Source organism: Dermacentor andersoni, chromosome 5, assembly GCF_023375885.2.
Source record: "Dermacentor andersoni chromosome 5, qqDerAnde1_hic_scaffold, whole genome shotgun sequence".
NCBI lineage: Eukaryota > Metazoa > Arthropoda > Arachnida > Ixodida > Ixodidae > Dermacentor > Dermacentor andersoni.
Window position 1 is genome coordinate 14531461 of NC_092818.1, and position 72089 is coordinate 14603549.

Below are 72089 nucleotides of genomic sequence, written 5' to 3' on the forward strand. Positions count from 1 at the left end.
ATCAGAAACCAAGGACCTCGACATCAGGGGCACCCGGAACTTGATAATCGCTTCCACGAAGCGAGAATAAACGCTGCAGAAAATTCCCGCTTTCTGCACAGTAGACATGCACTGCAGCCAGGTGAGGGGACAGTGGACAATCTCTATGGTGAACCTTGAACCAGTGATATAGCAAGCTAGCTTCTGTACCGCCCATACTACGCAGGCGCATTCCTTTTCTGATGCATTGTATGCTTCCGCCCGAACTGAAAGCTTTCTACTGGCATACAGTACAGGGTGTTCTTTCTCGTCATCTCTCTTTTGACAGAGCACCACCCCCATACCCCTGTGGCTGGCATCACACTGAAGAATGAATGGCTTAGAGAAGTCGGACGAGTTCAAAACTGGCTGACTCGTTAGTGCTTTCTTCAGCATACTAAAATCATTTTCTTTTGCGTCATCCCACTTTACCGTTTGTGGTTCTGTTTTTATGATTGCATTCGTTAAAGAACTCGCAATCTCGGAATACTGCGGGATATATCTTTGGTAATAGCCCGCCAAGCCAAGGACTGACCTGATGTCCCACTTCGTGCGTGGTTGCGGGAAGTTTCTATTGCGGTCAGTTTAACCTCGGAAGGCCGCCGATGGCCTTGCCCTATTACATGATTTAGATAAGCTACCTCCGCGCGCCCTAATTGGCATTTGGGAGCCTTAACTGTTAAGTTGGCCTCTCGTAGACGACACAGCACGGTTCGTAAGTGTTGGATATGGTCCTCCATTCCTGGTAGCACCTGGTCCATAAGGCTAGATAAGCAATATGGTGCATTATTCAATCCAAAGCTCAGGACTTTCGGCCGAAATGTTCCCATCGGGGAAATAAACGCCGCAAGCCTACTTGCCCTCTCGGTCAACGGTACCTGCCAGTACCCTCTGACTAAATCGAGCGTAGAGATGAAATTAGCACTGCTCACTATCTCAAGCCTTTCCTCGATATGCTATTTTGGATGAGTCTGCTCCTTCGTGATTAAATTGAGCCTGCGGTGTTCGATACATGGTCGCGGCTCCTTTCCTGTGACTTCAACGAAGACAAGAGGCGATAAGAGGCGAGATACTAGCTCGTTTACACCTAGCTCTAACATTTTTATTTCAGGGGCCATGACTTCACGTTGAGGAGGTGAAACAAGATAAGCTTTCGAACGAGCTTGGTCCGACGAGGTTAACTCGATATCGTCAACGATCGCAGTGGTCTTGCCAGGTGTGTCTGAAAATACGTCTTTAAATTCAAGCACTAAGTCCCTCAGTTAAGCCCTTTGATTAGGATTCAAATCCACCTGTTCTACTAGCTTGTCAATGGTCTCGTGAATTTCTTTTGCCTCCGTCACTGCTGTTAACTCCGGGAAGTAGACAGGTATCTGCTCAGGTTGGTTGAGGGACATGTTCACAATGGCTTCCCTCTGCCGGTAGGATTTAAGCAGATTACTATGGTACACTTGTGGTGTCCTTCGTTTTCCCGGTACCGTGATTACGTAGTTTGTTTCAGATATTTTCTGAGTTATGTCAACCGGTCTTTCCCATTAAACCTGTACTTTGTTTTTCAACGAGGGTTTCAGGATCATCACCTTTTCCCCAATTTCAAAGCGAGCCGTCCTGCCATAGCAATGCTCAGCATTGCTTTGTGCCTTACGCATTTCCTGCTCAGCAATCATTGTGGCAAGGCTTATGTTCTATAACTTTTGTCTGCATTCTGCCTCGCGAGAGTTTCAGGCTCCGCTGCTTTCCTGACCTCTTCATTAGCTGGTGTACTTTCCGCATTATCCCCTATAGGGCTGTTCTGTTTGGCACTGGGTGACGAATCCTCCATCAAACCTGTTTCCTTCACCACTGGACATTCGTACACTGTCTTGGCCACGAGCTCCCTTGCCTTGGAACGAGTTAAGGCTTGCAATGTCCCTTTACTAAACCCGATTCCCCTGCGTCGCAGCAAATCCTCAGATTTGTTAGAAAACAAATATGGATACTGAGGCGGGATATGTGCCGAGACGGCAGCTTCATTGTCCAGTACTCCAAAACGGCCTTCGATACGAATCTTGGCCACAGGGAGACAAGCACTGGAGTTTTCACGGCTTGCCTTATGCAAGCACATTCTCCCGTGAACTGGCCTTCCTCTACGTACGAGGGATGCACCACGTCCATTGTGGCTGCCGAGTCGCGAAGCACTCTACACGGTTTGCCGCTTACCACGAGGTCTCTAACGTATTGTTCTAGCAAGTTAAGATTTTCTACGTTACTACTTAGTGACATCAATACTAGTTTGGGATTTCTGCACCCGACGGAGATGTGCCCCGTTTGCTAGCAGTTGTAGAAAACTACTGGTTTTTTCGCTCGAAAATTTTTTTCTTCTGCCTTTCTGCGCTTCGTTCGGGTGATTCCTACTCTCCCGTGATGTCTTCGTCACTGTTTTTCATCGAATCAGACATTTCCATTGTTTTATGCCGACTCGACTTTGACCATCGCTTTGACTTGTCGGGCCTGTATTTATTGATCTCCTTTTTAGGAACTTCGTTGCCTTTGTGCTCACGGCGAGTTACGTACTCCTCAGCAAGATCTGCCAGTGTCGTGATAGTGTTTACGCCTAGTTTATCCTGAACCCAATATTTGATGTTTACTTGCAGCCGGCGGTGGAACTGTTCTAAAGCAACGCACTAGATTGTCCTTTCGGCGTCGCCGAGTGCACCCCCTTCTCTGAACCATTCCTTCAAGTTTACTTCCAAGATGTATGCAAAATCTGAGTATCACTCACTTTTGGTCTTCTTGACTTTCCTGAATTTTTGCCTGAATTATTCTGCTGATAATCTATACTTTTTAAGCAGATTCGCTTTGACTTCATCCAAGTCCTCTGCTGTAATGGACTCCCCTCCGTCGCGTCAGAAGCAGCACAATCCTTACGCACTTCACAACCACATAATTATATAACATCAGCTTCTCTCCAACCTCCCCTCCCGTCTCCCTCCCATGGTTGCACCCGAAATGAGGCGCGCTAAAAAGGGGTTCAGGATATGGCAGTGTAATTGTAGAAGTTACGAAAACAAAAAGTCAGTTTTGAAGCAGTATTTAAAAGACAAGGATACACCGGACGTCAAAATTCTACAGGAAACACACGGGATTGCAAAGCTAGCAGGATACAGATCTTTTGGCTATGCCGAAGGGGACATCAGGGCATTAACCACGCTGGTAAAAAGAAACATAACTTGCGTGCAGCACAACACAGGCATAATGCACATTGACAATATTCTATTGGAAGACATCTCACAAAAAAAGACAGGGCGTAGCTTATTTATTCTCAGCATCTATAGCAACCCCATGCTACATAAGCACAAACTCAGGAACCTATTCCAGAAAACACTCAGACTTGCTGGAGAAAATCAGGTAGTTATAGGAGGAGACTTTAATGTCCCACAGACCACGTGGGGATACTTATATACCAGAGCAAAAGGAAGGGACTCATGGAACAACTCGCAAGAATTAGGCCTCACGCTCGTCACAGACCCCGCCACTCCAACCAGTGTAGGCACGGCGCTAAACAGGGACACAACCCCAGACCTAACCTTTACCAAGAATATTGAAAAGGCCACGTGGCACAACACACTGGAAGATTTGGGTAGAGACCACCGCATATTGCAGTTAAACGTCAGAGAAGGGCCGAATAGACCCAAGGAACGACAGATCAAATTAGTAGACTGGGAACTATTTCGTAGAACGCGAGAGACGACACAGCAATGATCAATCGCAGACATAGAACAATGGACTAAGGAGCTCAGTGATTGCCACAAAAATAGCACCACCTGAATCTAACTTGGATAAATGCGACAGCAGACTTCTCCACATGTAAGAAGCTAAGCAGTCGCTTCAGAATAGACTTAGCGGTCAGAAGCATAACAGAAAGTTAAGAAAGCGCATAGCGCTCTTCAACAAAAAAATAGAAGAACATGCTAAGCAATTGACCAAACAACAATGGCACGAGATATGTAATTCCATGTACGGACAATTAAGCACCGGCAAAACATGGCACATGCTCAGGTTCCTGCTTGACCATAACAATAACAAGAAAAATCACATACAAGCCATTAATAAGTTAATACACGCATATGAGGGCACAGAAGAGGAATTTCTCAATGAATTACGGCAGAAATACTTAACACAGGCACCCTCTTGCAATTATCCTAGCTACAGCGGGAATACAAACGCAAAATTAGACGAAGAACTCACGGAGGCAGAAATCCGCGCGGCCCTACAAAAGTTAAACCCCGAATCCGCCCCAGGCCCGGACGGTATAACCAACAAGACCCTCAGAAATCTTGATGATGAATCGATAGCCAAACTAACAGACTACATAAGCGAGTGTTGGGTAAAGGGAGAAGTGCCAGCTCAATGGAAGAAAGCGACGATAACGCTAATTCCAAAACGTGGTAAGAAGCTTGAGATCGACAACCTCAGACCAATCTCCCTAACATCCTTCGTCGGAAAATTAATGGAACATGTAATTTGAACAGAGTACATAACTTCTTAGAGGATAATAACATATGCCCAGATACAATGATAGGGTTTCGCAAAAATCTTTCGACACAAGATGCGATGCTCCACCTTAAGCATCAGATAATCAATTATAAAACGTGCTCTACAAGGGCCATCTTGGCCCTTGATCTTAAAAAAGCTTTCGATAATGCCAACCACGCAACCATATTGGAAAATATCGGACGAGTAGGACTAGGGCAACGGACGTATAACTGCATCAAGAGCTTCCTATCCGATAGGAAAGCAGTCATCTCCGTCGGAGGGCTCAAGTCGCCCGAGATCGACATAGGGGGGGCCGTCACGCCGCAAGGCGCTGTCATCTCATGTCATCTGCATGTGCTACCTAATTTCTGCATAAGCAGAAATTTGCGCTGAACTCACGGGCATAAAGCAGTCGATCGATTTCATGAATGAAGGGTTCGAGTGTTTCAAGGGTGATTTTGAAACCTTTCGTCGTGAGCTTGCTGAGGTGAAAGCGCAATATGTTCTGTGTCAAAACACAAATGAACTGCTCCGCACAGAATTGCAGGAAGCTAAGAAAGAAATCCTTGAATTAAAACAGTTGAGTCGAAACTCAAACCTCGAGGTCAAGGGGCTCCCAGTTGTTCAGGGTGAAAACCTTTTAAATGCTGTACAGAAAGTGGCTACGTCCCTGGTCGTTGAGATTGCCGAATCCGATATTGACATTGTGCATAGAGTTCGCTCTAAAGATAAAGACAAGCCGAATGTTGTGGTCAAGTTTACAACCAGGTCAGCCCGGGACCGGGTGCTCAATGCCGCTAAAAAGGCTCAACTCAACGGGGGCCTCCTTGGTTTCGACGAGGAGCCGCCACTGTATGTCAACGAGCATCTTTCCGTTGCAACTAAGATACTCCTCACTAAAGCGAAGCAAGAAAAGCGGGAAAAAGGATGGAAATTTGTTTGGGTGACGCAGGGGAAGGTTTTGATGCGCAGAACAGAAAATTCCACTATATTACACGACACATGTGAGGATGATCTGGTGAATGTTGTGGGAGTCTGCTTTTTCCATTTTTTTTTTTTTGGGGAGGGGGGGGGGTAATGTGGAATTTGCTTGTCCTTCACTATGGCTTTTTCATTTTCTGAAGTTCGAGAATTGATTTGCGATAAACAGTTATTTTCAGCTTTTCATTGCAACGTACGAAGTGTTAGAAAAACCTAAATGATTTGGTTGCGCATTTGTCAAGGTACAAATCCTCTTTTGATGTCATTGCATTGAGTGAAACGTGGCTCAAGGATGATGAATCAGTCTGTCTTCCGGGTTATAAATTCTTGGCTCGACCTCGTGAATCACATACGAGAGGAGGCGGGGTTGCACTCCTTGTGAAAGATAACCTCGTCGAGCAAGTGTTGACCGTGGCACCTCTTTGTGATAACTGTATTGAAACACTTTTTATAAAGCTTTCTAGTGGACTTATAGTTGGGGTATTATGCCGGCAGCTTAACTCATCGATAACGGTCTTTTTTGAAAAATTTGAAACTATCCTATATTTGGTGGGAAATACAATGTAATCATTGTGGGAGATGTTAATATTGATCTGTCATCTGGCACACAGAATAACTATACCGTTCTCCTCGAATCATTCGCATTGCGTAATCTCATCTCAGAACCAACCCATATAACGAGTACCTCATGCACTTTAATAGATCATGCCCTATGCAATATTGACACAGGTGTGAAAGCTGGTGCTTGTGCTGATATAATTGCTGACCACTGCCGATTTTTGTCTTATGCGAAACAGAGCTACGTAAGCAAAAACAGACATTGCTCAGCAAAATGCGTACTAAAATTAATTACGTTTTGCTACGTAAAATGCTTAAACAAACCACTTTTAGTTCTGCCTATGACAATGATGTTAATGTTGAGTACGCACAATTCCTAGCTCTTCCGAAAGCCGCTATTATCTGGAGCTCTACAGTGGCCACTAAAAAATACAGCCAGCCAACATGTCCCTGAATGACAACTGAGATCTTGAACATACTGAAGGAAAAGGACAAATGGTACCATAAATGGAAACAACTAAGAACGATCGACTATTATCTAAGCCAGCTTAAACGCTACTGCAATCTAACTGTGTCTCTCATGAGGAAGTGGATGTTTTGCGTGAATCAGCTAACGAAGACACGGCTGAATTCTTTAATGCCCATTTTGCCTCCATAGGACCTTCGCTGGCTTCACGGATTGATATTGATGTAGCCTAGTTAAGAATACCTGAGCGCGTTGACAATACTTTCGCATTGCCTGACTTAGCAATAGAGGAAGTGACAGCGGCCGTCAGCAGTCTGTCGATAGGCAAAGCAGTAGGCCTAGACGCAATGCCTGTGAGACTTATAAAAAAACAATATTGATATTCTAGGTACCCATTTGTGCCATCTTTTTAACAATTCCCTGGGAAGTGGAGTGTATCCTCATGAGCTCAAAGCCGCAAGGTCCCGCGTGTCTTTAAATGTGGTGAGCGGTCCATTCTATCAAACTATAGGCCCATTTCGGTATTAAGTGTAATTAATACTGTATTCGAAAAGGTGCTCTGCAAGCGAATACATCATCATCATCATCAGCCTGGTTACGCCCACTGCAGGGCAAAGGCCTCTCCCATACTTCTCCAACAACCCCGATCAAGCGAATACAGAGCTTTTTAACTAAGTACAATGTCCTCTGTTCCAATCAGCATGGTTTCTGACCACAAAGATCCACTTCCTGGGCAGTTCTGGTCCTTACACAGCTGATAAATACCGCATTATATAGCAACAAACTGGTCGTAGTTGTTTACTCAGACATATCAAAAGCCTTTGATACGGTTGATCATTTGATATTACTACAGATAATATAGACTTATAATTTAAGGCGAAAATTTATGATTTAATTAAGAGTTACTTTTCTGGTTGAGAGCAATGCATTTTTACCAGATACTATACCTCCGCTCCTCAATAAATCACACTTGGCGTGCCACAGAGCTCTGTACTCGGGCACCTCCTTTTTTTCTACGTACATCAATTACTTTCCATTGTTTCTGACCTATTCTGAAGCTGTTATATACGCTGATGACAATGCGCTATTTTTTACAGGAGATACATTACAGGATTTGGAGGGTAAAATTACCGAGGAACTTAGTAAACTTTCCCAGTGGTTCGTAAACAATCGGCTCAGAGTTAACACCGAGAAAACAAAGTATACTTTATTTCACTCAAGAAGAAAAAATATTAGCTGGTAATTTATTTTTAACCTTAAACGGTACGTATTTGCCTAATGTCGCTCACACCAAGTACTTGGGTGTAGTCTTTTAATCGGACATGCATTGGAAGCAACAAATTAAAAATACTTGCTCTAAATTAGCTTATGGCTGTCACATTTTATTAAGGGCGAGTGAATGTTTTTGTACGCCAATTTTACGCTTATTGTACTTCGCGTTTGTATATAGTCATTCATATTACTGCCTAGAGACATGGGGCGGTACTTATAAAACGTATTTAGAATCAATTTTACGCTTGCAGAAACGTGCTGCTCGTACCATAACCTTCGCAAAGACAACCGACCCTAGTCGACCACTCTTTCAAGAACTGCGAATATTACCATGATAAGTTGCATCTAAATTAAAGACAGCTCAAATAATAAACACAGTAATAATAACTAATGATCCATTTCCCCTTACAATGTTTAGATCGCCGCTGAGACAAACAAGAGCCGCCGCTAATAATAGATTTAACCTACCGCCTTGTAATAGCACTTACGGGCAAAGGCTATTAGAGTACAATGGCGCTCAGATATGGAATGAGATTCCCGATGACATCAAACTCAAACATAATTTTTCCGCCTTATTGAAAAACACTTTTCTTGTCTGTTCAGAACTGTGGGATAAATGCCTTTGTGTTTGGTTTTGTATATTTATAAACCTATTTTTCTTGTTTTTCAGAATATGTATGCGCTTTACATACTTGCAATGCCGCTATTGTAGTATCTCACGTCTTTTTGTACATGTAGTTTGAATGTCTGCCATTTCTTTAGTGAATATCTTGTATTTGGACCTTTCACTAGCCGAGCTGGCTATGGGTCCAATCATGTTTTGTTGTATTGCTTTCATAAAATAAAATGATTTTGATGATGAACCCAGTCAAATCGGCTTTGTAGAGAATAAAGTAATTTTGTGAACACAATATGAAGACTGTGATTGACCATTGTCTTGTGAAGCACAATTACAATGTGAAGACTGCCAATATAAACGCAACACTGGCTTCATCGTGATCCTGGAGCCTATGCATCATACCGGGATTTTCGGCCGCCCACGTGTAGCTTTTTAATATTGAGCTGCGTTCTAGAAGGCCATTTTTGAAGCAACATTCCTAGCTTCGAAGTCGCTAAAATTTCTCCAGTTTATTCAAGCCGCCAAAAAAGCCACCGGTCGGTAAATAGAAAATCTGGCCGCTAGACCGGCAAGAAAACCGCAAAATCTAGCGACAACATAGCTTAAATGGCAACACTGATTACAGACCATTCAATTATAAAAAAACAAAGCGCATTTTGTGTTTTCATAGATGGTTGGGTTAGATGACCCCAAGAAACATGAGATGATGGAAGCAGTGGAAGATGAAACTTGCTTTCAACCCGCCTACGTGAGGCTTCCTGAGCAATGCAGGAGTGCGAGGCGCATCGCGCAGAGGGCTGGCACCGCGAAGAACCATACTCTGCTTAGTTCGGTTGGCCAAGCGCCGTGTGCATGGTCCGAAGAGAAACCTCGCTGACAGAGATGGCAATACGTTTTAAATAAAACACATGCTTTCGGGGCTGCTATTCTAAAAAACAACTTCGTCTCTGTGGTTGTTTTGTTGGATTTTTCCATGTACAGCTGGCAATCACCGCTTTATATAGTGCGGTCATGGGGAATGGCAAACTTTGCCCCTCCACTTCTGGCGGTAGTGGGGCAGCCCACCCCCTCCTGCCTCCCGCTAGGTACGTCCATGCATTCAATGTTGGATAGGACGATATTCCTTTTAAGGCTTTTCCTGCTGGTGATCGGAAGATTATTCGTTTTACTGTGTTCTGCTCTTGTGTATTCGATGTGTCCATAAAAAGGACATTGCACGCAACTTCAGTGGGGCCGCTTCCATAGAGGGGCAGGGACGCGACACAATGGGTGCCTAAACGCCTCTGAATTGCACACAACAGCATGCCCACGAAAAAGTGGAACGCAGCGATGCCACACAAAACACCGCAATGACGTCTGGATGAGGAGACCTGGGGGATCACGGGTGGTTCTTTAGAAACGCCACATCTTGGCGACAGGCGGTATTTACTACACCGGCCTAAAGATCGTTCTGCAGCGGCCCAGCATGCGGAGGCACGCAATCAAGTGTGCTTCACGGCGGTGCATCGACCGTATCCTTATACAACCCTGTAATCACTCTTCATCCAAAAGGAGCTGCTGCCGAAATACTCGCGCGCTGAAGCCGGGGAGCTATGAGGCGGTGTTCACCGGGGACGAGAGACGGATCTGCGAGGCGGTTGCACGAAAGCGGATTCCTTAAGCGCAGAGCAACGTCAGAAGCACCCCTCACTGTTCGGTATTGAGTTCTGCTGTTGCAATTTTATAGCGATGGCACGCGGGCCCTTATCCTGTTGACATCAGATGGTAAGGAGTTTCTCCGACGATGAAAAGCGTACTGCGGGAAGTTTTCAGCACTTTCATTTTCCTGATAGGCCAAATGAAACTGCTCGCGTTGCCTTAAAGAGCCACCTAGAACGCATTTAGGCGGAAGTGGCAACAATGACGTGTATGTTATTGGTCACTAGTAGAGAACGTGCTTCAGTTAGCTGGAACTTACACCGAGATGAAAAAGAAACCTAGCCCACAACAGATTTGTGTGACCATGGTATTTTACTTGCCGTTTTCCTAGACTGCTGAAAATATTTTCTTATGTGCGCACTTTGGAAGCTGATATGACTTATGATTAATAATACCTTGTTCTGGTAGTGAAAAAACAGTGTGCGCGCCTGTAAATTATAACATCGTGGAACACGGAATAAACTAGGCGTCATACTCTTGCCGAATCCCAGCATTTCTCAGCATGTAGAAGCTTCTGGTAGAGCAGAACGCAGTCATCACACATTAGTTAAGTCCAAGATTGCTCTGATTTGGAAGATAGAAAGAAAAATCTGTCAAGAGGAAACAGGTAAACGTGATACGTAAGCAGGTAAACGCTGTGAACGAAAAAGCGGTTCAATTCGGCCTGCCTATTGCGAAGAAATATGTGCCTTTGCCCCAAGCAGTGAAGATAGCTTAGAAACCAGGAAAGCAACGTTAACTGAAATAATCTAAGTGGTCGCAATAGAAGTGGGCGGTTAGGTACCAAGACTCCAAACAGGCAAGCTTTCTCAAGTAACAAAGTGCCTCATAAATATAAGGTGAAGATGAAACTTTCTAACCGCCGAAATCGCACCAAACTCGGTGAATTGTCAAAATTCCTGTACAAGAAGCAAATAAGTCAAGTCAAGTCAATTTATTTCAGCATTTCTTTTGTACAAACAGAAGAATGCTAGGACAAGCACAAAAAGCTGCTAAGCTGCAGCTTGACTGGGTGCTTGCCCCATCACTAGGCAGAAACAAGAGACAGAAAATACATTTAAGTGAAAAAAAGAAATATTTACAGATTTCAAATGGTCATGAAAAAGCATGGAAAAAAAACACAAAGTACATCATACAGAATACTCAAAAATCTGTAGCGACTGCTCTGTTATAGTATGTCACTGAAAAATATATAAGGAACAGTAGCGCACAGAACAGCAGTCTACAGAAAACGCTAAACACATGACGTAAAATAATTAGAAACCTCTCTACAAGAAAATTGAACAGAAGTACAACATAAATATTTCAATTCGATGTAGTATTGTAATCATACAGTCAACGAACGGTCTATATCTTTTAAGAGCACCAGCGATTTAGTAGAAAAGTTTTCCATTTTTTGGGGGTTAAGTTATCTATGTCGATATTGTCTTTTTCCAGGTCACCTAAAAGGGTAGCTATGCGCGATTTTAACCTGTTTCTTCCATGATATGTTCTTGAAAAGGGAGTCAGCCAAGTGCTTCTATTTCTGAGCGTATAGGGTTGTCGGATGGTTTTGTTAAGGTGCATAAAGTAAGAAAGGTGGTTTCGTTTTGCTTAAGACTGTTTTTTGTATTTTAATAGTAGAGTAAAGTCATACAATAGCTGAAATGGAAGTATGCCATATTTTAGAAACAGATCCTTTGTATGCGCATCGTGTACTACATTCGCTATATGACGCAGTGCCCTTTTCTGTAGAGTACACATTTTCTGAATGTTCCTCCATGAAGTAGTTCCCCATATAAGAGTACAGTAGTTAATGTGAGGTGCAAAGAGAGCGTTATAAAGCAATAATTTAATCTTGTCCATTAGTACATGACGAAGCCTAGAAAGCACACCGCACGTTCGTGACAGACTTGCACATACACGATGTACATGAGCATCCCAGCTTAAGTGTTCGGTGAAGATAACTCCTAGTGTTTTAACCTCACTCACAACAGCTATTTTTTCACTCCCTAGCTACAGATCAAGTGAATGGTTAACTAGTTTTTGAGAAGGTGTGAATAAAACTGATTTTGTTTTTTTGGTATTAATTTCAAGTGAATTTGCCATACTCCAGGTGTGCATTTTTTGAAGTGTTAAGTTTGCTAAGCAAGAGAGCTAGCTCCTGAACATCGTATGCTTGGATGAATATGGTTGAGTCATCGGCAAAAATAATGAACTGCGCATTGTTACTAACTTTTACGATATCATTTATATATAGGTTAAATAAGATCGGCCCTAATATGCTCCCCTGGGGTACCCCGGCAACAATATCTTCTAAAGAGGAAAGGTTATTTGTGATTGCTACTGCTTGTTTCCTATCCTTTAAGTATGATTGTAAACGAGAAAGAGGTAGGCCACGAAACCCATAGTATTCTAATTTAGCAAACAAGGTTCGATGACTTATTCTATCGAAAGCCTTGGAGAAGTCCACAAAGATGCTTAGCGTTAATTTTTTGTGTTCAAAACCCTGTAATATTACTTCTTTCTGTGTTGGCAAAGCGAGTTCTGTGGACATGCGCTGGCGGAAGCCGAACTGTTGCGGTGATATAAGAGAGTGTTTTTCGCAGAACGAGGCGATTCTTTTACCGATTACTTTTTCCAAGCCCTTAGAAAAAACTGGGAGAACAGAAACGGGCCGATAATTTGAAAAATCGTTTTTGTCCCCGCTCTTGTATAAAACTGTTACTTTCGCGTGCTGCATTTTTTCAGGAAAAATGCTTGTAGAAAGAGAAATGTTATATATGTGGTTAAGCACGTGCACAAGAAAGTCAAGTACATACTTTATTGGCCGTATTTGAAGATCATCCATATCTCGAGCTTTACTGTTCTTTAGGTTTGAGAATATGGAATAAATTTCCTCGGGTGTAGTCGGAGAAAAAAATGCGGAGTGAATGTTAGGTTCATTTAAAAAGCTCATAGCTGCATTGTTGTGGACGCCTGACACTAAATTAGTAAAGTATGTATTAAATTGGTCAGCTAGCTCTCGGCCCTTCATAAGCCTATTATTGGATGTAAGCTGTAGTTCATTCAACTGACTATTACGATTCAAGAGCTTGTTAAGTTCGCGCCATAAAGCTTCCCCTCGGCCGGTACATCGTAAGAACAAATTTTCGTAATACAAATTTTTCGTACTGAGCAAACGTCTTGTTACATAATTTCTAAATTTTTTAAATGAGGCTAGGTCAGTCGGATCCCGTGTGTGCATGAACTTTGAGTACATTGCATTCTTTTTTTTGTATTAAGTCCATACATTCAAGTGTAAGCCATGGCTTTCTGATTTTCTTAGGCTTACTTATCGTTCTAGGTCTAAACGAGTTGTCATACGCTATTTTAAAAATTTCCATAAAAATTACATACGCCTCATCAGCATCTGTGCATTGAAATACTGGTGTTCAATCTATGTTTTCTATTTTATGACGAAACATATCCAGCGTTCTTGTGTTAATATCTTGAATAATAAATGTATCGGGATTATCTGTTCCGTTTCTTTGTAACTCATTTTGTTTGCAAAACATAAATGTGGGCAAGTGATCACTCACATATGCGGCAATGACGCCCGACGCAATGTTGCTGTCTGTGCAATTGGTTATAAACAAGTCCAAAAGGGTGTCAGGAACGCAACTAATGCGTGTGGGTTCTGATATGACGTTCGTGCAGTCAAACGAGGCAAGTAACAGTTGTAAATTACAGGAATGAGATGTGGGTTGTAGAATATTGATATTACAATCACCACCTATTACCAAGTCTAGCTTATTAGAAGAGGAAAAGTCGAGCAGTTTTTCTAGGAAACCAAGAAACCTCCCAATATTTCCATCAGGAGGGTGGTAGACAACTGCAAAAAGATGTTTTCCGCATTGCACGGCTAGTGTTTCATAATCATCGGTAATGTTAGAAAAGTCCCTAATAATTGAACATGAGAGTTTAGTGGATACAAGTTGCGCTATGCCCCCACCTCCACGGTGCTTTCTATTTAAAAAGAACGTGTTAAAACCAGGTAAATGGAACACGTCCATATCAGAAACGTACCAAGTTTATGTTATCATGATCACATGAAAATCTACGTTGAATGAAGAAAGAAGTATTGTTAGGATGTCATGTTTGTTTACTGCGGATTGCGCATTACAGTGTAGAAAACCTAGATAATCGCGTTCAAAAGGGCATACTACATCTTTTGGGTCAGTCATTGTAAGCCGTCCGACAGTGTTGACGTGGGCTTATCCGTAACTGTCTACTCCATTTTGTCCAAATCATTTTCGCAGGTGATCCGAGTCACGTGAGACGTTTCTGTTTTTCTAGGGAACACCCTCCCTCCCTTCGTCCAAGCGAATTTCCAGTTCAGTGCTTTCTTTTCTGCAATCGTCATCCCAAGCAGCTTCTTTAACTGGAGACACAAGTATTCGTTCAAGAACACGGGTTCTCTCACGCTATATCCTAGATCTTTTGTGGTGAATCTCGGTTTTCGCGCCTTCTCAACGACTAGATCACGTTTCGCTCGGCGACTGAAAGCTACAACAATATTTTGGCTTGCATTGTCCTTTCGTTTCGGAGTACGGTGACACACTTCAATGTCCTGCTCGCTTAGCGATACGCCAATCGTATCGCCAATCTTGCTAACTACTTCCACAAGATTTTCATTCTTTGACAACGGGATTCCCTTGATTTCTATGTTTCTATTTCTGGAGTACTGGTCCTGAGCCACTGTTTGCAAGGTTGTTTCATGGGCTTGTTTTTATAGAGCGGCAAGCTCAGTTTCAGTGGCTCCTGCATGGCCTTCAGATCTGCATTTTCTTTCCTTGTGTTTTCACACTCTTTCTTAAGGCTTTCATATTCCTTGCTGACAAATTCCAAGCTGTTCCTTAACTCTCTTGTGTCTTTCCGAAATTCACGTTTCAGATCAGCCAGCTCTCGTTTGAGGTCAGCGACGTCGCCTCCCATCACCGTAGTTGATCAGGGCAAGAGCTCGAGATAGACTTACAACGGCAAATGAAAGCAGCAAAAGGCAAATGGCAGAAGAGGCAGCAAGAAAGCGAGAAAAAAAGAAAGAAAGAAAAAGAAAAGCAAATTGTTTCACCAAACCTGTGAATGTAAGTAGATTCTTAGCCACTGCTCTGCCCGCCGCCTCTGCTGCCAAGTGTCCGAGAAGCCGATCGGAGCGTTGTTTTATCGGGTCCAGCAGGTGACGTCAACCACACGTGGTCCCGAATGTAGGCTGTGCGTCTTTCGCTGCAGTAGTCGGTGCAGATGCACTCAGCCAGCCACAGTCCGAGTCCTGAACGAGTTCCACAGGCCACGGCTGCCGGTCTACAGATGGCTTCAAGGGTCACCCAAACCTGTGAATGTAAGTAGATTCTTAGCCACTGCTCTGCCCACCGCCTCTGCTGCTTTCGAAATCTAAACATTGACCACAAGACTAGCAAGGGAGGTGGAGACGCCCTTTTTTCCAAATTTGATTTGAAGTTTTCGAATAATTATCATCCAGTAGATCTTGAGTCTGTTTCGTGTGAATTGTACCTAGACAAAAAACAATCATAGTCTCCGTTTTCTACCATCCCCCCGCGTCCGCACCCGATAGCCTTTTTCTTCTTGCTGATTTTATCAACACGCACAGTTTTCATGCATCCAGATTAATTCCAATGGGAGACTAACACACCAGATATTCACTGGCCCTCACTATAGCATCGCAGTTTTTTAGACAGCGAACTAACTAACCTTTATTTATCTTTTGGGCTTACAGAAGCAGTTGATGGCGCAACAAGGAGAACGCACTTATTGACTTGGTGTTCATTAGTTCAGATGTGGTTGATAAGCTGTCCAAGAGTGAAATTACATGGGGAATTCTAGATTACAAGGCGCTATTTATATAGCTAAACTGCACAGTCTGTAAACTGCGTGCCAAAACAAACACTTTTGGACTTTTATTCCTCTCATGACACATCTATTCTTGAAGTTGTATAAGAAGGTTTCGAATCATTTTGCACTCAGTAAAGATTGTGACGTCAATACACTAGTTCGTCAATTTGAAAACATTACACAGTTGCGTATTGAACGCTTTGTTCCGTTAAAAAGTAACAAAGAAAATCGTGCCATCCCTAGGATGACTAGAGCACTTTTGCATTGATCCCGAACGTTAGAAGACAGATGTTCTAAACGCAGTAATGACCCTGAAATCCATTGCTAGATTCACATCTGCCAGAGAGGAACTAAATTTTAAAATTAATATGGACAAAGATTTTTTCTCTCATGTCGAGTTGCCAGGATTGCTAAGAAATTATCCTAGGAAATTACGAACAAAAGAGCTACGGACACCGAATGAAGGGAGGCGACTACACAGGAGACGACAAACACAAACAACCGCCCTGTGTCATCGTCTCCCTCCGCCCTGTGTCCGTAGCGGTTTTATTCACGCCTCACCAACTGGCCTACAACTTTGCCTTGCTAAATTCTAGGACGCTCCGGCGTTCTGATGCCTGCTACTGATTCTTTATCTTCGTTTCCTATCAGAGACCTATTTGCCGCATCTGACAGTGGTTCAATTATTGAATGCACTTCCCTTGATTTCCTAAAAGCCTTCGGCACATTTTCTCACCGTTTACTTTTCTTAAACCTAAGTATGCTAAATATTGACTCGAATTTATTGCAGCAGATTAAATTGTTCTTATGTAACAGAACCCAGCATGTAACTCCTAACGGCCATAACTCGCGCAATTGTTCTGTCACATCTGGTACACCGCTGTGATGGCACAGCGGTGGCAGAGCGGTGGCACAAGCGCGCCGACGAAATAATTCAAACAGCAACAACGAGTGAGAGAAAAGAGGAAGAAGTCGGGGAGACGTGGAATAAGCCTGCGTGGAGGAAGGAGTTGGCCAGTGCTCCTGGCGCAGGAATGAAGCCGCCGGGCCTCAGGCCCGTGCTTCATGCCTTCTACTGGACCAGGGCGACCTCCCAGGGGCGTGTCACCGCGTTCTCACGAACCACGTTCTCATGATCGCACGCAAGAAGATAACGAGCGACGTCAGAAAAATGAAGTCCATGCACCGGGAGCAGAGGTGAAGCCATTTGACTTGGTGTCTGGAGTAGAGACCTCTACCGTGCCAAGGCCACCTGCCCTTGTTCTCAACGTCACAACCGGACTGATGCTACATCACTGGATCCCGGGTGTTCACCTGAGGATGACCAGGAATTTTCTTCAAGGGTGGCTGTCTTCAGCGCCGGTTCTATGCCCCGAGGGCTGCCTCCGTCGCCACCTCGTGTTCATCTGGCAACTCGACCGCAGACCATGAAACTGTAGGCCCTTTCTGTCTTGGACACTTTCTTTGAGACCTTAATTCTTTTTGTGTGTGTATGTGTGTTTGATTAGTTTGTAGTGTCTGTCCCTCTCTTTGCTGGATGTTCTTTAACGAATGGCGTGCAGTGTAATAATGAACGACTTCGTCACTTCATGGCTGTGGCAGTGCCTCAGCCAGGATAAATTACTTGAAAGAACCTCATCGCAACCACAATGCTCCATCCTCGGAATCCTATCGTTTTTAATTTACATTAACGATCTTCCCACTTGCATTATATCAACAATCAGACTGTTTGGCAATTATCGTGTCCTCTGCAGTGTAACAACTAATTGTAATGATTCTTCACAACTTAAATACGATCTCGACAACAATCTTGTCGATCCTGACTTCTTGGTTTTAACTCTGACCCTTCAAATTGAATGTTAATAAATGCAGAATAACGAGGATTTCCCGAAGAACTGCTGACTGTACTATCCCTGTGTATACCATTGCTAATTTTCAGTTGTCATATGTCAATGCTTACCAATACATAGGTGTCCACATAGACAACAATGTATCATGGAATACTCCCGTTAATTACGTGATTAACAATGTGAATCACACACTCGATGCTTTGCGATGTATTTCCTTAAAACTTCTTTGTAAAACTTTAGTCAGGTCGAAGCTCGAGTACGCATCTTCCAAGGATCTGGGATCCTCACTGCTCTACACTTGTAAACGCGCCAGAAGCCATTCAAGGTCGTTCAGCTTGGTTCATTGTTTCTAATTATTATCGGACCGCTAGTATTACTCCAATAAATATTTTTCTAGACCCTCCTAACCTTTCTATCAGAAAGAAGCAGGCCCGCCTAGGTCTCTTTCATAAAAACTTTTTCACGAATCTTGAACTGAAACGCACTTTGTTCTCACTTCCTTGTTACCTTTCATCCCGCGTCGTCCATAATTTCGAAGTACAAGTGCCGTTCTGCCAGACCAACATATGATTCCACTCCTACGAGCCGGAGGCATGTTCCGAATGGAATCACCTAGCCGCCTCCATCGCCAGCATCCCTGAGTAAGCATTAGTCAAGACTGCCATTTTGAACTTTTAACACCACTACTCTCTGACGCCGCAGTGGCACTGAGAGTATTTAAAATAAATAAATAAATAAATAAATGATGGAAGTGTAACTGATCCTGCGCGCACTTCCAATGGATTTAATGACTATTTCCATTCTGTGTACGCAAAGGATTCTCATATCTACCCTGTTTTTGATAATGATTCAGATTTTTCGATTTGGTACATGACGGCTAGTGTTAGTGGCGCCCTTAATTTTATTTTTAATTTAAACACAAGAAAATCTAGTGGCTCTGATGGTATTTCGAACTTCTTTTAGTTCGCAATTCACATTGGACATTACGCTGTCTTGAAATTATATTCAGTAAGTTTCTAGAAACCGCAACCGCTCCTTGCTCTTGGAAACAAGCAAGAGTCTGTCTTGTGTTTGTATAAAACAAGCAACAAGACAGACGTAATGAATTAAAGACGAATTCCTTCAACCACCCAATCGTAAAAAATGCTCGAACATATTATTTACAAACATAATATATTTTCTTGAATCGAGCAAAACATTCGAACTAATGTTCAGTGTGGCTTTAGACGTGGTTTCAGTAATATTATGCAGTTAACGGACTTCACCCATGAGATGACATCACCGGAAAGGCCGCCATTGGAATATGAACCTGGCAACGCTTAACGCTAGAACCTTATCTCGTGAGGCGAGTCTAGCAGTGCTATTGGAGGAATTACGGGGCAGTAAATGGGATATAATAGGGCTCAGTGAAGTTAGGAGACCAAAAGAAGCCTATACAGTGCTAAAAAGCGGGCACGTCCTGTGCTACCGGAGCTTAGCGGAGAGACGAGAACTAGGAGTCGGATTCCTGATTAATAAGAATATAGCTGGTAACATACAGGAATTCTATTGCATTAACGAGAGGGTGGCAGGTCTCGTTGTGAAACTTAGTAAGAGGTACAAAATGAAGGTTGTACAGGTCTACGCCCCTACATCCAGTCAAGATGACCAGGAAGTCGAAAGCTTTTATGAAGACGTGGAATCGGCGATGGCTAGAGTGAAAACAAAATACACTATACTGATGGGCGACTTCAATGCCGAGGTAGGCAAGAAGCAGGCTGGAGACAAGACAGTGGGAGAATATGGCATAGGCACTAGGAATAGCAGAGGAGAGTTATTAGTAGAGGTTGCGGAACAGAATAATATGCGGATAATGAATACCTTCTTCCGCAAGCGGGATAACCAAAAGTGGACGTGGAGGAGCCCGAACGGCGAGACTAGAAATGAAAAAGACGTTATACTCTGCGCTAACCCTGGCATCCTAAAAGATGTGGACGTGCTCAGCAAAGTGCGCTGCAGTGACCATAGGATGGTAAGAACTCGAATTAGCCTAGACCTGAGGAGGGAACGGAAGAAACGTACATAAGAAGCCGATCAATCAGTTAGCGGTAAGAGGGAAAATAGAGGAATTCCATATCAAGCTACAGAACAGGTATTCGGCTTTAACTCAGGAAGAGGACCTTAGTGTTGAAGCAATGAACCACAATTTTGTGGGCATCATTAAGGAGTGCGCGATAGAAGTCGGTGGTAACTCCGTTAGACAGGATACCAGTAAGCTATCGCAGGAGACGAAAGATCTGATCAAGAAACGCCTATGTATGAAAGCCTCTAACCCTACAGCTAGAATAGAACTGGCAGAACTTTCGAAGTTAATCAACAAGCGTAAGAAAGCTGCCATAAGGAAGTATAATATCGATAGAATTGAACATGCTCTCAGGAACGGAAGAAGCCTAAAAGCAGTGAAGAAGAAACTGGGAATTGGCAAGAATCAGATGTATGCGTTAAGAGACAAAGCCGGCAATGTCATTACTAATATGGATGAAATAGTTCAAGTGGCTGAGGAGTTCTATAGAGATTTATACAGTACCAGTTTAACCCACGACGATAATAGAAGAGAGAATATTCTAGAGGAATTCGAAATACCACAGGTAACGCCGGTAGAAGTAAAGAAAGCCTTGGGAGCTATGCAAAGGGGCAAGGCACCTTGGGAGGATCAGGTAACAGCAGATTTGTTGGAGGATGGTGGGAAGATTGTTCTAGAGAAACTGGCCACCCTGTATACACAATGCCTCATGACCTCGAGCGTACCGGAATCTTGGAAGAACGCTAACATAATCCTAATCCATAAGAAAGGGAACGCCAAAGACTTGAAAAATTATAGACCGATTAGCTTACTGTCAGTTGCCTACAAACTATTTACTAAGGTAATCGCAAAGAGAATCAGGAACACCTTGGACTTCTGTCAAGCGAAGGACCAGGCAGGATTCCGTAAAGGCTACTCATCAATAGACCATATTCACACTATCAATCATGTGATAGAGAAACGTGCGGAATATAACCAACCCTTGTATATAGCTTTCATTGATTACGAGAAAGCGTTTGATTCTGTCGAAACCTCAGCAGTCATGGATCCAATACGGAATCAGGGCGTAGACGAGCCGTATGTAAAAATACTGAAAGATATCTATAGCGGCTCCAGAGCCACCGTAGTCCTCCATAAAGAAAGCAACAAAATCCCAATAAACAAAGGCGTCAGGCAGGCAGATACGATCTCAGCAATGCTATTCACAGCGTGTTTACAGGAGGTATTCAGAGACCTGGATTGGGAAGAATTAGGGATAAAAGTTAATGGAGAATACCTTAGTAACTTGAGATTCGCTGATGATATTGCCTTGCTTAGTAACTCAGGGGACCAATAGCAATGCATGCTCACTGACCTGGAGATGCAAAGCAGAAGAGTTGGTCTAAATATTAATCAGCAGAATATTAAAGTAATGTTGAACAGTCTCGGAAGAGAACACCAATTTACAATAGGTTCGAGGCACTGAAAGTGGTAAGGGAATACATCTACTTAGGGCAGTTGTTGACGGCGGATCCGGATCATGAGACGGAAATAATCAGAAGAATAAGAATGGGCTGGGGTGCGTTTGGCAGGCATTCTCAGATCATGAACAGCAGGTTGCCATTATCCCTAAAGTGTATAATAGCTGTATCTTGCCAGTACTCACCTGCGGGGCAGAAACCTGGAGGCTTACGAAAAGGGTTCTTCTTAAATTGAGGACGACGCAACGAGCTATGGGAAGAAGAATGATGGAGGTAACGTTAAGGGATAAGAAAAGAGCAGATTGGGTGAGGGAACAAACGCGAGTTAATGACATCTTAGTTGAAATCAAGAAAAAGATATGGGCATGGGCAGGACATGTTACGAGGAGGGAAGATAACCGATGGTCATTAAGGGTTACGGACTGGATTGCAAGGGAAGGGACGCGTAGCAGGGGGCGCAGAATGTTAGGTGGGTGGATGAGATTAAGAAGTTTGCAGGAACGACATGGCCACAATTAGTACATGACCGGGGTTGTTGGAGAAGCATGGGTGAGGCCTTTGCCCTGCAGTGGGCGTAACCAGGCTGATGATGATGATGATGACCCATGACATTACTTATCCGTTATATGTCGGTAAACAAACTGACCCTATCTTCAATAATTTTTCTAAACCTTTCGATTCTTTACTTCAACTCAGCTCTTGCAAAAATTAAATGCCGTACTAAACAATTGCCGTCTGGTCGATTGCATTGCTAGTTTTCTTTCTAACCCGTCCCAATACGTCGACTTTAGTCCTGCAAGGTCATGTAATCTTGAAGTAGGCTCTGGGGTTCCTCAAAGATCACTGCTGGATCCTTTATTGTTTTTAATTTATGTCGATGACCTCCCAAAAACGTGTCTTCTAGCAATTGTCTTTATGATGACGATTGGATTTTATAAGACGTGATTGACTCTGCGACTACTTATAAGCGATTGAACGATTCCGTTATCTCTTTCGGTGCTTGGTGTGAAAATTGGAAAATTAACCTTAATTTTAAAAGAAAGGTTGTTTTTTTCTTTGCGAGAAAAGCGGCATCTGTAATTGCGACATATTCCGTGAATGGATTACCTTTAACCGAGTTTGACAATATAAATACCTTGGCCTAACATTTACTCAGAATCTCTCATGGATACCCGCCGTGGTCGCTCAGTGGCTATGGTGTTGGGCTGCTGAGCACGAGGTCGCGGGATCGAATCCGGGCCACGGCGGCCGCATTTCGATGGGGGCGAAATGCGAAAACACTCGTGTACTTAGATTTAGGTGCACGGTGAAGAACCCCAGGTGGTCAAAATTTCCGGAGTCCCCACTACGGCGTGCCTCATAATCAGAAAGTGGTTCTGGCACGTAAAACCCCATGATTAAATTTAGAATCTCTCATGGACGCCACACACTGACCAATCATGCTCAAAGGCCCTAAAACAACTTGGATACCTACGCTGTACTATGCAGAAAGCTCCGAAGGCAATTAAACTCTTAATGTTTGAAATTCTTCTTCACGCCGTTATCGATTATGCCGCCGCAGTGTAGTCACTCCAAAACCAAAATAACATAATCAACAAGAAGCAGTCCAGAAAAAAGCCGTCCGCTTCACTTTCCACCGCTATGACCGTTATTTTTAACCCTCACCGGCCCGCCCTACTCTGAAACATTACTTTCAGTACGTCGTGATGTGGAATCATTGATATTTTTTGCACAACATCATTAATATGTCCTATCATACTTCGAACGTAGCTTCCATATCTTTCGCCAAGCCTTCTTGCATGCGTAACTTGCACTAGCTTAATCATAACCTTTTCTATGCCCGTACAAATACTTTCAAGTACGGCTTCTTTCCCCGCAGAATAGGAGTATGGAATTCCTTACATGGCTACCTTCGTTCACTCCCGACAAGCAAATTCCAAAGTGCTCTTTATGAAAATCAGTATGTATAACTGTTTAAATTATGTTTAGTTTATGCTTTATGTGTATGCATTTCAGTGTTTCGCTGCTTCTAGAATCGAAGAAAGCCATTTTTCCATTCTTTGACTGTCGTACAAATACCGTTCCAAATATTGTGAGAGTCATTGTTCATCTAACTTTCTGTTTTGATCAACGCCTGTATTAACGTGCTCCTGCAATAGGCCTCCTATGGGGCGGCAGTATGTAAAAATAAATAAGGAAATAACCATGAGAAAACGGTAAAAATTTGAAGCATCATGAAATTCTTAAAAAGGAAACATGTAATTGGAAACAACACGATGTAGGCAATGAATACAAGCAATAGAATGTCGTCAAGAATTTTGATTACATAGTAAAGCCAGTACAGGATGTGTATAATGACCTGCACTATAGTGAACTATAACGGGGGGAACTGTAACCACCTAATCTTGATTGGACGCGTGCGGGGCTCGGACACGTGTTCCTTTACTGACCATCTGAGCCACCAAAAGAATCGTTGTTCTCAGAATTAGTAAATATGTTAGAATATAGTTTGGCAGTTTCCGCCGAAGGGGAGAGCAGTGAAAGATATCGCGAGATTTAGCGTTGCGCTGAAGCACCTCGGGCGCTGTTCTCAAGTCGCTGGGACGACACGCTGCCGTCGACGACTTGGGACAGAAAGTAGCAACCATGGTCGGTCAGCAGCTGTCGAGGAGAGCCGTGGTGAAGAACAACGTCGTAAATAGAAATTCCGCAACGTCAGTGGCACAGCTTGTCGGCAACGCCCACGTGATAGCGTATCGTTTCGCGTAGTCCGTAGCTACGGCGATCTACTTGCGGCCGTATAACGTATAACTATTCCAATATGTTTTTATTCCAATCTCCTGACGTCAAATTTGCGTAACCGCCGCAGCAAGCATCGGGCAGTCACCCGCGGGGTTGTCAGAACAAACCAATCAAACGCTCTCCTTGTTCATAGGAGGTCACTTTTGTTTGCTTGAAAAACGAATAACATTGCCTACACTGAGCGTCTTGTCTTATCTAACTGGCTCACAAGAGGCGAGGAGCACGCTCAACTGGAGAGGGATTCGATGGGGCCGAGCCGGTGCAATGAAAATAGATAACCGGATGAAGAGGGTGGTGCCGCCATCTGCGATTGGTCCGCTTTCTCTTACATAGCTTGCTGTGGCTCGTTGACAATCGGGGTGGCATGCAACGGAACCTTAAGAATGACGCCAAATAAACTCATACGCTCCGACAGTTGCGAGTAGCCGGTGCCTCAGCGATCGGCGGCAGCAATCTTTTATTCCTTTCGGAACGGGGCAGCCTGCGGCTATTCAGAAGAAAATTCAGTTTTGTTTGGCATATTAATGCATCTTTAACGTTTACACGTCCCTTTGACGCCGTGAGTTTCTGCGGTTTTGTGAAGTCGCGTGACAGGTAGGTGAAGTAGGCGCAGCCGGAAAACGTTTCACCAATAGCCGAGGGCTAATGGCGAAAAGGCGTCGAATGAGAAATAACTATTTTTCTTTTGTTCGGTCAAATTATGCATAATCAGTGCGCACGCGTCATATCAGATGGGGAGCTATCGCGGTTTTCTTGACGTCGCGTGACAGACAGGTGAAGGGGGATGGTCCAAAAGGTTTTTGACCAATCGTGGAGGGCTGATTGCAGAATTAGAATAGAAAAGTTTGGAATAATTTTACGTTATAGCGCCCTTGTTCTCAGCCAGAGATGATGGGAATGACACGATGAGATCAAGGCCGACACGGTAGAACGGGACACCGGGGATGTCTATGGGCTGAAGAGGACCGGCTGGTGACAAGGATGGTTGCTTGTGGTGCTGTCAGGACTCGCAAGCAGCAACGTATCGGAGCACAGAACGGTGGAGGCCTGGCCACGAGAATCGACGCCGAACGCTATCGTACGTGCGAGTTGCTCCGAGATGTCCAGCGGAGGCGGCATCATGAAGCTGTTCGAGGACAGTGGAACGGAATGTTTCGGGAACGAACAGTAGAAGCTCTGGGCCATCGGAGCTGGTGTTGCGTCTTTATAAGATTCCGTCACGAAGCACAAATAATTGTAGGGACGGGGCAGAGTGATGAGAGCGTAGACGGTGGATAATTGACTGCAAATTGGCATTGCGGAGCTGTTCGCTGCGTAGGTCGATTAAATCGGATATCGCGAAGACACAGGCGTCCGAATCGTGCGCTGACAAGTCGGGAGGATCCACGGGATGACGGGATAGGCAGTCCGCCAGACTTGTAAGGGACGTCAAAGCTGTATTCTTGGAGTTTCAGTGCCCAGCCACCAAGTCATCCAGTGGGATATTTGAGGGAAGACAACCCGCAAAGTGCATGGTGGTCTGTGTTGACCGAAAACATGCGGCCGAGCAAGTATGGCCGATACTTGCCGACAGCCCAAACTAGTGCGAGCCACCCGCGCTCAGTGATCAAAAATTTGCACTCTGAAGAGGAAAGAAGGCGACTGGCACAGGCGATCACATGGTTTCGTCCTTGTTGCTGCTGGATGAGAACAGCGCCAATGCCATATCCACTGGTATCGGTGCGGAGTTCAGTGAGGGCTGACGGGTCAAAATAGGCCAAGACGGGTGGTGACGTAAGTAAAGTCGTGAGCGTGTGAAACGCAGTGGCCTGTTCAGAACTCCATGAAAAAGACGTGTCGCTCTTCAAAAGTTGCCTGAGTGGACGGGCAACGTCGGCGAAGTTCTTGACAAAACGTCGAAAATAGGAGCACAAGTCGACAAAGCTCCGTACGTCTTTAGTGTAACGTGGCACAGGGAAGTCTTTGACAACGCGAATTCTTTATGGGTCAGGTTTCACGCCTTCAGCACTCACAAGGTGGCCAAGCACAGTGATTTCGTGCAGGCCAAAACAGCATTTGGCAGAGTTGAGCTGAAGGCCTGCTTGCCGGAAAACTTCAAGAACTCCCGACAAGCGGCTAAGGTGGCTTTAAAATTTCGGGGAGAATCCGATGACATCGTCAAAGTAGCAGAGGCATGTTGACGATTTGTATCCTCGAAGGAGGGAGTCCATAATTGTTTTTAAATGTGGATGGGGCGTCACACAGTCCAAAGGGCATTACCTTAAACTGGTAAAGCCCATCGGGCGTAACAAATGCGGTCTTTTCAAGGTGTTGATCATCGACGCATATCTGCCAGTATCCTGACCTCAGGTCAATAGAAGAGAAGTAGGCAGACCCGTGTAGACAGTCGAGAGCGTCATCAACCCGTGGCAGACGGTAGACGTCTTTGTGCGTTACTTTGTTTAGGTGGCAGTAGTCTACGCACAAGCGTCACCTACCATCTTCTTGACTAGGACGACCTGTGATGCCCATAGACTGCATGAGGGTTAAATGACGTCTTTGGTGAGCATCTTGTCGACTTCACGCTCTATTACTTCTCTCTCGGCATAGGACACGTAATAAGGACGTCGTCTGATTGGGCTGCCGTCCCCAGTATTGAGCTTATGAGTGACCACACATGTCTGTCGCAAAAGACGGTCATTAAAGTCAAAATGTTGCGGTAGGACTTCGATATACGATATCGGCTGCCTGAGCAGCAAGGAGGTGAGACGCTATCATCTTGTCAATATTACCGTCAATGAGATCGTGTGAGGAAGGGCAAGGGAGGACAAAGAAGCGTCGATGACGAATGCAGAAACGGCACACTCATCGATAAAAGAGATGTGGGCTAGAGTCATGCCACCTGGGATAAGTTGCGTGCACCAGCTGAAATTCCAGATGGGTAGAGACGTTCGATTATCCGCAACTCTAATAAGGGTGTGAGGAAGAGCGACGTTTTTGGCGAATAAGACCTCAACAATCGGGGTCGAGATGTAATCGCCATCGGGAATGAGAAAAAGACCGCATGTTCATATACATAACGGCTTGAGGAGGTAGAGGAATGTAATCCACTGAGCAGAAGCGTGGTTGGCGTGCAGTAGGAGCGTCATGATAGCACAGTAGGTGTAACTGAAGCAAGCTGGTTCCACAGTCAATAAGGACAGAATGGGCAGACAGAAAATCCATACCAAGCATGAGTTCATGGGAGCATTTCCCAAGCACGGCAAGTAGTACATCAGTAACACTTATTCGTGCGAAGCCATCCCTAGCATGGGAAACGTTCCGCCATCGGCGACGCGAATGAACGGTACTGTGGGTGTGTTAGGACCTTCTTAAGGTGGCGATGAAGCTCCGAATTCATAACTGAAATCTGAGCCCCAGTATTCACTAGAGCAACAACATTTGCGTCATCCAATTTACCGTCTATCAGGTTCCTTCTGGCCTGCAGTGTCGTCAAAGGATTTGTCAGGCGAGTCGTCGTTGCAGCATCACTTCTGGGAACTTCATCATCTAGTTTTCCCGGGAGAGTCATTCAATAGGCGACATAGGGCGGCGGAATTGGGGCCAGCGAGATAATCGGCGACGAGACAATGGTGAACGGGACTGGTGAACACGTGGGGAACATGAACGACGATATGGCATGGAGGAAACGTCGTCGCCGGTTGTTTGAGGAGGCTCGCAGTAGGGCTCAAATCGGCCATGATCAATGTCGGGGCGGCGGTTGTATCCATAGTGCGCTTGATGGCAATACCACCGGCTGTTACGATGGTGGGCCACGTGTCCAATGCGACGGCAGTTGAAGCAAATTGGACGGTCATCAGCAGTCCTCCACTCGGCTGGATTGCTAGTACGGAACGGCGCCCTTTGAACTTGGGCGTGCTAAAGTGAAGGACGGTGGTCGATCGGCTGGTAAGGAGCTGCGGCGCACACAGAGTCCAGGCCAGCATCGGAGAGTTCCTGATGAACGATAGCTTGGACTAGTGGCACAATCTAGGAGCTATGGTCACAGGTACGGCCGCACGTAGAAGCAGGAGACACAGCGTCGAGTTCAGGTCGGATGATCTTCTTCATGTGTTCTACGGTGAGCGGCACTGACGGCTCAGGTCTGCCTTCGCACGACCACGTTGCTGCCGTGTTCGGAATTCGAGCGAAATGATGGGCAATGCGTCGCCTTTTGGCGGCCTCAAAGCGCTTGCACTCTTGGATGATGGCATCAACGTGTCGCAGTCATTGCAGATTAGCAGATTGAAGGCATCATCTGCTATGCCACTTAACACGTGGCCCGCTTTCTCACACTCCGTCATGCCGTCGTCGGCTTTGCGGCAAAGGGCAAGCACGTCCTGTGTATACGTCAAGTATGACTCTGCCACTGTCTGCGCGTGAGACGCCACCTCCTTCCTTGCTGCTGCCTTTCTACCTCCACACTAGCCGAACGAGCAATGCATATTTTCCTTGCATGCATCGCCGCTCCCAATTTCGCCTTCGTTATTCTCAAACCACACCTTCGCTGTTCCTTTGAGGTAAAATAATATATTTGCCAACAAGATCGTCTCATCCCAGTGATTATTCTTGCTTGCACGCTCGTACAGGGGTAGCCAATCTTCGATGTCGACATTGTCAGCCCCGCAGAATGTGCCGGGGTCTTTTATCTAAGCCAGGGCCACCGTTGTCGTTGAAGTCGCCTCTGTGGGCACCGACCCCTTTTCCGTGATCGCGGAGAAAGCCAAGCGTCCGCCTCTGCGGTGCTCCGATGTACCGTGTGGGCTCCCTGCACATCCCACCCAAATGCCACGGGGATGAGAGCATTCAAAATGGATAGGAAATTGTATTTACATAATATTGTTGCGGGAAGAGAGCAGACCCACGAGAGTAAAATAGCGTATATTTACAAATGGTATATATGGCGTTCAGGCAACTGCCAGACTTCGTCTTCCTCTAGTCCAATTGAACTTCTTCCTTCACTTCACCGTAACATCACCCTTCCGGCGGGGTAGCTCCGTCCCGCTGCAAGTTATACAGCCTCACTTAATGGGGGGACATAGGGCTTGAGCCTGGCGACGTGAAGAACATCGCTGGTTGCATTGGGAGGCACTGAAGGCTGACAGACTGGGGCGATCTCGTATGTTACGTCGGACAGTTGGCGTAAGATCTGGCACGGACCAGAATAACGGGAAAGTAGTTTTTCTGACAAGCCGACGCGACGTGAAGGCGTCCAGAGGAGTACAAGGGAACCTGGTGAAAAATGGTGGTCTCGGTGCCGAAGGTCATAGCATCGCTTTTGAGAAGCTTGCGAGACTGTGAGGCGATGACGGGCGACTTCTCGGGCCTGGGGCTAAGTCAATAGCATCGCGAGCGTAACCAGTGCTGGGTGATTGTACTGCGGAAGGTAGCAACGTGTCAAAGAGCGAGGTGGAGTCGCGGCCATAAAAAAGGTAAAATGGTGAAAATCCGGCAGTGTCGTGACGGGACGAGTTCTATGCGAAAGTGATGTATGGCAAAGCGACGTCCCAGTCGCGGTGATCGTGGGAAACGTACATGGCGAGAATTTCAGTGAGTGTGCGGTTGAGTCGCTCGGTGAGGCCGTTCGTTTGAGGGTCGTACGCGGTAGCAATCTGGTGTTCTGTAGAACAGGAGCGGAGCAGATCGTCGACGACCTTCGATAGAAAGTAACGGCCGCGATCCGTCAGCAACTGGCGAAGGGCGCCGTGGTGCAGGATGACGTCGTATAGTAAGAAGTTGGCGAGATCTGTAGCGCAGCTGGTCGGTAGCGCTCGTGCGATGGCATATCTCGTGGCATAATCTGTTGCTACAGCAATACATTTGTTTCCTTTGATGGAAATTGGAAAGGGGCCAAGGAAGTCGAGGCCCACACGGAAGAAGGGCTCTGTAGGTATATCAATTGGTTGAAGCAAACCAGCGGGAGGCATAGCAGGCATCTTCCGGCGTTGACACAGGTCGCAAAAAGCGACATAACGGCGCACAGAGCGATAAATGCCGGGCCAGAAGAAGCGGCGCCGCAGGTGGTCCTAAGTACGAGTGATGCCCAGATGTCCAGCAGTAGGAGCGTCGTGAAGTTGCTGGAGCACGGCTAGTCGAAGGTGCTTGGGAACGACTAGGAGGAGCTCCGGGCCGTCAGGACGAACGCTGCGACGGTATAAAGTTCCATCGCGCAAGGTGAACATACGAAGGGACGTGTCATTGGGTGAGGAGCTTAGGCGTTCCATAAGTGTTCGAAGAACAGAATCTTTGCGCTGCTCGTCGCCGATATGGAGGAAGCTGGAGAGGGATAGAACACCGATGTCCGAGTCTGCATCAGTATCGTGCGGTTGATCCACGGGATTGCGGGACAGGCAGTCAGCGTCTTTATGCAGGCGCCCTGACTTATACATAATGGAAAGTTTATATTCTTGTAGACGCAATGCCCAGCGTGCAAGTCGTCCAGTTGGGTCCTTCAAAGAAGAGAGCCAGCAGAGGGCGTGATGATCCGTTACGACGCAGAAGCTCCGACCGAAAAGGTACGGTCGCGCGAGACATTCTCTCTCAGTAATGGAGTAATTTCGCTCGGGCGTGGAAAGAAGGCGGCTAGCGTAAGCGATGACACGGTCTTGGCCCTGTTGGCGCTGAGCGAGAACAGCGCCGATGCCATGACCACTCATGTCAGTTCGTACTTCAATGGGCGCAGAAGGGTCAAAATGTCAGAGAATCGGGGAAGTTGTAAGCCGCTCAATCAGGGTAGAAAAGGCTGTCTCCTGCAGTGGTCCCCAAGAGAAAGAAACGTCTTTCTTAAGAAGGTCAGTGAGAGGGTGAGCGATGTCGGCAAAATTTTTCACAAATCGCAGGAAATAAGAGCATAAGCCCAGAAAACTACGAACATCGTTTGTTGAACAAGGTAAAGGAAAATTTCGCCCGGCGTGAACTTCCTGTGGATCAGGTTGTATTCCGGCGGCGTTTACGAGATGGCCGAGCATGTTATTTTCACGGCGACCGAAATGGCACTTGGAGGGGTTTAGCTGAAGGCCAGCCCTGCCAAACACGGAGAGTATGGTTGTGAGACGCCGCAGGTGGCTTTCAAATTTCGGCGAAAACACAATCACATCGTTGAGGTAACAGAGGTATGTAGACCACTTCAAGCAGGGCAAGAGAGAGTCCATCATGCACTCGAATGTAGCTGGCGCATTGCATAATCCAAAGGGCATGACTTTAAATTGGTACAGACTGTCCGGTGTGACGAAGGCGGTTTTTTCGCGGTCCATCTCATCGACGCTAATCTGCCAATAGCCGGAGCGGAGGACAACTGATGAAAAGTATTGTGATCCGTGAAGGCAGTCAAGAGCGTGATCAATGCGAGGCAGGGGATAAACATCCTTCTTTGTTATCCTGTTGAGGTGACGATAGTCAACGCAGAAGCGCCACGAGTTGTCTTTTTTCTTTACTAAGACAACCGGTGATGCCCACTGGCTACTGGAAGGTTCAATGATGTCCTTGTCCATCATCCTGTCTACCTCTTTCTGTATGATGGCCCTTTCTGTTGCGGAAACACGATATGGCCGCCTATGAATGGGGCTTGCGTCACCGGTGTTGATGCGATGCTTGACAACAGATGTTTGGCCAAGTGGACTGTCGTCCAAATCAAAGGATGTCCCGATAAGATGACAGGAGGTGACGAAGAGCTGTTGTTTGCTCGGAAGGAAGGTCAGGGGCGATCTTCTTAGAAACATCGTCCGCAGGCGTCGAGCACGAAGGAGTGGTTGACAAAGGCCCGTTGGTACTGAGGAAGGCTTCAGAGGTCAAAGAAAAAATCTGAAATTCTTCCAAAGGAGTAATATGCGCTATGGCGATACCGTGTGGCAGCACATGCGACGAAAATCCAAAATTGAGGATGGGCGCGCGAGCGCAGTTGTCGTGGATCCGGATTAAGGTGCTCGGTAGGGCAATATTGCGCGACAAAACCACGTCAGTAAGCGGCGCCACGACGTATTCGCCATCATGTACAGGAGGACAGGGCGTCAGGAGGACATTTGTAGCCGCCTGTGGTGACAGCCTTGCAAACTCAGCAGAACATGAGTGGTGTGAAGCACAAGTGGTTGCGCCGGCAGGAAGCGGCAGATCCAACTGTACAACACCTGCGGAGCAGGCAATTTGGCCAGAGTGCTTAGAAAGGAAGTCGAGGCCGAGAATTAGGTCGTGTGGACAGTGTTCGATGACGATAAATAGAACAACGATATAATGGTCTCTAATGGTCACACGTGCAGTGCACATTCCAAGGACAGGTGAAGTACTCCCTTCGGCGGAGAGCAGCGCTCATAACTGAAAGCTGCGCTCCTGTATCAACGAGAGATTTAACAGGAACGCCATCAACTTCAATGTCGAGTAGGTTTCCACATGTAGGCAAGGTGAACAGAGGATTTGTGGGCCGGGTCGGAGTTGCAGCTTCACCTCCGGGAGCTGCACCACCTAGTTTCCCGAAGCGAAGCGACCGGTTGCAGAAGGGGACGAAGAGCGGTGAACGAGAGGCGAACGGGACCTACGACCTTGCGGAGACGGGGAGCGGCTGGATCTTCGCGGAGCACTGTCGGCGTTGATGTTCCTAGTCGGCGTATAGGGCGAGAAAGTACGAATGTCTCGTACTTGGCGGTAGTGACTCGGAGACGACCACCGAGGAGGCGACGACCAGTGGTTGCGGCAATGACGGGCGACGTGTCCAATACCGGAACAATTAAAACAGATGGGTTTATCATCCGCTGTGCGCCAGTCAGCTGGGTTGCGACGGAGTGGCGGAAAGCTTTGCGTATGGGAGCGAGCGGCAGGAGAAATCTGGTAGGTGTTTGTATGGCGCACCGAGCGGAGAGATGGAATTCCCAAACTTAGTATTTCCTCCCGAACGACCGCTTGTGTAAGGGAGATAGCGGGTACGCTTTCCCGACAGTCTGAACGAACTGGAGCCGGGGCCATGGCCTCAAGCTCACGGCGAACAATGCTCGTTATTTCTTCCGGTCCTGTGGGCTGAACGAACCGCGGCGGGTCTTCGCAAGAAGATGTCGCGGTGGTATTGGGCAATCGGTCGAAAGTTCGTGCGACGCGGCGGCCCTTCGCTTGTTCGAAGCGCCGGCACTCCTTTATAATTGCATCCACAGTGGCACAATACTCACACATCAAGAGATTGAAGGCATCGTCTGCAATACCTTTCAATATATGACCAATCTTGTCTGCCTCGGTCATGTTGTCATCAGCCTTGCGACAGAGGGCCAGCACATCCTGTATGTACACGACATAGGATTCTGTGGACGTTTGAGCGCGGCACGCAAGTTCTTTTTTTTTTTTTTTTTTGCTGCCAGCTTACGACCGACAGGTCTGCCAAACAGGTCTCGCATTTTTTCTTTGCAGACGTCCCAGCTCGTTCGGTCAGCTTCATGTGTGTCGTACCATTGCTCCGCAGTTCCCCTCAGATAAAATATCAAGTTTTCTAGCATCATTGTTGGATCCCACCTGTTGTCGCACACTCGCTCGTACATCGTGAGCCAGTCCTCGATGTCGGCGTTGTCCGTGCCACAAAATGTGCCCGGGTCCCGCGGATGAGTGAGGATGACAGTTGGCACGGGCTGCCGAGGCGTTGTCGCTTGTGTCTGTTGATTTGCCATTGTAGCGGCAGGTAGATGACGTCCGCTGCGAAGTTGCGTGATTGTACCCCGCACCTCCAACAAACTGTCCCGGGAAGAAAGCAGGCCCGCGAGAGTAAAATAACGTCTATTTACAAATGGTGTATATGGCGTTCAGGCGACTGCCAGACTTCGTCTGGCAGTTGAACTTCTTCCTTCACTTCACTGTAACAGTATATACAGAGAGAGACGGCTGCACGCTAGATGGCAGAACAACACGAGCGCTACTCTGATCGCCGTCTTCACCGTCTTTCTGCCGCATTCTTCCATGCTCGGCAGGATGCGTGCTTCAGTGCGCGGGAATAGCACGTAACAATATACTCAATGCCAATTTTTATGAAATTTTAAAGAATACCCACACAGGACTGGCAAATCTAGCACTGCAAGAACAAGTCGCATTATTTTATTTTTATTGAGAGAATTCCGCCTCGAGTGAACTCTCACTTGAGCGACCATGACGGGACCTGTAGCAGCACGACATTCACCTCCGAAGGATGTGAACAAGAAGATGGGTTCACGTGCAAGTAACGCTCAAAGATTGCGCTAGGGCGGTCGGCCTGGCCGGCTGCAGTGGCCGCCGCTTGCAAGATCCCGCGCCACTGTGGCCTGCCTGGCCAAAATAAACCGTGGCCACGGCGGCTACATCTCCGCGCCACCTCCGACAAACTCCCCAGCCATGCAAGCCCCAGTGCACTGACTCTGCCAAGGCGAGTGACGCGGCCTCACGCAGTCCAGCATACGTCCCTCGGTTGTAGGTTCTCCGGGAATTCTACATCGACATGCCGGACATCTGTTTCGTCCGAGTGGACAGCCATTGCCTCCTCAACAAGGTTCGAGGGTCCGGCTGTCATCCCCCGGCCCGGACGACTGCGCGGACTTGCGGGCAGCCCTCCTTGCTCACTACCTGACCTCGTGCGCTTGCTCACAACAGTTCTCACCATTTCAACCGTCGCGTGATTGTTGGCCCACATCGCCTGCATTCTCCTTTACTGATCGTAAAATGAAACCTTTACTTAGTCCGTATGCCTCCTCCCACGACCCGAAGTTTCGCAACTTTCCAAAGCATCCTATAGCCTCGGCTAGAGTTACACGATTTGAATCCGCATCTGCCATTGCATCTTCCGCGTTGCACTCTTCTCTTTGGGACGAACAGTGGAAACAATTTCCAGATCTGATAGTTCAGCACTGGTAATAAGCTTATGGTCACACTGCACATAGTCTTCAAACGAAGTGTTGCTGTCTACATCCAGCTGGTGACAAACCTCTGACTACATCCCGGGGTCGATCACCTCATTACGCTGTTCCTCTTGTACGTCTTCAGCTCACAAGGGCAAAGGCAGGATTTATGCCCAGCTGTTATTAAGTAATTATTTACTTTATTTATTTATTTACTTACATACTTACTTATTGATGTATTTATTTATTTATTTATTCATTTATTTATACATCAAATTCCCCAGTGTAACGGTGTTACATGAGGGGGGGGGGGGGGGGGGATTGGTACAGGGTTTGTTCGATGCGCGCCTTCAACTGAACTGGGCTGGAACGGGGCACGACGTGGGGCGGAAGGTCATTCCAGTCCTTGGCTGTTTGAACAAAAAATGAGTGGAGATTGGCAGTTGTGCGGGCATGCTCAGGATAAACGGTGTTTTGGTGGTTAGTACGGCAAGATATGCAATGTGCAGGCCTGATCAGAGATTGGCCACACAAAGAATGGAAGAATTTGTGAAATAGGATTAGTCGAGCTACTTTGCGTCGCAATTCCAAGTTTACAAGACGGGCTTTGTCCTTTAGGTTAGCGATACTTGAGTGACGTGAGCAATCTGAATATACAAACCTAGCTGCCCTATTCTGAACAGATTCTAACGTTTTGGACAGATTAGATTGCTGTGGGTCCCAGACGGTGCAAGCGATCTTATGTTCTGGACGAAAAAATTTTAAATATGCTAAAAGTTTCACAGAAGGAGGAGCAAGTCATAGCTTTCGTCTGAGGTAGCCAAGAACTTTATATGCTTCGTTAGAAACGTTTATGTTTGTCAACCAAGTGAGAGCTGGTGTTATGGTCATACCTAAATATTTATAGTAATTCACGGGTGATATTTCGGAGCCGCAAATAAAGTATGACGGAGTAGGCTAGAATTTTCTGCGATGGAAAGAAACGACAGATGTTTTCTTAATTTTGAAAGTCATTAGTCAATTTCTGCACCAGGTTTCAAATATGTTAGATCATTTGCGAGGGTCTGAGAGTCATTAGGGCAGTTAATCTGACGATAAATTACGCAGTCATCAGTGAACAAGCGGATATTAGACGAGTCGTTAATATAAATTAAAAATAGGAGGGGACCGAGACCCGTACCCTGAGGTACACCTGAGATGACAGGACGTCTGGATGGTGAAGCCTCGTTGGCATAAACGAACTGTTCCTGGTTAGACAAGAAATCTTTTTATCCAGTTTAGAACGGCAGTGTCAACATTTAGGCGCGCAAGCTTGAAAAAAAAAAGACAATTATGCGGTACTTTATGAAAGGCATTCTCAAAATCTAGGAAAACGGCGTCTACAGGTATATTGTGATCAATACTTGAGCTGACGACATTAATAACTAAAGAGCGCAAATTGTTTATCTCAAAAAAGTCCTTTCTGAAATCCGTGCTGATTGGGAGTGGGGGAGGGGGGGGCGAAATTCACAGGGATAAGAAAATTGACGGCTTGAGAATAGATTATATGTTCCATTAGTTTACAGCACACGTATATTCGTGATATTAGGCGGTAGCTTGAAGGCGAGAATGCCGGACCTTCCTTTGGTATTGGGATGACCTTGCCAACCTTCCAGTCTTGTGGCACAACTCCACATGACAGTGGCTGCTGGAAGATATGGGACAGTATGGCAGCGGTAAAATGTTGAGTGTTTTTTTTTTTAACTTTAGAATTTATACAGTCAATTTCAGCTGAAGATGACACCTTTAAGGAATCAATTACTTTAACGATACCATTAGGTTTGAAGATGACATCAGGCATAACAGGGTAATCGTGGTGGGGGACACATGGAAATACATGGTCAGGTTCATCACTAAAGACCGAGAAAAACGTGGAGTTCAATGTTCCTGCAACTTCGAGCTGTGGGACTGGAACGTTTTGTATTGGATAACGAGATAGCTTTAGAATAGGTTGGGTTTATGGTGTTCCAAAACTTTTTGGGGTTTGTGCGCAGCATGCCTGGCAGGGTGAAAGAGAAGAATGTTAGCTTAGCGTCTGAGATCACGGAGTCCTAAAGTTTTTCGGTCTTACGATATTTTTCCCATGCGGGCTTGGAGTTTGATGTTTTATCTGACAGGAATTAAGTGTCTTTTCTTTTTATGATGGTTTTTCTTGCGTGCTGCATTTTGTTTTTAAATAGCTCCAAGTTTTCGTCTACAGCACGATTGGGAAAATCTGCAAGGAACCAGTCGCAAAAAGAGGCAAGTACGTCATTCATACCTTGATAGTCGGCTTTGTCGATAGGGTTACTGTTTTCCTTACTTTCTTGGATTGGGAAAGTTATATTGCGAAGTGGCGTGAATAACTGCGTGATCACATAGGCTAGTTAGGTTAGAGATTGATTGAATTTTATTGGGTTGCGACGGTAAAAGTAAATTTAGCAGGCTTGATGAATTCTGAGTCGTCCATGTAGGGAAGGTAATTTTGGATAAGTTGAAGGTTATGCAAGTATCTATAAAGTCACTTTCAATATTCTGTTTTGATGTCGTTAAGGATAAGTTTGACCAAGTTATGGCGGGGAAGTTAAAACCCCCAAGAGAAGAGGGATATGACCCGAAGCTGAAGTTACTGGTTGAAGGGCATCATGAAACTCGCCAATCAACGAGGGAACGGAATCAGGGAGGCAGTAGCAAGCGCCAACGGTAAAGGGTGGAACGGCAGCTTCGCAGCGAATGAAGATAATTTCAAGATTGGAAGGAATGTCGGAAGCGCAGCATTTTAAACTGCGGTGAGCGGAGATTCACGCCCCACCTCCACGGCTGTTATTGCGATCGCAACGAAAGATATCAGTCATTAAATAGAGGAAGCAATTCAGAGTCATAAAATAATGAATTCAGCCATATTTCGGTTAGTACGACGAAGTTACATTCGGTTGCCTGTATGAGGCTCAGGAGGGAATCGCGTTTAGGCAATGTGCTCCTAATATTTGTATAAATAAGTGAAGGAAAGTTGGCATTGGACTGAGCAGGGGCTTCAGTAGATAGCTATGGTGCATGAGGGAGCACCGTTTCTGTAGTCGGGTGAAAACTGTAAGTGACCTTCTTGATGTTCTTTTTCGGTGCGCAAGCTTATAGGGTCGGGATTGAGCTCTGCCGAATGAACTCAGCAGCTTGTGTATCAGGCGCGTGTTGTGGGAGTAATCCTGCGATATGTGCGATCCTGCGATATTTTTTTGCATTAGAAAAAATTCGGCCTTTATCTTTGAAGCTCTTAAATTTTACAATGATTGGCCTATTTCTGCTAAATGGCAAAGTTCCCGGCCGGTGTGCACGTTCGATATCACGCAGGCTGAGCTTTATATCGAGGGTAGCCTTGTAGTTATTTGCGATTAATTCCTCTGATTGTGCTGATGTTTCGCGCCCGGAATCCTTGTGTCCATAAAAAGTAAGGTTATTTCGTCGGGATCGATCGTCTCAATCTTCAAAGCTGCATGTTAGTTCTGAGATTTGCGCAGAATTTCAAACAGCAAGCAATCGAATGTCTTCAACGTCTCCTTTAACTGAGCCTAGGGTGGCACAATGTTTTTCCTATTTTAGCAAGCTTTGGTTTATATTGTTACACGCGTGTGGTATTTGATTGTTTGAATGAGGCGCGTGGGCGCCATCACTCGAGATAAGAGGAGAAAGAACGAACTGGGCTCGCGCTGTGAATCTAACCGGTCAGCGCCGCAACCGCTGTTGTAAATATAACCTGTAAATAGTTGTTCGTCTTACTGGCTCGTCCTTCATGTAACATTGTGGTGGAGGTGGAACGTTCCCCGTCCTCACCACGGAGCTCCGAAGCGGCCGCACCACCGTCTTCTCAGCCATGGCTTCCGATGGAACCACACCATCGCAACCTACACCTGCGGCGCCAACCATAACGTACGTTAGGGTTCCTAGTCTCCGTGATCCCGGCACCTTCTCCGCCCAAAACGACTTTGACATCGACGACTGGTTCAGCATGTATGAGCGTGTTAGCCAAAGCCACCACAGGGACCCTACATCATGCTTGCCAATGTAATCTTTTATCTCGACGGGACAGCGCTTTCGCACTCATGAGATTGAGCTCTCCAGCTGAGACATTTTCAAAGATCGGCTTCACGGCCTATTTGGCAACCCGTCAGCTCGCCAACAGGCTGCGTGAAAATAGCTCGCCATCCGTGTCCAATCGTCGACCGAATCGTATGTCTCCTACATACAGGAATTGCTCGCGCTTTGCCGGAAAGTCGTTGAGCACATGACCGAGGTTGACAAGGTGGGCCATATCCTAAAAATCATCGCGGCCTTCAATTTCCTTGTCTATAACTAGGTTTATACCGTCGATGCCATCGTCAAAGAATGCTGCAGCTTCGAGGTAGCCAAAAGCCACCGCGTCGTCCCACAGTTTCCCGGCTCCCAAACACACCTGCCACGTCCTCTTGCTCCGCTCTTACCGCCACACGACCATTTCAAGAGAACGACACGTGTATCGTTCGCCGCGAGATTGAAGCGGCGAGTCCAGCCCCCCTTCATCCACGACCCCTTGACGGTACCTTTGACCAAGCGGCCTCCCCCCCTCCCCTATTCCCGTTATTCAAGCCGTTGTGCGGCAAGAAATTGCAAACCTTCCATCCCTTCTGCCTGCTCTGTCTCCCGACCTGATTCGGCACCCATTCCCATGTCCACAACATCTAATGACCAGTATTTCGCTCCCAGACAACGCAATCCTGCTGAATGGCGAACCCCAGACGACAAACCCATTTGCTTCTGCTGCCACTGTGTTGGTCATGTATCCCGCCACTGCCGCACAACCTGGATGCCACCGTACTGGAGTTCGTTCCCTGCTCCTCAGCCATACACCGGCGCTCGCCGTTATTAACCTCACCGTCTTTACCCTACTTCTGATGTCCCTGACAGCCGCTTCTCCGTGCGATCGCTGTCGCGTCAACGCCGTCGCTCCCCGTCACTACCCGTCACCCCAACCTCGCCGCTTTTCCTCGCCAAAACGACGGCCGAAAAACTAGGCCATGCAGCACTTGGAGGTAGCGCTGCATCACGTTCGTCCTGCCCAAATGCTCCGTTGACGCTCCTCACCAACACGAACCAAATTGAAGCAGACGTAGATGGTGTTCCGTTGAAGGCATTATTTGATACTGGAGCCCAAGTGCCCACAATGAGCGCTTACTTATGTCGTCGCCTCAAAAAAGTTCTTACGCCTGCCATCACTCGAGCCGTACGCGTCGCCAATGGCACCACTGTTGTCGTCAGGGGTATGTGCACTTCTCGCATAGGAATTGCTGGCCGCCAAGTTCCAGTCCTCTTCACCGTGCTGACCAGTTGCCCTCATGACCTAATCTTTGGGCTCGATTTTCTGTCGACGCATTCTGCCCTCATCGACTGTTCCACCGGTACGCTGTGCCTCGAGCTTCCTCTTCTTTCAGACGTTCGCCCCCAACAGCCGAACAACCTCTGCACTATAGCGTTTGTTCGTTTAACTCCAAAAGCCGTAACCTTCATCGAATTGCCCTCAACAACAACCGTACCTGATGGAGACTATGTCGTCGCACCTATTCGTGGTGTCCTCCTGGCACGCGACATCTCTGTGCCACACTCCGACCTAACCCTTGCCGCTAATCGTCTGCGTCTCCCCGTATCAATTTTGGCTTGACGAAGCAAGTGTTAGCTGAAGGCATAGCAGTGGCCACGGTCCGGACAGTGACAGACGACCACGTCGCTGCTTTTGCAGCCGACGCCTCTCCAGATCCTCCTGACTACCCGCAGGATGCCTTGAACCTCCACGTCCCATTGCGTGCCATGGTCGCTCCAGACCTCGCACCTCACCAAGCAGCCGCCCTATATCGCCTTTTGCTTTCATACCACGACATATTTGACACTAACAATGGACTACTTGGTCAGACGTCCCTTGTTAAGCATCGGATAAACACTGGGGATGCTGTTCCCATTCACCGCCTACCGTATCGTGTGTCCACGCAGAGCGGCAAGTTATTCAGTAGGAAGTAAACAAGATGGTCGCCAGAGGCGTTGTTGAGCCCTCGTCGATTCCTTGGGTGTCGCCGGCCCCCGACGACGTAACTGTATTCTCTCCTACATTTGAGACGCACCTTGAGCGCGTCGCAGCTATCTTTGGAGTCTTCCGCAAGGCTAGGCTCCAATTAAACTCATCGAAGTGCCACTTCGGGCGCCGACAGATTACAGTGCTAGGCCATCTCGTCGATGCTTCCGGAGTACAACCCGAACCGGTGAAGGTACGAGCAGCGAAAGCTTTTCCTGTACCTCAATCTGTCAAAGACGCCCGGAGTGTTGTGGGGCTCTGTTCTTATTTCCGACGGTTCGTGAAAGATTTCGCAGCAATCGGTCGAACTCTCACTGACCTTCTGAAGAAAGACGGGCCATTTACGTGGGCTTGCCCTCAGGCTGCCGCATTTTCGCGCGTTATCCCAATTCTCACCAATCCGGCCTTGGTCCACTTTGACCCGTCCGCACCTACAGAGGTCCGAACGGACGCCAGTGGTTATGGGATCGGTGCCATCTTATCGCAACGCCAACACGGACACGACCGCGTAATAACCTACGCTAGCCGGCTCGTGACAACTACAGAGCGCCACTATTCGATTACGGCGCCCAAATGTCTCGCTCTCGTCTGGGCTGTTTCAAAGTTCCATCCATATTTATATAGCAAGCCCTTCCCAGTAATCACAGACGATCATGCGCTCTGTTGGCTTTCGTCGCTCAAGGATCCTACTGGCCGGCTCGGTCGTTGGGCTCACCGACTACAAGAATATCCCTACACAGTGACTTGCAAGTCGGGATGCCAACACCAAGACGCAGATTGCCTCTCTCGCTACCCAGTCGAAGACGCGACCTCTAAGTCTGATACTGACAGCGACGCCTGTATTCTCTGTTTTCCACTGCTCCATGTAGCCGACGAGCAGCGCCGAGACCCGTCCTTGCGTATCATCATTGACCGCCTGGAATCGTCACTTGCCGACAGTTCCCTTCGCTTATTCAGACTTCAAGATGGCGTTCTCTACCTACACAACTTTCACCCCGACGGCCCTGCATTACTTCTTGTGATCCCTAAACACCTTCGCTCTGCTGTTCTCCACAAAATTAACAGTCTACCAACTGCCGATCACCTCCGTGTGTCACGTACCTATGACGGGATATGCAGACGCTTCTTTTGCCCAGTGTGTGCTCGCTCCGTTCGAAGACACGTAGCTGCGCGTGAGAAATGCCAGCGACGCAAGACACCATCGACGCTCCCTGCTGGGTACCTTCAACCACTCGATAATCCCGCGGAACCATTCTTTCCGGTTCGTTTGGACTTACTTGGCCCTTTTCCTCTTTTTACCTCTGGGAACAGGTGGATCGCTGTGGCCACCGATTATGGCACGCGCTACGCCATTACCCGAGCGCTTTCTACAAACTGCGCCACAGAAGTCGCCGATTTCCTTCTACGCGACGTGATTTTATTACATGGAGCTCCGCGACAACTTCTCACAGGCCGTGGCTGGACATTCCTATCAAAAGTTATCGCGAACATACTGCAGTACTGTACCACGAGGCACATGCTATCCACGTCATACCATCCGCAAACAAGTGGCCTCACGGAGCACCTCAAGCGCACTCTCACACACATGCTCGCGAAATATGTCTCTTCAGACCACACTGGCTGGGACCTCGCTCTACCGTTTGTCACATTTGCTTATAATCCCTCGGGCCACGAAACAGCTGCTTATTCACCATTTGTCCGTCTCTTTGGCCGAGAACCAGCACTTCCCCTCGACACAACCCTCCCTGTTCACGCGGCACGGTCCAGTGAATATGCACTTGACGCCATCGCCCGTTCTGCCCACGCATAGGAAATTGCCTGTGACCGCCTTCTGAAAACTCAAGAGAGTAAAAGGCGTTTGTACGACCGGTGACACAGAGCCGTGCACTTCCCACCTGGTTCCTTGGTGCTTCTATGGTCTCCTTCGCGTCAGGTCGGCCTGTCAGAAAAACTGCTGTCGCGTTACACAGGCCCATACCTAGGGCTTCGTGCCGTGACTCCCATACCTACGAGATCGCCTCTGACGCGTCATCTGCTTCCCAGTCCAGTGATATCGTGCACGTTACATGACTGAAGCAATATCACCGTCCCAGTGATGACATTTAGACGCTCCGGGACGTCGCTTTTTTTTTCCGGGACGCCGCAGGTTTAGTAAACAGCAACAGTACTGGTATAGGGCACCAATGCGATACCGTGGGCTCGGAAACACTATCAATGCATAATACCACGTAGGCGTTGCAAATCTGGAGTAACGGTTCGTTACCTGCGCGAAAAACAGGCGGCGCAGGTAAGCGTCCACCATCGTTGCCGTGTTGGCGAGGAATGTTGGCCACGTTGGTGCTTTGATAGTGGCGGTGGCGCGTCGGTGTCGAAATCGTGACGTGGCTAGCAGGTGACATCGGAGAGGGGGCAAATCGTGACAGATCAAGTAGATCCGACAGAAGACCGACGGGACACATGCCCAGGCGACCATCTGCATGAAAAACAGGCGGCGCAGGTAAGCGTTCGCCATGGTAGCCGTATTGCCGATGAGATCGGTAACAATTGTAGCCAGTGTTAGCAACAATTGTAGCGATTGTAGCCGCTGTTACTTTTACGCCACTGGAGGGGCGATTTGGGGGCGGCGTGCATCGCCTATGACAGTGCTGCAGAGCGCAAAAAATCGAACTGATTTCAAGAATCAGCCCGTGTCCACTGAAAAAGTTCGTTGAACTGAAATATTTCCTATTTAGAAATTCGTGAAAGTGAGAGATTTTTGGATGGAATACGTAGAATAACCGCCGGCGATATGCAAAAAGTTCCTTATTCTGAAATATTCATTAAACCACCTTTCGTAAATCTGAGAGTTTACTGTATTGAGACCTGTGCATGATCATGCCAACCATGTGTCTCCTTCTAACAATAAAATAAATATCACACTCATGCTGAATTTTAACTCATCATTTTTGTTGTAGTAAAAAAGTGTGACCCCGCGGAAAGCTAATATTACATGTTTATAATACATTTGGAAATGCTAAAATGTTCTATATTCGATTTGATACTCCATGGTCTCATTTCGCGAGCACTCGTATTCCATTGGATTCGGAAATTTCAGTATTCGATCGCGCCTAGTATATATGCAGGCCGATTCAAGATATAAAACCACAGGGAGAAACAGGGGAAAGACTGTACTTCCCGGACGCTTTCAGACGCCAGAATGCTCTCGCGTGAGCGCACGTCCGTCTCCCAGCTTAACAGACTCAGATGGGCTAGTTTGTTGCCGGCTTGACGGAGCATGGTCATAACGGAGCGTTTTGTGGACAGCAGACAGGATCGGCGTCTCTACTGTGTTCATTCTTTCTGTGTCTTCTCCTCAAAACGCGCCGTTATAACCATGTTTCGTCTACCAGAGCTTATTGACGTTGGGCAAAGAGTGCACGAGCAACTCGGCAGCGCGAGAGCACTCTCACTTGCACAGGAGCCTTTGTACTGAAGGTCAAAATCCAATGCCCGAAAATGGGCGAAAGTGGCGTTATTTGGCTAAACAAGGCGTTATTTGGCTAAAACAAAATAAGGGCAAGGGCTTTCTGATGCGCCCTCGTACTTACAGGCTATTTCCATAAACAATTATTTTACTCAGTAGCCTGCCATCGCTTACCGTCGCTGTTCCTTCAATGCTCATACCATTTGCGTCATTTATTTTTCTTCTTTCTTCATCAGTTCTTTCACTACTCCTGTGGTGCTATGCAGAACGCGCCGAGTTTGGCGAAACTCGGGATCTTCACGAGCTGTGGCGACACCCCAAGATGGAAGCACAAATGGTACCGAGACTGTTTATCTTTCGACAAGCCTCCAGTTTCATTGATTTATCTAGATTCACTCAGGGTGGCTATCATTCCTCGGGCGTTGATTTCTGGGCGTTCGACAAAGTGGGGCTCACGTGATCACACCGTCGGTGCATGGTCATACCTTCATTCACTTTTTTTGTTGTTCCACCGAGTGCATTACATGCAGAAGCAAGTTATAAAACAAATGTTTTTAGTACAATATTATTAGTTACATTACCGTGGTTTAGAAGCATTTTAAAGCTTACAAGATGTACACTAAATGTGTATTAGACTAATTTGTAATTTAGTACGCTTCGCATTATACCACAAGGGAACGCTGTGGTGGCGTCATCATATCCATCCACCGGGCGAGCATGGCGGCTAAGCATCAGAGAGGCTCAGTTTAAACAAACTCGTACAACTAGCTTGCAGTGCGCGACGTAGTGATCAGGCTCGACGATGGCCACTATTTCTTGGATAGTTCTGTTCCTCCGTGAGCAATAAACAGGCTTAAGAATGCCAGTAGCTTCGGCGATATTACAGATCGTAACGCGCTCCTAGTGTACCCGGCGTAATGCTGAAGAAACAACTTGTCCGCTGCTGTTTCTGTGAGTGCGCCGAGTTTCTCCACCCTGCGTGACTGCGAGCGTCACGAATATTACATAGTGTGTGCAAGAGGAAGACAGCCTATATAGCTACGATGCGACAAGGAGGTGGCGCCGACGATGGATCTCGCAACCAACACAGTGAAGTAGACATCGATAAACTGCAGATAAGTATAATTCTACTGTTTCATATTTAGCATAATGGCGAACGGGTTCAGTTACTTTCGTAGTAATGAACTGAATGTCCAGCAATTTAAAAAAGGCATTGAGAACCAAGAAGTGTTCGTGCTTTTACATGCACGTGGGCCCCCGAAAATTTAATAGTGATCGCGTTTGCCCGAACTTCGAAGCCAGGCCATGCCATATTCATGTCATCAATGAGGTAATTGAAAAATCTGCAGCGCACAAGAATCTTTTTACATGGCTTCATTTATTGCAAAAAGGCATTTGGATTGATTAGATACACATAGAGTCATAAACCAGGGGCGTAGCCAGGGGGGGGGGGGGGGGAGGGCTTATGGGGCTTCAGCCCGCCCCCCCCCCCCCCCCCCGAAATTTTTTCGTGCTGTCCATGCACCACCGGCCAAAACAACCCCCGGCGCGGGTAATCATGCTCAATTTTGTCTATAATATCCTTTTCATGCTCGACAAAACTTTTAGTGGGAGCATTGCGAAATCGCACTGGATTTCGCGGCAACGCCTATGCACCGGGAGTCACATATCGTAACGCAAGGAGCTCCATCCGAGTACGAAGTTGCAAAAGCGTGGCGGGTGGGCTCGTCGCGACATCTCGCTGAGGCAGCAGAATCTCGGGAGCGCTTGGATTTCAATTCTGACACTTTATGGGTATAAAGTTCTAATAAACTTTTGATGCGAAATGTGCATTGACATTTCCAAAGTGGGGCTTTAGATTTTCAATTCCGGAACGTTGTGGGTTTAATGGTCTTATAAACATTTGACGCCAAAGGCGCATTGACTTTTCTAAAGTCTTAGATTGGAACATACAACTAGACAAGCCAAATCAACACTTTCAGAGAAGTTGACAAAACACGCAGTGAGATACGATGAGACGAAGCGTTGTGGCAGCAACCTGCCACAGCACATGCGTTTTTCTCGTGTTGCGCCGATCACCGCGTGGCGCACTTCGGTGCGCGTTTGGTTTTCTCTGGCTGAGTGGCTTTTCACCTGGCAGAGTTTTGGATGCCTTCTGGCTAGCGGACGAGAAAAAGAAACAACGGACGCTGACCGCCATTACTGTGAAGACTCGACGGATCGCACCGCGTTCGCTCAAGCGCAACCTCTCCGGGAAGTCTTGTTTCGCCGGTGTAGGATACCTAGCACTATGCGTATGGTTCTCGGTGACCAAGCCTCTCACGTTTTCTTCAATATTCTTTCGGCAGCCACCTTAGGTTCCCAAAGTAGGTATTCGATTGTGACCAAAGTACTGTCCTTTGCGTTTTTTTTTTCATTGCCCCGCCCCACAAAAAAAAAGATACATTGTTGCGGCGCAGCGAATTGTTGCATAGTGACAGTTTGTTACTTGTTCTTTTGCGGAAAGTAATCGGCTACGGCACGCTTCAGTTGCCAGATACCATTATTATATTATTGTAATAGCAATTATATGAACACTCCTGGCGCATTCCTGCTGTCGCCGTCTCCCTCATGTTACGTATGACGTCTAAGGGCGATAACGCCGTGACCGCGCACCGCATTCTGTGTGTGCGATTGAAAACGTAAGAGGGGGGGATGGAATGGGTGAGCCGACGATGGTGGCTCAGTTTTGTGTGCGCAGAGGAGACAAGCGGGGAGCAAGCGCGCCTTCCGTCGCGCGCGATACATTGGGGGGAGTGGATGGAAGGGGGGCGGGATCTATGATTCTGTGAATCTGTTATTGCGCAACATGTTTATGTGCCTTTTCTGACGCATTAAACACAGTGACTTTTCCTTAGATACGTAGATTTATTGGAGACTTATACGTATATTTAAATATCTTGTTGCGAGGTTTTGTGTATACGTGCAGTGAACTTTCTTTCGAGTGACACTATTTTGCCCTTTATCAAGCATTTGTATATTCCATTGTATCTTCGCATTTCTAATGAACGAGGGCGAGTAAACTGAAAGTGAGCCTACCCACGCCACGCAATAATTTTTCCGTTCATTATCTGCGAGGCATGCGCGTAGCACACATGCATCTTTCATTTACAAAAGTGAGAGGCAGGCGTGAGGGTAAATGTACTTTAATGCTCTAATACACTAGATTGTACATGGTTGCATGGCGTAATTAACACTTCAGAAGTTGAGCAGCGGGTTGAAAAAGGACGCGAAAGTTGCAAAGGCGATCAATACCGGACCATAGCCACCGTGCAATCATCCCCAACACAATTGCAAAGGTTGACGAGCTGATTAGACAAGAACGGAGGATAAGCATCGATGAATTCGCAGAGCGTGTGAACATCAGTCGCGGTTCCATTCACACCATAATTCATGAACATCTCGGTTATCGGGACTTGCGTGCGCAATGGATGCCCAAGATTTTGAACCACCGCCAGAAGAAGGTTCTGCGCTGCCTCGACTCATCTGATCCGGTATCACAATCAGGGTGACGACTTCTTGTCTGCAATTGTGATCGGGGACGAACAATGGTGCCACTACTACGAGCCTGAAACACGACGGCAAAGCTTACAGTGGAAACATTCGAATTCACCACGCCCAAAGAAAGCAAAGGCCGTCATTTCCGCTGGAAAGGTGTTGTTGACTTTTTTTTTTTTTTTTTGATCGTCAGGGGTCATTACTGATAGAATTTGCTAAAGCCGGATAGGCTATCAATCTTTTTCGATATTGTGAAACGCCGGATCGGCTGCGTGTCGCAATGAAGAAGAAACGACGTTAAAAATTGATGAATGGGGTCATGTTGTTCCACAACTTCGCTACGGTATTGGGCTGCTGAGCAAGAGGACGCGCCATTCAATCCCGCCCACGCATTTCGATGGGGGCGAAATGCGAAAAACCCCCAGTACTTAGATTTAGGTGAACGTTGAAGAACCCCAGGTGGTCGAAATTTCCGGAGTCCTCCACTACGGCGTGCCTCATAATCAGAAAGTGGTTTTGGCACGTAAAACCCCATAATGTAATTTTTAATTGTTCCCCGACAATGCCCGCCCTCACATCGCTGATGTGGTTAATACAAAACTGGCAAAGTTCAAGTGAGAAACGCTGCAACATCCGCCATACAACGGAGACCTGTGGCCTTGCATCTTCCACATTTTGGGACAAATGAAAAAACTGCTGAAGGGAAATATATTCGTGTCGGACGATGACGTGAAAGAGTCAGTTGCAGATTTGTTTGAGCAGTAACCTAAGAAGTATTATGAGACGGGAATCACCCGATTCCTTAGTCAATGGGACAAATGCCTAAATGCTCATGGAGACTACTTTTAAGTAAAGTACACCGTTTGTCATATATTCGCATTGGCTCACTTTCATTTGACTCGCCCTCGTATATTTTGCAGAACGGCTTTATATAGGCGCTCCCTGTTCGGACAATAATTTCGGTGCGATTACTCACGACCAGTGACAGCTGCTCCTGCCTAATACATTGGAATAAATGACAGCGTCATTGAGGTGTTTCACTGGCTGTTGCATATTTACAAAAATGTAAACAAGGTTCTTCAATGACAAAGTTTCATTAACATAATTGTCCTCAACTTTCCGCTGTTCATTTCATGGCCTTTATATTTTTCATATCAGTGGCATGCACTGCTTTGCTGGTTTCGAACTGATGTAGTTCTAAAGATTGTGTGATATTTTCTTAACTTGTTAAATACACAAAAACAAGGCAGCATTGATATCAATTATTTTGTGCACAATTTCTGGCACATACGAGTATATTTTTTCATAAAAACATACATATATTACTTGTTCTGACAGTGCGTACCGTTCAAGAATTCGTTTGCAGCATGTTTCGCAATGCAATGGAGTTATTATTCATGTATTTAATTCCTCGACAAACTGTTTAAGAGGAAGCTTTAGCTCAGGCCCGACTGCGACGCGGCCTATTCAAATGCATCTAAAACGCAGAAACGCTTTTCTTAGATAACCTCTGGATCGCTTTTAATGAAACTTGTTGAGTTTAAGAGAGATAGCTAAATACTAGTATCTCTTGGAAGCGGAATTTTGATTTAGGGCCTGAATTTTGTTTAAAATATTTTTAAAAATTTGAAAATGCGATAAAATAGAAGCACGACGTTGACAAACTAATAGCTCTTCATGAAAAACAGATATCGCGGTTCTTCAAACGGCATCTATTATAAGAGTCAAAGCGGACAAATTTGGTATGTCAATTTGTATCTTACGTGAATTGGTTACGTGGTACACAAGGGTTCCGCAAAAGCCGTATTTCGATAATACTAAATTGTTTGAGAGTAATTAGTAGCATATCGATTTTGTCCACTGTAGATGTACTGTTGGATGCAATTTGCAGAATTGTGATATTTTTTATTGTTGAGTTAGAGTTTTAAACGTGATAGTTTCGTTTTCTGAAAATTCGCTATTTTTCCCAATTTCCTAATAAAAAATTTACCTAATAAATGAAACATTCGAAACCAGAAGTCAGTTTAGTATAAATTTTTCTTTTAAATGCAAGAAACGTCGTCAAATTTGGCGCAGTGGTTGCCGTGAAAACCGAGCCCACCTTCTACATGTATTTTAGATAGGAGCACCCAAGCTAAAGCTTCCCCTCCTAAGGAGGAGGCCAAGCTTCAAGGTGAGCACCCCCCCTTCCCCCCCCCCCCCGAACGAAATTTCTGGCTACGCCACTGTCATAAACGTTGTACATCATAGAGCATAAGAAGCACAATACCCTGCTACCCTGCAGCTGTATTAATTCGCAACTAGCAAAGTGGAATAGCAATAAAAAAGGGGGTCAGGCAAGGAGATAAAATCACCGAAGTGCTATTCACCGCCCGGTTAGAAGTATTCGAACTATTACACTTAGGCGGGCCTAGACTGAGCATTGGAAGGTTGAATATTATGGAAAAGATAAAGGTAACCATCACTGACTTGGTGAGATAACAGAAATTCATGAGTGATATTCAGCCCGCCGAATCTATGGAAGAGTATCTTTATCCATGTGAAATATCAATAGCAGGTACTGATATAAAGCAGGAAACTTATTTAAAATTTCATGGCTTGAACAACACATGAAACGCATTACCGAGTGGTCATCGCCACGTTACCGATATCCTGGAAAAAGGTTTACAATCATTGCATTCTACCGGTTATGCAATATGGGACATAAACCTGGAGGTTAAAAAAGAAACTTGAGAAGCCGAGGACTGTGCAGAAAGCGAAGTAACAAAAACTGTTGGAGATAGCATTAAGGCAGGAAGGCAGTGGCGCAGTAAGCCGTGGCAACTGATATGCTAGTTGAGATTATGAAAAAACAATGGAGTCGGTGGGCAGGCCATGCACAACTTCAATTACTTGTTGCCGATTTATAACAGGTGATTACATAAGCGCGACAGAATGGATGCCAAGGAGAGAGAACTGCAGCCGAGGTTGGTAGAAAATTGCGTAATGAGACAAAAATATGATTTTGTAGGCATAGGAAGCAATCGGCTCGCATAAGACGGGATTGTAGGGAGAGGCACTTGTTTTGCAGTCAACAAAAATAGGTTTGTGGGGCTGACAGTAGAGACTTGTGAAGGCGCGGGGACACCTCAGCTGCTGGCACACTAATCAACATGACAACTGGCTCTGATATAGACAACCCCAGTTATGAAAAATAAAGCATCGTTGTCCCAACACATTGTTTTATTTTGCACACTACACTAAAGGCTTCCACAGTTGAGGGCGCTTAGTACCAATAGTGCAACGAGCATTTTTCCTTGTAAATAATAGTTTATATGCGGTTGATTCATTCCAAGAATCCACTCTATTTTTGCAGCAAAACATTCTGATGCTGGAGGCACTCAACCGCCTAGTGACAGTAGGCGAGCTCCAGGCACGTGCTCTTGATAGTGTGGCAGAGATCCAGAGGGCTGCTCTGCAACAGCAGTATCGGTGCCTTCGCTGCTCTCCAGTCGAGCCCCTAGAAGACACCTTATAATGGAGTTTTCAGTTTATTATTATGTTTATTATTCAAGAGATTGAATAAAATTATTGCAGTAAACGTTCTGCTGTGCACATTAGGACACTTGTAACATGCACTGGGTGTCTCTTCAAAATGGGCAAAGACGTAAGACAACCTGTGCCACCCTTGGGCTATGAAAATAAAAAATACACTAATGCAGCATACACGTCATTGTGCTGTTTGTTCTTTCTATGTTCAAGAACACAGTCTGTGTTAATTAGCCACAAGATGAAAGGTGTGTGTAGTTCCCAATGAAAAGACAGTTAGCACAACAGCAGCTTAATAATGCTATCACCTATATACTGTGCATACGAATGCAACACTCCCCGATTCAAAGGTGCCATTACATGCATGTTCGACGCCACATACTCTTTAACAATGTAATATATTTGCATGTACTAATTTTCACACAGCTTAAGCCCTTTCATAGCTCACTGGTGATGTATCTGCTTCATAGGCCAAATAATTTTGCACTTTGTCCTTTTGTGTTGTACGAAAAGCGGCATCCTCTACAATCGGATACAACTTCAGAAGATGACCCCGCCCAGATGACCAAAGCGCAGCAGCTGATTGCCTCTATGTCTAAAGAAATAGTCCCTCTCCAACGAGCGGGTTTAGTGCATCCGGCTGCAGGACGTCAGTCTAGAGTGCGTGCCCGTTGGTGCAGGCTTGTGTTCACCTGCCTTTGAAGTGACGATTCCGCGGCCTCCTAAAGTTGTATCCGACTATAGAATCACATAATGCCTTGCACCGCTTGCGTAAACTTTAGCAACTTCATAGCACACAATGATCAGGAACAGAAATCTATAAAGGCATCCAAGCAAAGCTGGCTGGCCACAGTTCCATTATGAGGGGCTGTAAAAAGGTCTAGCCATATATTGCCATGACTTCCTTGAAAAAGAGGTGGCATTTGGTACTTCTTTAGAATCAAAAACAGATTACAGTGAATGTTGTCTACCACGTCAAAACAAACTGAGCTTGGTTATCTGCACAGCATGTAATGAAAGCTTGTTTCACATAGGAAACAAACTGCTCTCTCCAGTACAATTTTGAGGCCGGTATGGCACCTATTATATCAACAGTGTCAATATACAAATTACACTTTTCACAGGCCATTAATTTCACCATTATTTTTGTATGATGGTTCTTTCAATGAGTGCTTGTATTACATGAGCAGGTGGATTTGAAAGCAAAGATTAATTTGCAAACCTTCAGACTTCAATATTGTGTGGCAAGGTACTGGCATGTTGTCGAGTAGCTCACACTTCCTCGGTTCTGCACCAAAGAAGCCCAATGCTCTATTTGAAGTTGGATCACTCAAGAATTGGACGGCACACAAATAAGCGTAACACACACAGCATGGCGTTCTGCTGTGTGTATTTCTCTTCTTTGTGTGCCGTCGAATTGTTGTGCAATTCCACTTCAAGCTTCTATACCAATACACCCAGTCTTCAACCTCACTAATGCTCTAGTTATTAGGCCACAATGGCACACATCTTTGAAATGTCCCAACACAAATTAGCTCTCCAGAAAATCACATGTGTTAAATTTTGCAGCACAGGTGCAAGCACGTGCCATATTCTCTATCACTAAACTCACAGGAATCAAAGGGGCAAGCATTAACCAGCCTTACTGCTGCCTTTACCATTATCCCCATGACACCAATAGAAAGACAGCGCCACGTTTCAGTAAAGGGAGTGGCGAAGGGAAAGGTGTGACAGCAAGGCTTACAATAAAAATAGCGGTTACAAGACATGTTCAATGCCAGAATATGCTGCAGGTCGCTCATCCTGCTGTGGCATTGCGGCAAGCTTTTACACATTTGAGCATATCACGGTTGTGTAACCATTGCTCTAAAGCTGTACAAAAGGTCTACTCGCTCTGCAATTTTTCTTTTTATCATGGTGGGTTAAAGACCCACTTTCATTGGCATCTGCACAAGACTTCTCCTGATATGTAATTTTGCCTTGGTGGTTCATGACATCTTCACGCACACCGAGTTCTGCAGAGCATTAGATCTGCATTATTCTACTGTTTAAGAATTAGAGCACCATTATGACACTAAAATATATTATTTGTCCATCCACAATAACGCTTCCACCCTCCCAAAAAACACACTGAACCTCTGGTACATGCATCAACAGTGAACAGAGCAAACACCCTGAAGTATTTTCTTCATGCAACCCAGCACACTAAGATTTTCAATGGATTTTCATTTCGCCACAAATGCATAGGCACAACCGGCTTGGCGCAACATCCGCATCTCGCGCTGCAAGGAATTGTGCAATGCCTCACTGCTTCATAGTGCGGCCGATAGATGACGCATGACCGAAATTCCGAATTATGCATACTAAGTAACTTTACCAATGAAGAACCCCAAGCTCTTTATGAGATTAGCATTCATAGGGTACTTCACACAATTTGTGATATCTATTTATCTATATATATATATACCTAATTAACCTGTTTCCCAAAAAAGTGAGCCATTTGAATGGCGCCCTGATAGACAAGTAGAACAATCGGCAAAAAGTCAGTAACAAGCGAAAAAGTCAGTACCGTAGGCAGCCGCATGCGAGATGTCGGTAACACAAATTTAAGTCGGCTACACAGAAGTCACAAATTTGACAATATGGCGTGTCTAGACACTGCTTCAATTCTATCACAGTAACGCTGACGTTGATGGCGCCTTAATTCTTACATACTTTCCGTCGACACACCCGACTACGTTCGTAATGTTCCCGCGAAGTAGGGAGAGTTCTTTTTTATATGTCCGCTCTGCCGCAGTCTTCGGGAAAGCCAGCCACCGCTTACGCACTGCCGCATCGATAAGCGCGTCAGACACATCTCTGACACAGCGGCTCACAGTAGTTTGATGAAGTCCAATGTAACGCTCCGCGCCAGCGCTTCCCTGAAAACTCGCACTCCCGTAGAAACGGAGGACGCAGAGGACTTGCTCTTCGACGGTGAGTGAATGAAGCCCGCCACGCTGTCTCCACAGACGAGAGTCTTCGCCTAGCTTGTCACACAGCCAGCGCACAGATGCCTTTGACAGGCGAAAATGACGCTGAAACTCCACGTCGGTCATGTACGTGAACGGGTCCAGACGGTCATACTGATGCTTGCTGCCGCTGGATGCAATGACACAGGCTGCTGCTGCCGCCGCCATGTTCCCGAGTTTAACTCGGAGGCGCTTTCGCGATGTACGAGTTTTGCACGAGTTCGCCTGTCAATCAAAACCAGAGGTATGTAACTCTTGTGCACGCACCCACCACGGTTAGGCCATGCCCAACTTATTTTTCGGCAACAGCAACGCGGTGCGGAGCTGAGAGACATAGACAATCTTGACCACGGACACAAAACACGCACAACGCACTATCATCGGCGATGTAATGAGCAACACTATCAAAAGCAATGCGTGGACTCTCGCGGCCTTATGCATATATCTTTCGGACTTAGATGGCTCCAACACGGTCTCATGCCGGCATTGTAGCGACGCAGCGCAAAGTAAATAATTATCGCCACGTCACTGTAGCTGCTTGCAAGGCGTCGACGCGCCTGGCTGGACGACGATGCTGAGGAGTGCGTATCGCAGCAATCATTTGAGATGGCTACTCTGTCATCGGTGATGTATCGGAGCCACAGCGTCGAAAACACGATCAGCGTCCGAGAATCGCAAGCTTTTCTAGACCCAGTGCAATGGCATTTCTTCATCACAAGCACTGCGCACTCAACAGTTACAACACCTTCCTCTGTTAGAAGTCGAATTTCATAGCTGCACACAAGAGCCCTCACCAGCCAAAATGCGATTGCTGCGGTGTCGTTACGATATCCATCTGCGATCGCTGCTGGCCCCAGCAGAGGTAATCCGCAAGCACCTTGTAGTGCACTACACGCTCAAATACTGCGTACATTCTCTCAGAGGCACGTTCACTGGGCAAGCGATGACAAGCGAAGAATTGTGTCGCTGGGAAGCACGCACTTCTTCGCAATGCATCGCAGAGGCTTCGCGTAGAAAGATAAACTGGTACATTTTCACGGTACTGCGTCTCTACGGACCCTAAAATAACGTACCGCCATTTTGCAGCGACAGCCATTGCTCCCGTATCTATGACTAGTGTGTAGTTTTTAGTTGGGAGAGCGGGGGCCTTAATAGCCTAGTGAAGCGCCTGCGATGAACAGCCGTACCACGGCGCTGCGTTTCCATTCCCCTATTAGAGAGAGAGTGGTGATGACTGACTTTATTGAGAATAGCACTGCAGCGCCCCTAGGCGACTTCTCCCTGTATGAACTCCCTCGTGCGTGCGATCCTCTTCAATGTATCCGTTTCTAAGCTTTCGCCTCACTGTCGCCACTCGCGGCAATACGTGCAAAATTTAATAGTTGGCTTGATCTCCATTTGTCATCAGAAATTTCTAGCATTCAAAACAAAAAACAGATACTTAAAGAAATAGAACTGTTTGTTATGTTATTTGTTGTATTTTAACATATTCGATTGAGTGAAAGTGTAGGTGCAAGAATGCGCCGCTTATACCCTGTTCGCATTCGACGGTGGATAGAAAGGTAGTGCCCGAAAGAAGAGGCAGGCCCTTGACGCGCCCGAGAAAGGCGTGGCAGGCGGTTCACGGCAAATGTGCAGATAGACAGTGGCAGAGTTACGGTATTGCTAAGTTGCGATAATCCGTTGATAAGGATACGCGGCGCTGGCGCGTTTCGTTGTGCAGCCTTCTGCGCTTGAAACGTGGTAGCAGCTTGCCGCGCAGGGTGCGCTCATGTTGTCATACGCGGCTTTTTCTCTACATTTGTTTTGCCTGTAGCTTTTGCGCGTTCCACGCTATCTCCGTTCACTGACTGCCGTCGAGCAAACTCGGGTAAAACTCGGGCGAACGAGAAACTCGGCGCATCCTGCATAGCACCGCTGTTATGTACTCGCCCCTTGCAGATTATGATTCTTATTTTTTTCGTCCATTGTTTACTACCTTGTGCATATTTCTTTCTGTAGTTCTAAAAACCTCATACAATACAGTTCTTTTTTTCTTTAGACACTACAGAAAATTTATAAAAGGGATACGACCATGAGACACCTGTCGTCTACACGTGCGAGCTCTAGCGCGAGGTGGAAATCCTTTTCCGCTGCTTAAGTTACTCTGAAAGCAGTAATTCACGAAAAAGTTTTTCAGTAACTTTTTATAAAAACTTGGGGACAGTTTACATGAAAAACTTGTAGGCCGTCACAATTGGTGGCATACGAGTTCTTTGTTTGAAATTTAAGAAATAGCACGTAACTTGAGATATTCCTAATCGAAATTGAAGGACAAATCAGGCTACATCGAGACAGCTTGACAGGCTGCGGGACCCGACACAGAGTGCCACATGCTTGCCAGGTAAGGCGTGCCACAACACTAGCTGTCGCGACTATCACATACGTTCAGTTGCAAAATTCCCAGCGCTTGTCATCATGAATCGTCTCGGCCTGACATGATAGCAGGCCCATCTTTTCTGCACTCCCGCGCGCTCAGCTTCGATATTGCCAGAATTTACGGTTAAAATTCGCTGGTAACTATCACCAATTAGGTAAGACTTTCAAGGTCTTTAAAACATCAGGGTGCATTGAAATATGACTGCCTTCAAATTCAACAGTTAAGCAACTGACCCTAAATCACTAATAAAAACGTTAACTATAAAATTTTGGTTAGTCTTCTGGAGCTCGCCTTAATGGGGGAAAGCATGCCTGCCTCGCCTAAAAACACGACTGCAAAAATGCCACGTTGGCTGCGCTTATAGCCTTTTTATTAGACATCTGCTTTGTTTTCAAAAAAACACTGCATATTCCGCTTCCATTGAACCCTTTCTCTCACTCTCGAAACAATGTTTCGCTTAACATCGGTTACATTTTAATCATTCTATCATCATATTTTATTATTATTATTATTAATATTATTATTATTAGAAAGCCGTGGCGATTGTGTTAGTACAACTTCTACTCTATAGCGTACGGCACGCATGTCGAGTTAATGGTGTTCAGCGCTTTCCACGGGAGGAAGAATGAGGAAAATGAGCTTCGCAAAGCCGGAGCACATTCCTCTAGCCTAATTCCCTCATTTCATTTACTATGTCATTCGTTCTTCCTTCCTTCCTTTGCCTCTTTCTTTCTTTGAGATGGTTGGAGTTTGTTGGGGTAACAAGGAAAGACGGGGGGGGGGGGGGGGGAGGCGAGATGCTTCTACCTCCGCAGCCGACTTCACCGTCGTGATGCGGGCCAACTCACTCTTTCCGCCAGTCATACGCGTCTACAGCTACGTCGGCGTCGCCGCGACGTTTTCACATTTCGCAGCAAGGCGTACCTGAAGCTGTACGTGCAGCGGCGGCATCTTTAACCCTGACCTTGGCTTGGTTTCAGTCACCTCGACGCGGAGAGACAAGGCATGTCGGTGGAGCCGGCTTTCATCCCTGCGTCCGGGTTGGCTTACCGCAACGGCGCAACCATCATCATCTCTGGCGCAAGCGTCGTCCCCACTGATCCGTGGCGTTTGCCGAACATGACTGTACAAGACGGTCACTCAGGCCGGTCCGAAAGACGTCACGTGCCAGTTGTTTGCTTTGGTCAGAAAAGAGGGCGACCTGCCGCGGCAGGGAGACAAAATCTGCTTTCATTCTTTTTTTCTGTCGTGTTGTCCGTGGCCCTTGCGCAGGAGATGGGACACCGCGGCTCTCTTCGCGTCGCTGTAGCGGAACGCCGCCTCTTTTGTTAAGGAGGAGACAATTTGCGCGTATTGTGTGGCCAGCCGGCAGCCGGCAGGTCTCGGTGTACGCGCGCTGCCACAGCGCCTCCCCATTCCACGCTGGTTGAACTTGACGACCATTCCAAGAGCCCATTCTAGTTTCGCAGTCCTTCAACTTTTTCTTTATTGTTCTCTTAGACGAGTCAACTGGACAAGCCGGTTGTCTGCCACAGGCGACAGTACTAGCTTTTCTGACCAGCGTTGACATTTGATCGCCGTATCTTCCATCACAGTCTGCCTGCGTGTCCGCGGTGCAAGCAGACTAACATCCTAATCTCGTTTTGTAGTTTCCTTCTCTTTTTTGCGTTCTCTAGACGCGCTTCTTTTTTTATCTCGTATTTGATACAATTAATGACTCCACGTGCGGGTCGTTGTTTTCATTTGAGGTTGTTAAAGACAATTCTTCACTATGTACCAACCGCTACTACTTCACTAGAGTCTTTCAGGCATGAATTAAATGTAAATTACAACAGCTGCCAGCCTCCTATCGAGAATATTTACCGCCTTAAATATAACCCTATGCGACACGAGACCGAACCACGAAAATTCACTTGTATATCTCTTTTTCTTTGAATGCCCGGATTACTGAAAATGCTGCAGACGAATTCAACTTGCTGCATATCATAAGAAACAGTACACAAATGGCAGTATGTGTTGCAAAGTCACAGGTGTGTTCGTCACTAAGGTAAGGATCGAAGAGCTAATATTCTCAGTTTACTTGGAAATCATGGGCTCATCAATTCATCATTCAATCGATCTATCAGTCAGAAAGGTATCACTTCTTCGATGTATCCAAACAGCCACACCAAATCTGCTTAGACTGGAGATAATTCCTTGAAAACCGTACTTTTATGTCACCCGCAATTATTTACGCAAACTGGGACCGATTCCAGAAACAGGCTTCAAACCATGCAATATTCTCGGAATTAATTCCAAATGATTTGAGTTTGAAGACCAGTAAAGTTTGTAGAATGCGGTCAAAAGCGCTAACAAAATCGATAAAAATTGCGTCAGCTTTCAGTCTTGAATCGATCGTTGTAGCAAAGTCATGTATAATTTCTAAAAGTTGAGCAATAGTGGAATGTCCTTGCCTGAACCCGTTTTGTCCTAGGTTATTTTCTTCCGGATAAGTCACGATATCTTTATTTTTAATATGTTCCATTAGTTTGCAACATATGTTGATTAAGGATAGTGGCCTGCATGCGTCAAGAAGTAGCTTGTTTCTACATTTGTGAATGGACGCATCCTTTGCGCACAACCAATCTGCGGGAAGCAAGGCTGGTTCAAGTGATGAACTGATAATTCTGTGCTGGCAGGGGAACAACTGACCCGCGTATCGCTCGAAGAAAGTGCTGGATAAATTACCACGGCCCAGTGATTTTTTTATCAAGTTTATGTAGCAGCAAATTCAAAATGCCGGTCTCTGCTATCAAGATATCAGGCACTGCTGATTCGCATCCTGACAAGGCATATAGTGACGTGAGCACGGACGAAAACCGAGTGGACATATGTATTGAATGAGTTAGCGATAATACGGGCACCCTCAAATACTATACCCGCAATTTGCAATTTGCTTGGAACATTTTCTGGTCTTCAGTTTTCAGTTTTTTTTTTTTTGTCCTGCTTATTTGCAGGAACGGGAGCGCAAGCTAAAGGATATACAGCCTGACAAAGACCTGTGTTGCTAAAGCATTTTGACACGCAGGTTGACAAGCAGATGCATGCCATAATCGCATGGTGATCAATAATCAGCTACCAAGTGAACTAAAATATAATAAAAAATAAAACATTCAGTTACAATATTTTGGAAGCTGTATACAATATTATAGGTATATAAACATAAACTATACGTACACAAACGATGAGAAAAAAATAAAGCAGCAATTACTAGAACAAGAGAAAAAGCATAAAAGAGCAATAAATACTGATTACACAAACTGAATAGTATGTTTTATCAATTTGAAAGCATCAATTGTACAAACTACACCGGTATTGCTGAGGTTGTTAAGGCAATTTAACAATGCGAGTATGGGATACTCCATACTCCGTTTACTCCGAAGTTATTCCTTAGTTTTGGCTTTTTTCTGTTTTTCTGACGTGTTGAGTAATGCGTATGTTCTGATGTGTTTTAAGAACCTCCGGCGTATTTCATTTATTCCATTGCATGAGCTTGAGGTTGCACACTTCGTTAGCCTTCAGCATAGAATGCGTATATTTTTTGAAGATCGGTCCTCTATTTAAGTTTCTAATGACCTCGTGGTATTGTTGAATTGCTCCTAACTTTCTCTTCTGCTGAACTAATACCTTTCTCTAATTATTCTGCATGGCTGTGTCCCACACCAGAGCGCAGTATATTAGCCTGGAGTAGAAGAGCGCGTAATATAATTCAGTTTTTAGCGAGATAGGTAGCAGAGAGCAAAGTTTGTACATGCGCCCTACAGTTTTATTTAGTTCTGTTACGAGCTTTTCTATGTGCTTATTCCGCGTTAGACCCTCACTGAGCCACACCCCTAAGAATGTTTGGCTCTCTACCTGTTCCTGTCTATTTCTAAAAAATACGTGATTTATTTATCGGAGCAAAGACCATATATTTAGTTAGTTTTACTAAAATTCATTTGCAACATATTACACCTTAACCAATGGGACAGTTTAATAAAGTAGTCATTTATGTCGTGTTCAAGCTGTTGAAGAGATGGTCCGCTCAGGAAGACATTTGTATCATCTGCATACATTATTAGCTTAGGAGAGAATGGAACATCACAGAAATCATTAATGTAATATAGAAATACCCCCCCCCCCCCCCCCCCCGGCCTCCGTTATGTCTCACGAGTCGTCCGATGTCTTCGACAATTCTGGTTGACAAAACTGCGAATTGAGGCAAAAAAAAAAAAAAAAAAAACTTGGAGGACGCTTAAGCTTCGCCCTTCAGAGTGGAACGCGATAGCATTCAAAAATCCTTGGTGGCTTCTCACGCTTCCTGGCAAGTACAGCTTATGTAAAAGAAATGTTTATCGAGAAAAGCTGGTGGCAAACGATATGCCCGAAGGTGAGTTTCTGGTAGAAACACGGCCTTTTGAGCGGGGTGATTCCGGAGGTAGTGCACAGCCATGCCCTAAACATTACATCATTTTCATGTTTCTGCTATTGTTTCGTACTTTTAATATTTACGCCTAAGATTTAACATAGAAGGCATGCGCTGTCGGTGTTTTGTTTCATGATATTTGTTTCTGGGCGGCCGTTCTCAAACTTCGAGGAATAATTTTGTCAAGGATGTAAGACAAGGTATGAGAAACTTTAGTAATAGAATGTTGTGGCAATATAGCTCACATGTACCGCATGTTATAGAGCGAGGCGTGGCATATGCATATGCCTAAATATATACGAAAATTTTCGCCTGCGGACAACTCTGCCCTCGCCGGCGCCGACTCCTGATTCTATGTGACACGGGGCCGCTAACGCGGTCGCGTTCAAAAGTGCAGGAAATGAGACAGCAGTGCCACTGTGTCAAACGAAACTTGCTCATCACTCTGCACCTCTTTCAAATCGATGTCCCAGTAGGTGCAGTGTACGTAGTTGTGTGCTTGTGCATCTCTCTCCCCCCGCAATCATCTACACTGCACCTACTGGTACACCTAACCCAGACAAAATAAGTGCACCATACGTTGCTCTCAAGTATGTCATTAGCTTATGAGATAGGAGTTTTGGAGAACTTTGCCAATCATGATAACAAATTAGATTTTGTTGAAGGCTTCATTGCGCGCTTGTGTTGAGCGCTCAAGTTCAGCGCTTGTCTTCTGTCTTGCGCATACCCGTTTTGCACTTTCTATTTTACTATTTATCACCAACGAACTAGCGCAGCAGCAAGAACTGTTAAGCCACTGTAACAATTTCAGAGACAGTGTAAATTTGTATTTAACGTTTGCGCGCTTCAAATGTTCGACTAAATTAAGTTTACCCAACTGTTTCATTCAGTCTAAGTAACGGAGCGCGTTCACGTGGGTAGTTCAAGTGGGCGTTCATGTGGACAATGAGGTCGGGGAGAGTGCTAAGAAGGTTGCATCTGTTCTTGTACGCTTCGTATCCCGTTCAACCAGAGACGCATCGCTTGTAAAAAAAAAGGACAGCTAAGGGAAACGAAATCTAAAATATTGTTCAATGAAAACCGGACAGCACAAAACAAGACGCTCTTTTGGAAAATGAAGAAAACAGCGAAAGAAAAAGAGTATGCGTTTGCCTGGCTAATGAATGGAAAAATGTTTGTTCGCCGCGGCCCCCTCAGCCGAGCTATCAGGATTAGGACGACAGACGATCTGGACAAGATACGTTGAGTAACGGGCGGTACGCGCATCGCGGTAACTGATAGAACTGACACCCTTGAAAATGACAGTCCCGTTCACATATTCTTATCATGATGCTGATTCGTTCAAACATTCAACGCACCTACGAGAAAAAAAAAATTTTCGTTATTCCATCTCAATGCTCAAAGCCTTCGGAATAAACAGGATCTTGTGGAAATCTTCCTAAATGAATTAGACCATAAATTTGAAATTTTAGCTTTCACTGAATCTTGGTTCACCAATGATTATGATCTTATACAGTTTCCAGGATACAAATGCGTATCAATTTCACCGAGGGATAAGAGAGGGGCAAGTGCAGCTATTTATATAATCAACTACCTAAATTACGTCACCATAAAAGAGTTTTGTATTATAAATCAACACTTTGAATGTCTCATGTTAAAGTGTGCTGGTACCATACTTGCCGTTTCATATAGGCCAATTCTGGATCACAGACTATCTTTTTTAAATTTCTTGAAAATGTGTTAGAACTGTGCACGCAGTTTAAGTTGCCTGTAGTTATTTGTGGTGATTTCAATATCGATCTTTTATTGCTTGATTCTAATCAACAAAGGATGCTTGATATTTTTCTCTCGTTTGGTTGCGAAAATGTAATACATATGCCAACTAGAGTGACAGACATGTGCCACACTTTACTGCATGTGTGTTTTACAAGTTACAAAAAGGATAATGTGCAAGCAGGTGTACTAATAGCTAATATTAGTGACCACTTTCCTATTTTTATGTTCTTTAAACCCTACTATACACAACAGAGTCATTCTAAAACATGTGCACCTGTTACATACAGAATCATTAATGAAGCTAAGACCACAATATTGACACGTGTACTTTGTCTTTATCGGGCGACACTTCTCAGCACCAAACAAATGCTATCGCACAGCGCAGGACGCGCCTGCATGTAAAAGAAGTTTCTGGAATGTCATCGATGGTTCCGTCCACTGTCTTTCACCGCAACTTGTGTAGTCTGATTGCATGTATGCGCGACGCGAATAGTGTAGAACTTTGCGGAAGACACGCGGGTCCCAGCGGTTACTGTGGAACATTCGGCGACTGATCTATAAATGCCGGCGCGCTTTACCCGCTGATCAGATTTCCAACGATCGCCAACCGTGTTCGCCGCTATCGTTGTGCTATAAGTTTAGCCTGTTTTTGTGGGCACAGGTTCGCCCAATAAAAGTTAGTTTTGTCTTTCACAGTATTGCTACTGTGTTCTTCAACGTCACCACCACGTGACATCTGGTGGAGGTGCTTTTCATTCATGTACCGGACGCCCACGACAAGCCGTGATCCAAGCCCGGACCGCAAAGACAACACCAACGTAGTCCCGGAGCATCGACAAAGCCGCCGTTTTCAACAGCTGCCCCCGGAGCACGGACTTCAACCTGAGAAGACCAAAAAGATTGTGGCCAAGGCAGCGTCAATGGCAGCCCCAGCGTCCGCCATCGTGCTGCAGCAGCCCAGGGAGCCTCCGACGTTCCGCGGTTCAACATTCGAGGACCCGGAAACCTGGCTCGAGACATATGAGAGGGTTGCTGCACTTAACAGCTGGAACAGCGACGACAAACTGCGACATGTCCTCTTCTCATTGGAAGACGCTGCCAGGACGTGGTTCGAGAATCGAGCAGCCACCTTAACGACGTGGAACCTGTTTCGAAGCGGCTTCTTGCAAACATTTACAAGCGTGGTGCGAAAAGAGCGAGCCCAAGCTCTACTAGAAACCAGAGCGCAGCTGCCAAATGAGACGATCGCGATCTTCACGGAGGAGATGGCTCGTCTTTTCCGGCACGCCGACCCGGAAATGTCGAAGGAGAAAAAAGTCCGCTTCCTGATGCGCGGCGTCAAGCAACAACTTTTCGCCGTACTTATTCGTAACCCACCGAAGACTGTAGCTGAGTTTTCTGCAGAGGCATCGACGATTGAGAAAACTCTGGAGATGCGCACCCGGCAATATAACCGCCAGGGGCTCACGCCGCAGTACGCCATCCAAGGACTGGGTTCTGACGACCTTCAAGAGACCATCAGGGCCATTGTGAGCGAAGAACTGCGCAAGGTCCTCCCTTCGTCGCAGCCTCAAGTGGCCTCGATCGCCGACATCGTGAAAGATGAGGTTCAGCGATCGCTTGGTGTTCCTGAGGTGCAACCTCAATTACCGCAGCCCCAGCCAGAAACGATGGCCTACGCCGCCGTCGCACGCCGTCAAGGCCCCCCACCGCGACCACGCCAGGGCCCTGTAACGCCGCAATTCCGTCGTCCGCCACCGCCGCCGCCAGCATGCCCAGCCATCGCCCAGCGCACCTACGCGAGGCAGACGGACATTTGGCGAGTCCCCGACTACCGCCCGCTCCGCTACCACTACGGAGAAGCCGGCCATGTGTACCGCCGATGCCCATACCGCGACTTGGCACTCAGAGGGTTCGCCGTCTAGCGCCGCGTCCACAGCTTGGGGAGCGCCCACGTGAGGTTGCCGATTACCTCGCCGCCACTCAGTGCAACTCTCGTCGACCGTCCGGTTCGCCGTCACCAGGTCGCTACCTGTCGCCGCAGCCCCGTCCATACACTGACCCACCCCGGGGCCGGTCAGCGAGCCCATATCCAGAAACCTAAACGCAGCAACCGATGGAGGTGCAGTTCCTGTTCGTCGAACTGGCGAAGATCCTCCGCCGCCGACGAAGATGCCTAAAAAACTACCTCGACGACATAACGACACGCCGCCCTCCCGAAGAAGTGTGAAAGCAAAGAATACGACGACGAATGACGACCTGACGACGTCCCATACCAGCCACAGGTCAACGCGACACAGCCGTGATCCGATGCCAAGACCTTACTGTAACGCAAGACAAAAATCCACCGACCTCGACGTGCTTCTCAACGGCCACGCAGGCACCGCCTTATTCGACACAGGGGCCGATTACTCCGTGATGAGTGGACATATCGGCGCCCAGTTGAAGATGGTCAAGACTGCATGGGAAGGCCCTCAAATTCGGACCGCTGGAGGACACCTGCTTACGCCGACTGGAATCTGCACGGCCAGAATTACCGTTCATGACCGGACTTAACCAGCCACCTTCGTTATCCTCCAACAATGTTCATGCGACGTCATTCTCGGTATGGACTCCCTAAACCAACACGGCGCAGTCATCGACCTGAAGACGAAGTCGATAACCCTGTCTGAAGATCAAGCGATACTGCCGGAGAGCTTTCGTAGTCACCATGCCTTAAGCGTGCTCCAAAGTCAAGTCAGCATCCCGCCTCGCTCGAGCATTGTCATTTCCGTCGGCACCAAAACACCTGCCGACGTAGAAGGCGTCATCGAGGGTGACCAACGTCTACTGCTAGACGGTGAAATTTGCGTCTCAAGAACTCGACTGCACGAAGGAAAAACTAAAGTGTTGCTGACAAATTTCATCCAGGAGTTCAAACACATCAACAAGGGCACTACAATCGTGTAGTGCTGGAAACCAGAATTCTGGAAACCAGTAATGCGTTTGTTTTCTCCGGTTCTGCCGCATCTACCCCGACGACCATAGTTCCCGAACCAGACGTCGACGTAAATCCAAGTCTCCCCATGAGCAAGCAGCAACAGCTCAGAAGTCTTCTCCGACGATACAAGGACTGCTTTTCGACGTCATCGAGGATTAGACAAACACCAGCTGCAAAGCATCGCATAATACCCGAGGAGTGCGCGCAACCACTCCGCCAGAGCCCTTACCGAGTTTCGACGCGGGAACGTGAAGCTATTAGGCAACAAGTCGACGAAATGCTCCGCGTCGACATCATCCAGCCGTCGAAAAGCCCGTGGGAATCTCCTGTTGTCGTGGTGAAGAAAAAGGACGGAACCCTACGTTTCTGCGTCGATTATCGTCGAATGAACAAGATCACGAAGACGTATACCCCATTCCACGGATACACGACGCATTGGATCGGCTCTTCAACGCTAAATACTTCTCGTCGATGGACCTCAAGTCTGGCTACTGGCAAATAGGAGTCGACGAGAGAAATCGCGAAAAGACTGCCTTCATCACGCCAGACGGCTTCTACGAGTTCAAGGTCATGCCATTCGGAATGTGCTCCGCGCCTGCAACGTTCCAGTGCGTCAGGGACACGGTGTTAGCAGGATTGAAGTGGCAGACGTGTCTTGCTTATTTGGATGACGTCGTTCATTCTGAAGCCAGAAAATTGCCGCTTCGCTTACGATGAGCTTCTATTCCTAGCCCACGTCATCAGCAAATCCGTAGTACGACCCGACCCGCAGAAAACAGTTGCCATCGCAAAGTTCCCGCAGCCCATCGACAAGAAGGCAGTGCGTAGATGCCTTGACATGTCGGCCTACTACAAGCGCTTTGTCAAGGACTTTTCACGCATCGCTGAGCCGCTAACGCATCTAACCAAATCTGATGTCGAGTTCAAATGGCAAACGCCGCAGGTCGACGTATTTCAAGAACTAAATGACGCATGCAGTCGCCGCCGGTATTTGCACAATTCGACGAAGACGCCGATACCGAAATCCACACTGATGCCAGTAACCTAGGCCTCGGTGCCGTCCTAGTCCAGAAGAAAGACTGACATGAACGGGTGCTATCTTAAGCTAGCCAGTCACTGTCAAAAGCGGAAGGCAATAATTCTACGACTGAAAAGGAATGCCTCGCCATCATTTGGGCTACAGCAAAATTCCGCCCTTACCTATATGGCAGGCCATTCAAAGTCGTTAGCGACCATCACGCGTTATGCTGGCTAGCTGACTTAAAGGACCCTTCAGGACGGCTGGCGAGGTGGAGCCTCAGACTGCAAGAATATGACGTCACGGTAATCTGCTAGTCCAGACGAAAACACTCAGACGCCGACTGCTTATCCCGCGCCCCCATCGATTCCCCGCCGCAAGACGACAAGGACGACGACGCCTTCCTCGGAATAATAAGCGCAGAAGACTTAACTAAACAGCAACGAGCAGACCCGGAGCTAAATGGCCTCGTCGAGTATTTGGAAGGGAACACCGACGTAGTGCCTAGAATATTTAGGCACGGATTGTCTTCGTTCACATTACAAAACAACCTACTCGTAAAGAAGAACTTCTCACCACTCCGCGCCAGCTACCTTCTTGTTGTTCCGTCAGCGCTGCGTCGAGAAGTACTGTGCGCCGTACATGACGATCCTTCCGCTGGGCACGTCGGATTTTTCCGGACGCTGTCGAGGATACAGGAAAGGTATTACTGGCCGCGTCTGACCGCCGACGTCACCCGTTACGTCAAGACATGCCGAGACTGTCAGCGACGCAAAACACCCCCAAGGCCAGTAGGATTACTACAGCCGATCAAACCTCCTTGCCGACCATGCCAGCAGATCGGGAAAAATTTGTTGGGACCATTTCCGTCAACATCCGGAAATAAGTGGATGGTCGTGGCGACGGATTATCTCACCCGCTTCGCGGAAACTAAAGCTCTACCGAAAGGCAGTGCAGCCGAAGTGGCGAAATGTTTCGTCGAGAACATTCTGCTGCGACATGGTGCCCCAGAAGCCCTCATCACCGACAGACGAACAGCGTTTACAGCAGAGCTCACCCAAGCCATTCTGCAGTACAGCCATACAAGCCACAGGAGGACAACTGCCTACCACCCGCAGACGAACGGTCTCAAGGAGCGCCTGAACAAGACCATCGCCGACATGCTAGCAATGTACGTCGACGTCGAGCACAAGACGTGGGACGCAGTCCTGCCGTACGTAACCTTTGCTTACAACACGGTGGTGCAAGAAACAACACAGATCACGCCGTTTAAGCTGGTTTACGGCAAGAACCCGACGGCGACGCTCGACGCCATGCTGCCGCACGTCATCGTCGAAGAGAATCTTGACGTCGCGACCTTCTTCCAGAGCGCCAAAGAAGCCCGAAAACTCGCCCGCCTACGGATCAAGAACCAGCAGTGTACCGACAGCCGACATTACAACCTTCGACGACGCTTGGCCGAGTACCAGCCCGGTGACTGTGTTTGGATTTGGACCCCTATACGCCGACGAGGACTGAGCGAGAAGCTTTTGCGTCGCTATATGGGACCGTACAAGATCATTCGACGTATTGGCGCACTGGACTATGAGGTCGTGCCATACGGTTTATAATGCAGGTGGTTACACAGTCGCATGGTATTTTTTATGTTTCGCTACGTTTGTTTGCCAGCCGGAAAAAATTGCAGTCAACTGGTACGTGGCTGAAAATAGAACAGTTAGATGTCATTTGGGGGTGCCTGAGGGTGACTACGAATGACTCACTGACACTTTGATAATTAGGACAGTAGTTCTCGAAAGCGATAATTAATTGAAATTGTCGAATTATATTTCAAGAACGAAATAATTGCTGATGGCTACTCCACTCTGGTCGAAACAATATACACTAGGTTTTCTTCGAGTAATGCAACTGCTCTAATTTAAGTCGTGGTGTATGTTAGTTGGGGCATCCTGCATAATTCACTCAACGGCACAAATGAGGCCAAGCCGGATTCACTCGAAATCAGGATCAACAGCAGTCATGTGCAGGAGCGCTTATACTCGGATTCACAGCAAAACGAAAACAAATAGAGAGTGTCTGCATTTTCGCTGCAAAGGCGAAACAGTATTTGTGATAGCGTGTATACGAGAATCACACGAAGGAATCGTACACCAGCGAGAGGCGCCAGATTCTTGGTGGTGTTTGAGGACTCAGTCTGTGAAATTGAACTCTCTCCTACTATGAGGTCTTGTAATTCCGATATAAGGCTCTTACTTTGGTGAACAATTGTTCGAAGTCACAGGAAGTTTCTTTCAAGTGGAAGAAATATATATATGAAGAGAAAGAGAGTACGACGTAGGTTGGATTTGCGCTGTAACGTCAGTAAAATATACTATGCAAATCCAACGTACGTCGCACTCTCGTTTTCTTAATTTTACGCATGGGTCCAGCGTGATTTCCTCAGCCACACACACACACACGCGCGCACACGCACACACACACATATTATATAAATATATATATATATGGCTGGTGCGGCCCCAGCCCTGGCGTTCAAATTCTCAAACAGACAGTATACAGTTAATGCGAGTAATGTTCTTCACAAAACGTATTAAAACTAAGGATATCAGTATATTTATATTTATTTACAAGCGATGGTAAAGATCTTATGGAGTGTTCGATATAATTGATATTGCAAAAAAAACGTGCCAACCACCTCAGTTTACTGGCTTGCCCGCGGGAAAACTTCAGGATGTTTTATACTACTTGCGTGCTGGCCGTGGTCTATTCGTTGGACACTGATCGACGCAGGATGCACTTTGTCGGAATCATGCTCTAAGCCAACACGTATTTTTCTTTCCGCTTTTACACAACATTCTTAAACGCCTTGTTCATATAGACAAGGCTGCTCTAGCGAAAATGAACGGAATTGAAGGGAAGTCATGGAAACTCCCCTCTAAGAAAAAGGAATATGGTTGGCTACGAGCAGTAATCAGCGCTATACAACAGGACGAAGAGAGGGACACAGATCACAGCGCTGTCCCTCCCTTCGTCCTGCTGTTTAGCGCTGTTCACTGCTCGTAATCATGAGCCAACCAACCTAAATGCGTACTCTTCTGTGATTGGCTTTTTCGATATTATTGACTTAGTATGAATACCGGATGTAAACTTTCTGGCATGACCCAAACGGAAGTAGGTCTTGGGTACGAGACTCTTGTATGCTCGAGAGTAAGTTTTGGACGTACTGAGTGTCACACTGCTAACATTACGTTCTAATATTTCATTTATCTTAGTTCGCATTTCGAATTATCAAGTAGGATGAAGATGTATTTAGACAGAAGTGCATAACTAATCGTGCAGTGCTTTGTTATCTGTTCTGGAAAGGTTTACTGTCAGGCAAATTCATGACCGCATGCACCTTGCAGGACTCCGCTCGTTTGTATGCAACAATCAAATGATAGGGGAACAAATTTAGGGGCGGCCGACCGTCTCAGTGGGAAGCCGCCTGTGTGGAGTCCGTGGAGTGCTTCCGCAGACGAGAACATCACAAGTCAAAGAGTCAAAGAGTTTATTCAGACAATGTGTGGTACGGTTGCCTATGGCGCAGACCAAAAGACAAGTGGATGCCTGACGAGGAGTCTGCGCCCTTCGTGCTCCCATTCGAGAGCACATGATATTCAGCGCATAAAATAAAGACTAAATGAGATGGAAATACGGAGTGGTTGGTTAACATTGAAACGGGAGTTATTTCATATTGAACATTTATGTACAATTGGGAAAATACTGTAAGCAACAACAGAAAAAAAAGTAGTGGTCATGCCTGCAGTGACAATAGATACACAGTCATGTTAGTTTTGAAAGCTTCTAATGATTTACTTTCCGGGATAATTTTACAGCAGGGTGGTGATCATTTAAAAAACTGGGAATTCTGTAGCTAAGTTTCTGGGTTCCGTAGTTCGTACGTATTTTTTCCTTATTGTAACATGTGCCGTGTGTTGTAGGTGTGTGTTTTCGCTAGATACTGATGAAAAAAAAAGCCGTAGGATCGGAATGCATTTGTAGGTAACTAGCTACCGCTATTTGTTCTTTATAACATTCCACAGTGTAAGCAGTTGATGTTTTCTAAACAATGGGGTAGCGTGGCTAAGCTATGGTGCATTTTCTATTAGGCGCAAAAATTTCTTTTGCAATAAATATATGTTTTCTATGCTTGTTTTTGGTGCTGTACCTCAGATGAGAAGACAATTGTGGAAACGCGAATATACCAGTGCGTATTATAGTTGTTTCTTTAGCCAGATAAGCAAAAGGTTCTTTATCTTATACATGATACCAATGGACCTAGATATACCAGTGCGAACTTTTTCAATGTGAGGTGACCAGGCAAGATTCTCGTGAAATATGACACCAAGAAATTTATGTGTTGCTACACGTTCGATAAGTTCATCGCGAAATTGGATGAGTATTTTTTGTTTTATAAACTTGTTACGAGCGCGGAATATTATGTACTTAGTTTTTTAGTATTTAACTCTAGTTCATTACCATGGAGCCACGTGGACAAATTTTCCAGCCATACATTGGTTTCTACTTGGTGGACTTCTAGATCTTGTCTGCAGATGAATACATTGGTATCGTCAGCGTACAGTATTATTTCTGGTGTAGAGGGCACGTTAATTATATCATTTATATAAAGCAGAAATAACAGGGGCCCAAGGATTGATCCTTGTGGAACTCCATAATGTATCTGCCATAAGCTGGACTTGGCATTCGTAATATTCGTGCACTGGTGAAGATTTAAGAGGTAAT